Source organism: Akebia trifoliata, chromosome 14 (assembly GCF_017979445.1).
Source record: "Akebia trifoliata isolate Shusen 1 chromosome 14, ASM1797944v1, whole genome shotgun sequence".
Lineage (NCBI taxonomy): Eukaryota > Viridiplantae > Streptophyta > Magnoliopsida > Ranunculales > Lardizabalaceae > Akebia > Akebia trifoliata.
In genome coordinates this window covers 26,977,263-27,049,351 of record NC_141388.1, presented here as the reverse complement: position 1 = coordinate 27,049,351, position 72,089 = coordinate 26,977,263, and the positions used below count along the sequence as shown (strand labels likewise).

Below are 72,089 nucleotides of genomic sequence, written 5' to 3'. Positions count from 1 at the left end.
ATTGACATCATTCAATCTTTCTTGTTGCGATGTCCAAATTGTGAAAACACTCAACGCTCAAACTCATTAGCCAAGCTTTTGAGAAAGTTCATGAGTATTCAATGCAATGAAGGCCCTGCTTGAGTCACTCCAGCACTACTCTTTTCCTTTAGGCCAAGCTTGGTACATTACAAACAGATGACTGCATTGCAAATGTTTTGGAATGAAGGCCCTGCTTGATACCATGCAAATTATTTGCAGCACTTTTTTGACTGCAAACTATTTAATGAAATTTGTAAAGGGTTTAAGAGGTTCATGCAAATAATTTGCAATGCAAAACAATTTCAGAATGTAACAAAGCATCTGTAAATTAGATTCCAAAATATGAATAAATTAAATAATCTTTTAGGGTAAAACCCCAAAAATATGGTTACAAATTAAAGATTCTCCTTTTAATAAAAAACCTAGACCATCTTTTTGTGTTACCAACATAGAAAAATTTTGTTTGATGAGACATTAGATTAGAGCATTTTTCAACCTCAATTTAATGAACATACCCATGGATGGGGTTACAAGCCCAACATTTTCTTTTGGTTCTAAACTTTTCAAAAATTGCGTTTATCACATTTCATCTATGTAATGATTCCTTTTGCTTCCTGTTCTTGAATGCAAAATATAAAAATCACAAATCAAGCCGATTTTCATTGTGCAGATCCAATAAAAGGTATGATTAAAGCATAAAAATACTAATTATTCACACACACACACACATACAACATATTAGAAAATATTTTCCTCCGATAACTTCAATTTCTCCAATTTTATACAGTAAAGAATTTTGGATGGAATTGTACAAAAGGACCTAACTTTTTACAAGAGATGTCTTCAGGTTCAAAAGGTTTTGAACTTAGGGGGCATATAGATCTATTTCTCTGAAACAAAAACTTTTGGGATTCACCATCAACCAGATGTCAAAAGGCTCCAACAATCAAAATATTATGAATCATTAGAGTATCGACTACTGAATCGAACAGATGGTTTAACTTTGAGGAAATTATGGCATTTGCACACATTTTGTTCCGACATAAGTGTTCAAGGAATAAGTACATCAACTTTGAAAAAGACATCCCAATTAGAGATGAATAATTCTACTAGACTTGAAAGTTATTTCTGCATTCAAACAAAGCCTTAAAGAGACACTTAAAACAAATAAGGTAAGTCAGGAACCAGGATGAACTTCCATTTTAACATTGTTTTTAATTGTAAATTTCTTTGTTGTTACCAAAAACAAGATAATTGAGCAACAGATAAAATAATCAAATTTCACGAACAACTATCGCACTTCAATTCAAATTCTAAAATGTCAGAAACATTGGCATTTCTTCAACTGGCAGAAATAACATAGATATCAAAAGAGAAGTGTACTTGGAAATTAAAGGCAAAGAGAAACTCATTTCTACCTTCACAGATGACTCACCTAGAGAGTAATTTACATCAGCCATTGTTGAACAGTAGATTCTATTTCTTTGAGCCACTTGTCGACTCCGTTTGTGGTTTTACAATACTTAGCTGGCCACCATCCTTGTTAGCAACAGTAGCGGCTTTCACTTCATTGCAATGGTTAATGAACTTGCTCAATTCCTGAATTCATTGCAGAGAAAATGATAAGTTATCACTACACCAAATAAACAAAATTCCAATGTGCAATAAGGGGATTTGATGTCAGCATTTTTTTTATGAATCATCATCATCATCTATGACTTATCCCAAATATTGGAGTCCGCAAAGCATGCATGTTCATATCTATTAGATTTTTAACTCGCACTCCTCAATGATGATATTATTAGACTTATTTGTGAATGCCACCACCAATTTCACTTGGGGCCGACTGAACAAATCATGTTCCTCCATTCAATCAAATTTAAAGCCACATCTTTTGTTATTTAAATGTGTCCAAATCTGCTCTCACTACCTCAATTCATGTCCTTTTTAACTTCTTCATACATTTCTTTTTTGATAAGTATAATATATTGAAAAAGGGAGAAGAAAGTACAAAGGGCCTCTCGAAGAGTTACAAAAAAGAAAGAAAAGACGTCAATGATTAAATAAAGACTTCCATCTAAAAAGAAAGTCATCAAAAGTAACCCCCGCAAAGTCTATGTTCTGATTTGACCAAAGATACAATAAGCCCAAGATCTCCAAGAAACTGCCGTAAGGGCTTCTTGACTTATTATTAAATACCCTGTTATTTCTCTCGTTCCACACCCCCCAAGCAATAGCCGAGGGAAGAATAGCTCAAAAGAGTCTTTTTCTAGAACGTTCAACTTGCACTTTGCTTCTAATTGGAGCTATTATTGGTCTTCATTGTACATTCCCAAACCATTTCAACGGCTTTATTTTATGGGATCGACTAGTTGCACACCACCACCCATTACCAATTGCACTCCATCACTTAAAAATTCTCCTCTGCACTCCATTTGGATGACTACTCCAAAAATAACTAAAAAGACGTTGTAACTCCTTTTTTTATAATTTTTTTTCTTCAGAAAGATTCAACTAAAGAAAATCAGCAATACAGCAAAAATGACCGTGCTTCTTTTTCTTTGTTTTATATTTAAAAATCAGTGTCTATGATTCGTTCTATTTAAAAGAAGAACAATTGTAAAAGAGTATACATAAACACAATCATTCTAAAATACAGAAGCAAATGTAAACATATATTTATCGACACTTCGATTGGATAACAAATCATGGAAATCCAAGAGATGAGATTCAAACATAGATTCATATTAATTTCTAAACAAAATCTAAAGAGAGATTGGAAAAAAAAACCTTAGATTGGACCCGAAGAGAACACATGCAAAATCAATCATGAGTAAAATAGATTACAAGCAAAGTACAACAAGAGCAAAGAATACAAAACTGCGAAGATGAATAAATTTTAAACCCTAGAAGATTACGTATTGAACTACAACCTATAGGTTATAACAAAGATTATAAAAATACAAAACTGTGAAGATGAATAAATTTTAAACCCTAGAAGATTACGTATTGAACTGCAACCTATAGGTTATAACAAAGATTATAAAAATAAAAAGTCAAAATCAAAAAAAGGATTTTTTTTTTTTTAAATTTGGTGTGCAACCAACAATAAATGGTGTGCAACTAATCGGCCCATGTTTTATTCCCTATTGTGGTTACTATAAATCTACTAGACATGCTTAATTTAAGTTATTTTTTGGATAGGAAAAATAAAAGCATTAATCCAGTACTAATTGCAAAAAGGACTTAAGACATGGCTCTATCAAACATACAGTAAGACCTTGCACCACGATTCACAGCATTATGCAAGTCCAAATTGCCATGCACATCCATGCCATGAAACATGTCCAAGCCATGCATGCCAATAGCCATGTGTGTCTTCTCATCCTCCTATTCTATTTTATAACATATAAACGGTGTTTTGACAGAGAAAGGAGATATTTAATAGCACAATCTCTATTCTAGATGTCCTCTCCTCTCTTTACTTCTCTCTTTTCTTCCTCAAATGATAATCTCCCTTCCTTTCTCTTCATCATTTGGAAATGTAAAAAAGTCAAAACATACATCAAAAGAACACATCAACGCCCATATCAGAAAATCAAATGGTAATGCCACTTCAGTAGAAGGTGCTAAAAACGAGAGCTATTCGGAAGAATCTAGATTATGAAACCAAATCATCCAAAGATATCAAGGTAGACAATTCCACAAAATAGGGGAAAACTTCTTCACCAAATATGAGATGAGGAATGATGTACACATGCTCAGTAAATGATAGAAGTCAATGACATGACAACCCTTGAGATTCACAACGTAGCCAATAAAACCAAAAGGATGGCTCTTACGAGTAAATTTATATCAGTTCCAGAAAATTGGAAATTTACATGCTTGTAGATAAAGATTCAATACATAATAACCAGGAGATTGATTGTAAAGGGAAAGGGTAAACCTATCTAAGTGTTATATCTATACCTTCCTCTTTCATCTTCCATTTTGGACTGTGTGAAATGAAAACCATGTGATAATTCCACTATTTTTTAAATGCTCCAAATAAATCCTTCTTAGAGAATTCCAAACCATCATCAAATAAGAAAATTTTAATCTTGCTATGAAATTCACTTTCCACCATCTTTGGAAAGAAAGAAAAATCGGGAAAGGTCAAGACTTATTTTTCATTGGATAAAACCAAGATTATTGAAAACAACAAAAGAAAAAAGAAGTAAACAGAAACCAAATATCACTATGAACCTCCCAAAGTATTCCAATCCGTCTATTTTCATTCAGAAGAAAAGATAATTTATTACTCTTGCCCAACTGACAACGGACACACAAAATAACACCCTTTATTAAACTAACCTACCGCACAAATCACTCCCCTGTTATTAGAAGCCAAATGACCCAAAGTGACACATGACCCAAACATTGAAGTCATTGTTCTTCAGAAACTATGCCACCTAGATTATGTAGAGATATGGCTAATATACATCACACACAACTACAGTTTCCCTTAAAAATGAAGTGATTGTCTAACAAAACAGAAGATTTTTTTTCTTCTATATTTAAGGAACTAACAAAAAAAAAAAGTGAAAATATAGTTCACCAGAAAAGTATACATAAGTACAGTTCTAATAAGTACAGTTCTAATATGAGAAATGGTTAAAGAACCATTCCTATCAATAACCATCTATAAGTCTTCACATGGTCTAAGAGTTAGAAAGGTACCACTTAGTATCCATGAAACCATAGATACCAATGGAGGTGACCAAAACACATTGTCTTTGTCCAAAAGAGGCTTATTAATTACAGCCCCAACATCATATATTGATTTAAAGTTCCAACTTTCTTACATACATGAAGAATCCTGATCCAACACTTCTTTCTTCAATCATTATTAACCGAGTTAAAAGGTTTCTCTCATGGGAAACGAGTTGAATAGTCTGAGACAACTCGATCTCGTCCATGGTCGAGACAAGACGCTAGCCAAGTTCTGAAACCATGGGAGTTTGTCAAACCTTTCGAGTCAACAAGTATCTGTGGTAGACAACATCTTCATATACAAATCAAGAAGCTAGATTTTAACCTTTAAAGTGGAAATCCTAGTATTATCAGCCATCTCATATTGGATAATTTTGATGGAAAGTTAAGAAAGGGTTTTAGAACATAAACTAAATCACCAAAGTCCAAACACAACGAACTAAAGAACTCCGATATCAAGCACAAAATTCATCCAAGAATAAGAGAGACAGAGAGGAGCTTACACGGTCGACATCCATTTCCTTAGTGATCTTTGAGGGCTTAATGAATCTCTTTCCTGCAAATCAATCCAGTTTTACAGAGAGAACTTTCAAATTGTTAATTTTTTTTTTAAAAAAATACTTAAAAAATCTACCTTTGCGATTGAGAGGAGCTTTCCCGTGGCGATTGGGAGGAATGGATTTCTTCTTCTGTTTCCCTTTGAATTGATCGCCTTTCTGCGTCATCTTCTCCTTCTTCTTCTTCCTGTATTAGGGAATTTTAGGGTTTCGATCTGTGTACCTTTGAAATTCGCCCCAAATCAAATCGCTCAGACTCTCAAACTACTTTCTAAGGTTTAAGTATGGTTTTTAAACTCGTCCGAGACCGAGACGTATCGCCCGAGTTAACTCGGTATCTCAGCCTAACGAGACCAATTCACAATGAGTCATGAGACGACCGCGTATCGTGAGATATGCGAGTCGTCTCAGACGATATTTTCGCAAAATTCGGACAATACGAACGAGATATATGAGACATTACTGATTTTACGTTAACTTGCGAGACAAATGAGTTGTATCGGACGAGATTTTAAAAATCTCGTCCGAATTAATCAAGTTTTACCGAATATTTTTGAAATTAGTGATGGACCAATGATGCACATTGAATCAACACCGTTAAATTGTGGGCCATTTTTCGAAATCGCAAATATAGGATGCTTCTCAACTGCTAATTACTGATGTAATCGGATACTTAGGATCATAAATTACTATGATCCCCTCAATAGTAAGGCAATCAATGGGTCCAAAATCTGATCCATTCAAATTCGATAATTTCAAATCTCGATTGAAGATTTGGGTTTTGAAAATAGTTTGGCTGTCAATGGATCCAAAATCCAATTTGTGCCTATTAGATAACTTCATACATGGATTAAAGATTTGGGTTCCAATAAAAATTAGATCCGATAAGAATTTGATGCAGTAACCTATCGGATGGAATATGGATCAATCGTGTCCCTATCCGATAAAATGTGAGAAAGTACGTCAATTGTGTTACATAATTTTGTATTTTATTTTTTGGAATGTTGCTTCTTTGTATTTTATATGTCAAATCATACTTATAATATGATGAAAATCAATTGAAACATATTAGGACCATATTGAGATCGAATAAAAACCAATTCCAATAAGGGCCGATCCAATTTTTATAATACCGATTTTAATCGAATTGAAATTAGTGTTTTAATTGATATTTTTGATGATAAGTTTGGTACTCTTTAAATATTGTGTTTGGAAAACAAGTGTAGTGCACTTGTGCAATGAAAATGAAACAACGTAACAATGTAAATATTTAATTTAATTATTTTGATATGTATATTATGAATTTTTTTTTAATTTTATATTATTTTTGGGGTTCATTTCTTAATAGGAATCAATTCTGAATTTTTCCTGAATTTTTCAGATTTTTACAGATTTTTTAAATGGTTAAAAACCATTGTTTCAATGTCGAACGAGACGAGACGTATCGTCTCGTTCACCTCTGATACCGAGTTGACTCGGACAATACGTCTTGTCTCGTCGAGTCGTCTCATTCAACATTGAAACAATGGTTTTTAACGATTTAAAAAATCTGAAAAATTCAGGAAAAATTCAGAATTGATTCCTATTAAGAAATGAACCCCAAAAATAATATAAAATTTAAAAAAAAATTCATAATATACATATCAAAATAATTAAATTAAATATTTACATTGTTACGTTGTTTCATTTTCATTGCACAAGTGCACTACACTTGTTTTCCAAACACAATATTTAAAGAGTACCAAACTTACCATAAAAAATATCAATTAAAACACTAATTTCAATTCGATAAAAATCGGTATTATAAAAATTGGATCGACCCTTATTGGAATTGATTTTTATTCGATCTCAATATGATCCAAATATGTTTCAATTGATTTTCATCATATTATAAGTATGATTTGACATATAAAATACAAAGAAGCAACATTCCAAAAAATAAAATATAAAGAAACTTCACAATTATGTAACACAATTGACCTACTTTCTCACATTTTATCGGATAGGGACACGATTGATCCATATTCCATCCGATAGGTTACTGCATCAAATTCTTATCGAATCTAATTTTTATTGGAACCCAAATCTTTAATCCATGTATGAAGTTATCTAATAGGCACAAATTGGATTTTGGATCCATTGACAGCCAAACTATTTTCAAAACCCAAATCTTCATTCGAAATCTGAAAGTATCGAATTTGAATGGATCGGATTTTGGACCCATTGATTGCCTTACTATTGAGGGGATCATAGTAATTTATGATCCTAAGTATCCGATTACATCAGTAATTAGCAGTTGAGAAGCATACTATATTGCGATTTAGGAAAATGGCCCGCAATTTAGGAAAATGGCCCACAATTTAACGGTGTTGATTCAATGTGCATCATTGGTCCATCACTAATTTCAAAAATATTCGGTAAAAACTCGGTTAACTCGGACGAGATTTTCAAAATCTCGTCCGATACAACTCGTTTGTCTTACGAGTTAACGTAAAATCTGTAATGTCTCGTATATCTCGTTTGTATCGTCCGAGTTTTGCGAAAATATCGTCCGAGACAACTCGCATATCTCACGATACGCGGTCGTCTCATGACTCATTGTGAGTTGGTCTCGTTAGGCTGCGATACCCAGTTAACTCGGGCGATACTTCTCAGTCTCGAACGAGTTAAAAAACCATGTTTAACACTCTGTTTGGATTGAGGGAAGGGAAGAGAAAATTTGCTAATTTCTCTTCTTTTCCATTGTTTGGATTGTTAAGTGAGGAGCGAAGAGAAGAAAAATGGGGGGAAGAGGGGGGAAAATCCAGAATTTTGTTCCCTCCAAAAGTGGAGAGACAAGGAGGGAAGGGAAGGGAATAAATTTTTCTTTCCAAATTTGCCCTCATTCTTTTTTAAAATTTCCAAAGAAATGTATTATTGGCAGGCCAAGTATTATTAGTTACACCCCAAGTAAATCTTATAAACAAATTTCAGAAACCTAGAGATGCTTGCGAAGGAGACGAAGATACCTAGAGAGAAGGAACGAAGGCAACGACCTATGTCTCTCCACACGAGTTTGTAAAAGCTTACTCTGCTCACCTCAAACGATCGGGAAAGGTAAATCCTCAAATCTAGGTTTTCTCCAAGATCACAGACTTCTTCTCTTGTTTATTATATGTAAATTTACATTATAATTGCAAATAGCAGATTAATATTGGAACTTTGATTTTTTACTTTTTTTTCTTAATGTATCTGTACAATAATTTTGGGGTTTTAGATTCGTGCTTGTTGGTTGATTTGTTCCACATTTTATTTTTATTTGATTTGCTTTTATATTTTTTTCGAATGTGAATCTCTATTATTTGTTCTCAGGATTTGGAGTTTTGCTAATCTGATTACGAATTCTACAGGTTTAATGTGTTTTAATGTCAAGGGCTGTTTGAATGCACTGTAGAAAATTATTTTTTTGAAAAAATGGATTATCAATTTAATATGATTTAGGGCTATTTGGATGATAATGCCAACATTTGAGCAATTCTCCTAGGAGTTAGTAATTAACTATTTTCTTTATTAGTTCTAATTTGTCGTCGAGATTAGCTTGAAGTGTGTTACTAATCAATATTTGATTTTCAGTAATATTCTTGCTATGTTGAAAGTAAAATAGAATGCAATTATATCATAAGGGTGGATAAAGAAGTTGGGGTTTTAAAGGGAAAATGCAATCTCTCTCTCTCTCTCACACACACACAAAAGATTTAAAACCATGTTGATACTTGTTGGTAAATAAGAGACACGAAAGTTTTGAGGAAAAAAAAATATAAATCTGTTAAAGAAGAGCAAATAAATAAGGTAAACACGGAATTTATGATGTTTTATATTGTTTATGTACAAGGAAGGCGATAAAGATATTTACAAACTTGCAACATAAAAGAAGAAAACTGGAGATATTGATGCATTGAGAATGAAAACCAAAATTTTCTATTTTTAGTAAGGAAAATTAAGGAAAGATGAAGGGATAATTTTCATACATTGCAAAATGAAGATCACTTAGTGAGCTTAGAAGTTGAAGGAAAGGCTTATCTTACATAAGATATATAAGCTATTGTAAGATTGTGTTATAAAAGTGTAAGGGACTTTGGCTTCGGTTAAAATATAAAAGGCTTTTCTGACCAGATTGTATCCCTATAGATACTTGGAAGTACATTGGAGAAACTGTATTTTATTGGTTTCTTAGGTTATTTAACAATATTTTTAGATACAAAGAAAATGTTAGAGAAATGAAGTATTATGGTATGGTTTACAATAACAAGCGTGATATGTAAAATTTCACCAATTATCGTGGGGTCAATGCAAAAAAGGTTGACTATCGGTGTTATTTTCTTACTTGGACAATTAATGGTAAAGTTTCGAAAATAGAGACAAATTTGCACATGATTTATTGACATGGAAAAATATAAAGTCCCATATGTTGATGTTATGAAAGATGTGTATTGTGGAGCTGTTGCTAATTTTAGAACAATTGGTGGCGAGATGTGCCAGTTTCCACTTATAGTGAGTTTGTACCGCAGACCAACATAAAGTCAATATCTTTTTAAAGAAAGATTGGATTTTGTGAGGTGGGTTTAGCGAAGTTTTGTTATTTTTTTTTAAAGAAAGATGAGATTTTTGAGAGGTTGGTGGTGTGTTTAGTAGGTATTGAGCTCAAAAATGAAAGAATTGGTTGAAGTGAAGGTGGGTTCTTGTAATTTGATATATAGAGAAAAAAAAAATGGCTTGTTCTATTGAAGAAAGGAGAAAAATAGGGGTTGGATTGGTGAATGGGGCATCTACTCTGCTTGAGGAGATGAAAATTTTGAAAGAAATTCAGGATCAGTCTGGTTAGTTTAATTTTCAATCCCCCACTTTTTTATTGCTTCAGAGTTGATTCGCTAACTTGACTAAGAATATATGAAACTTGGAACTATTGAAGCTTGAATCTTAAACAAATATGCTTGTTTGAACTTACAAGTGATTTACTTGTATATTTGCATTTTGTTAGAAGTTCTATCTAGTGGGAGACCTTCTGTGACGCTGTTTAGAGCTGCTTTATTCCCTATATATGTTTGTTTTTCTCTTATAAAGGACATTGAATTTAGACTTGTCTTTTGTTGGTTTCAGAGGCAAAGAAGACTATAAATTCGAAGCTTTGGCATGCTTGTGCTGGGTCGCTTGTTTCGTTGCCTCAAGTAGGGGGCCTAGTTTATTGTTTTCCACAAGGACACGTCGAGCAGGTGTGTTCTACTTCCTTTAGTGTTGATTTAGTTTCTTCTAATAACATCCAAAATATTATACCATGAACAATTATATAATGAATATCGGTTGCGTAATTTCATGAAAGATGAGAGGGAGAGGGGGGAATGTGTAATTTCATTGTTTAAGGTTCAATGATACCAGATGTGCTCTGAGCAGTCACCAACTAATAAGAAAATATTGTTAGTTGTCCATTTCTTGGAATATTACAATGGAACCAAACCTCCTCGTGGTTGAAAATATTGATTTTTTCTACTTGGTAACATTACTTTGGATGGTTTTCATTTGCTTCAATAGGTGGCATTTTCAACCAAAAGAGTAGCAACCTCACATATTCCTAATTACCCAAAATTTCAGTCTTAGTTGACGTGCCAGGTTCACAATGTTACGTTACACGTACATATTATTAATCAATATTGTACTTCCTTTCCTTCTTTTACTTATTTATTAAATTTTGTATTTTTTGGTCTTGACATATGTTGCTTGAAAGATCTTCTATGTTCCTCACTTCATGTTACATGATCTTCTCCTAGGCTGACAGAGAGACGGATGAAATCTACGCCCAAACGACTCTTCAGCCAGTGAACATTGTAAGCTCAATAAGTTGTCAACTTAGTCTAAAATATTTCATTCCTAAAAAAAAATGCAATCGATATTATTAAGTTTGCTGGAATCAAGAGAAGGGTATATGAATGGGCTTCATTGATCAGGAAAAGGAGGTATTTCATATGGCAACAAAACTTTAACTGCAAGTGACACAAGCACGCATGGTGGCTTCTCAGTTCCTCATAGGGCAGCAAAAAAGTCCCCCCCCCCCTGGTGAGGCTTTTACCATGTTGTACAAGAAAAAATAAATTTGCTTTGATGGAAAAGTGAGTACTGTTGTGCAATTCTCATGTTATTTGTCTATTTTAGGATTATGCAATGCGACCTCCAAGTCAAGAACTATTAGTCTGAGACTTGCACAATAATTTGTGGACATTTAGTCACATATATAGGGGATAGATTGAGGGGGTTTTTTTGTGTGGGTATTTTTTACATTTTTAAGCGATTTGAGTACTTTTTTACATTCGTGGACGATAAATACTAGTTTGACAATTTAAAGGCCCAATACTTGTTTTTGTTATTTGCAATATAGTTGGATTCAACTTCTATATGTTTTTAATTCATGTAGGGCAGCCAAAGTAACACCTTCTTACAACTGGTTGGACTTCATTCGTGGGAGCTAAAAGGCTTAGAGCATGTGATGTTGTTTTATTTATAAGGTAATTTGGACTCCTATATCTTTGTGCTTCGTGGGTATTGTAGTTTGTAGGGCTACCAGGTTTGTTTACTTAAATGAGTATTTAATATTATTTACTTATTTTCTCTTAACCTGTCTCTGACTTGTGCAGGTTGTTGAGCTCAATTTTCTGCATCCAAGCGAGGGAATCCACAGACATTGGGATGGCAGTTACCGTATAACATCTACTACTGCTGATCAAGGTATTTGATGACACATGCAGGAGAAATTGGCGAAAAAATGGGATGGCGGTTACCATATAACATCTGTTACTGCTTCTGGTCATAAAGAAGGTTCAGGATGTCATGGGAACTGTTCAAGGAAATTGATTCGTTTCCGATTGAAAGTGGGATTTTTTTTAATACTTCATTACATTGATGATGTGTGAACATGATCTCAGGAATTCTTCCAACATGTGAGATTAAAATTTTGACTTTTAACTTTCGACTTATATAAGTAATTTTTTTTTTTTTAAAATCTTATTATTCTTGGATACTATGAATTGAATGCAAATTGGTGTGGATAGGATGTGAATAGATGGGGATGATAGTGGATGAGATGGGATGTGAATGTTGATGTGGATGTGAATGTGTGATTTTTTTCGCAGGTATAGATTGAAGACAGCATTTGGGCACATAAAAAAAAGTTCTATTGGTATTTAAATTAAGTCGACGGCCTTATTCCGTCAAAAATATGGTAAGAATACCATATTTGACGGCCTATAGCCGTCGAATTTATAAAGATTATATGATTTTCAGCCGTCGAATTTTTTTCCAACAAGACCCAATTTGATGGTCCAGTTCGACGGTTTTGAACTGTTGATATTTGGTTATTTTCACATAGTGAATTAGACACGTGGCATTCTAATATAGGGAGATTGAATTTCAATTACCTCATGAACAATAAGAAGGGTATCTTCATAATTGATATCATGGTTTAAACGTCAAAGGAGCACCAAAAGTAGATAGTCATTTGGTTGATACAATTATGGTTTAAAATATCGGAATGTATCGGTTGATACGTATTGGTATCATCTCAAAGTGATATGAAACATTGATCTCGAAATATTTTAATTAATAAAGAACATTGATGGTCACATTGGAAAAATAACATTACAACTCTCTAAAATTCATGTTTAACTTGAGTTAGACTATACTTAAGGGTATGAAGGGTATAATAGTCATTTGACAAGAATAATTTCTCTTCTCTTCCCTTATAAATCCTAACCAAACAAGAGAAACTTGACTCTTTCTCTTCTCTTCTCTTTCAATCCAAACATGGTGAAGAGAAACTAGTCTTCTCTTCTCTTCCCTTCTCTTCCCTTAATGAGTTTCTCTTCCCTTCCCTTTTCTCAATCCAAACAGAGCGATATTAAATTATTATTAACTGAAAAATATAATATATTATGTATAATGAAACCATCCACACATTTAATTTTGATTTCTAATAAATCAAACACCTTAAAAGTATTGTTTTCAAATTAAATTCATATTTGAAAAATTATATTCCAACAAGATAATACTCAAACAATAAACAATCATGCATTTTCTAGTTGACTTGTAATTTAAACACGTAAAATGATCATATCAACTGGTGCTTGCGGTGAAAATATTTTATTATATCATGGTAGATCTTCTAATGATTCGGAGTCTATTAGATTTTTGTATGAGAAAATCTCATTGAAACAATAAAGAAGGGAGGTTGAAATGAACAAACAAAGATTCAAACGTCCCCCAATAACTAAGCACTTGAAATGCTACACACCCAACCACCTCCCTCAAAAGTATCAAAAAATAACTTCTAAACTCCTTGAAAAAATTTCATTAAAAAAGAGAATTTGTAAGATCTTAATTATCCTACTGAACCATTTGCTTGTCTATGGTCAAAAATATAGACGACATTCAAAAATAATTTTTGATGTGTAAGCACTATCCAATTGGATTGAGATGTGAACTACCTAATCACCTCCTTCATCATCTATGGAATAAATCATTTTGGGCTATTCCTATAATAAACACCAGTATCCTATGGTTTTAAAAATCGTCCAAGATCAAAATGACTATCCTAATAATCTCAATCGTTTTTTCTCGAAACATCCAAATCAGCAAAACCTAAATCACATACACTCAAAAAATTCTAGATTTTTAAATTACAAGCATATGATCGAAATTACATATATGAAACATATGATGTTAGAAGAAAAAGATATATTAATTAATGGATGAAAGTGATAGATCAAAGATAGAGAGAGATCTTACTGTGTTAATTTCAAAGTAAAAAAAATAAGATTCTCGAACATGCAACGAGAGAAAGGGGAGAGACCTTGACAGCACTATTGTAGAAGAGAAATGAAAAGTAGAAAAGCTAAAAATAAGGGTTTTAAGATTTGTACAAATAAGGGATAAGTGATAGAAATCAGTGTTTTGAGGAGGGTATTTTAAGAATAAAAAATAAATTCAAAATTCAAAAGTTTCATCCCCACATCGCTTAACCAAAACTTTTGAATTTTGGTTCTTAATTCTGAAATTTGAATCGAAACAAACAGCAATAGAACTTCTAAAGTCTGAATTTTAAAGGTGGACCATCTCCATTCAAACTTCAGAAGTGTTACCAAACACACACTAAGGTGTTGTTTGGTAAACTGAACAAAATAAATACTGAATAGCATTAAGCATTGAAGCTTATAAGCGCTGAATTTAAGTGTTGAAAAAGTTATTTGTTTAGTTGCGGAATCATGTTTGTTACACATTACTAAAATTAGTAAATTATCTTTTTTACCCTTACAATCATATTACACATTATTTGCATGTTTCAAATGTCTATTTCTTATTAAATACAATAAAATATATTATTTCTTATAAAATTAAAATACAATTCATTTTTAAATAATAAGTAATACTCAAATTTTCAATTTATAAATAATAATTTTTTTTTAAAAGCCCACAAATTCAAATTAAAAACAATAATACCATACAAGTCACCAAAATTTGAAATCAACATTGAAAGAACTTAATTTTGGATGAATAATTTTCATTGGAAATAAAGGATGTGTAATTATAAAAATACCCCACGAATTAATAAGGGCAACCCACACCATAGCAAAAAATTGGTTGTCTTATATGGGTTAAAGTTTTTGGAATAAACCAATTTTTGGTGATGATGATGTATATGATCTAGAGATCATACTAACAAAAAATCAGCCCATTCAGAAACTTATAACCACGTCAAAACTAGTTTAAAAAAAAAATGGACGATTTACAATTCCTAAACTTTTTTTGATGGGGTTACAAGTTTCGGGATGGGTTTATTTTTTATGAAGATGATCTCCTCATTGTAGAGATCAGCTTCACCAAAAACCAAAAATCAACTCATTCCAAAATTTTTAACTCATATAAGACAAAATAATTTGACCATGGTGTGGGTTTATTAATTTGTGGGGTGTTTATATACTTATCCATGGGATATAAAAGGTAATATCCATTTATGTATAAGGGCATACTTGTCCATGCCCAAAAAAAATGAAGTGTATACTTGTTCGTCCCTAAAAAAGTAAACTACTTACCGCTTCAACACTTTTTTTCAGCATCAAAATAATACTGAATTTTTTTCATTTATTTTCAGCAATAAGCATTGAAAATATGGAGTAAACAAACGTGCTATTTTGACAAAAAGTGCCAAATTTTCTTTTTTCAGCAATAAACGAACAAACACCGCCTAAGAGTGAAGCACAGAAGATGACGCTTTAAGTATACCTAAAGACAGTGTTTGACTACAAGAATTAAAAAAATGATATTAATTGAAATTCAATGTTGTCAGGATAAACTTATCCCGCCGCCAAACTCACCCAATTTAAACTTGAAATGCATTCGAAATAGTCTATGTTATACTATTATAATATTTAGATCTAAATCTCAATCTCACAATTTCTTTTTAAAAAACTTTCTCTATATGGAGGTTATTCTTACTATAATTAATTATTTATTTCTTACAGGAATATATTTGATTTATCACCAAATTTTATTAGTTTATTAGGGTATTGTTAGATAGTTGGATGAATAATTAGTGTAAGTAAACTATTGCTATGTGTTTGTTTGAATGTTAATGTAGATACTAACATGCTGTTTAGATGTTTATCTTAAGTATTGATTTTATATTAATTTTTTATAATTAATTAATTTTATTTGAATATTGTGATCCTCATGTCAAAAAAATGTTATTTAACAGTTTTTATATATATAAGGATAATTTGGTCAATTTATCAGAATCCAGCAATTATAAGTTATCAAACAAACATCAATTTAAAGGACCTGCAATGTTGGATTTTGTAAACATGAGAATGTATTATTTAAACCCTTCACCTCATGATAAAGTTATATTGACTAGGTGCCAATTTAATAATTTAAGTAAAGTCGAACATCGTTGACCCTAATCTAACATTCTTAATGGAAGTCAAAAGATTTTGATTATTCTTATAATGATTGAATATAAGTGAATGTGCATCCATGTCTTTAACATGAGGCCCTTCAAGTTTTGATGAATATTTTAGATAACCTATCTTTTCAAATTTATGACATAGACTTGGTCTTTGTCTTCTATCACAGATTAATGAAAAATCACCAAATGAAATCCTAGATTTTCTTTACAAAAAATTTGAATTTTCTTTTGAAAATTAATCATCTTCAACCTCTTAGATAAGATAATACAGATGATGATAATGAGACAATAATAACGATGACAATGATAATGATAGCAATGCGTTAATGTCATTTTTCATATGTCCATTTTTAATAGAAGATGCTGCCGAAATTTATAAATTTATTTAAATTGAAAATAATTATTTTTATAATTTTTAATATATATAGTGTAATTATATATTTATTAAGATATTCTAGTTATTTTTTGTGCATTCTGGGTGTATTATCAACATTAAGGGTATTCTGATCATTTTACCAGAATCCAGTAATAAAAAGTTGTCAAATGAACATCAATTTCTGCCTTATGTGTTTTCGTAATGAACAAGCTTCTGTTAGATGTAGATTTTTAGGCTCTAGACTTTTGCTTCTTCCAAAAGCTGACTTCTAGTGCTAAAGCTAACTTCTGTAAAGAATAAACCCTTAGTGTTTCAGACTCTTAACTGTCACAAGTTAGGACTTCATGCCCCCAACTTTTTTTAAATTGGCATTTTACCCTTGCACTTTACCAAAAGATTGAAATACCCCTCAACCTTGTCAAATTTGTTTTGGGAGTTGTTACCTAGACTTGAAACATAGCATGTAGTTGATGGTACAGACAATTTTACATAAAACTTCTCATTAAAGCTTACTTCATCATTTTTACATGCATCTTCTTTCCCCATGAAACTTCAGTTGTGGATATTTTATTTTCTCCTCCATTTTTACACATTTTAACTACTAGTATACTTGTCATCCCTCTATTTTTACTCAATTAACGGTAATGAAGCTTTGTTATTAAGTAACGGAGCTCTATTTTGACATAACTAAACTCCATTTTTACATAACGAAGCTTTTGGTATTGGCTCCAACCTCCATTTGTCTCATATTCCTCATAATAAAAAATGTATTAAAAAAAATAATAATAAAATAAAGTAAATAAGATTAACAATTTTATTATTCAAAACAACAACTCTACCTTAAAGATGTATGACGCTTTCATGAAAAGACATTACGCTAAAGTAATAATTTTTTTTATATTATTTTATTACTTAAACAGAAAAGAAAAATATTTTATACCATCACTTTTGTTTATTTTCATCGAAATTTAGTATTGCCTACAGTTGTAATAAAAAATGTATAGTTAAGTATCACATTTCCCCATAAAGAATGGCACAACGATATATACATGACCCCTTTATAAAGTTTGATATCATTAGATAATGTGTTGCTTTAAAAATAAATTATCTACGGTGCAAAAGTAATACACTTCATTACAAGGGTGCTTTCTTATTTCAATTACATCTTCTTTTCCATTTGAATTTTTTTTCTTCTTTGTATATGTGTTTTCAATCTTCTTCCAAAACGTCTTCTCTATCTAAAATCTTCTTCTTTTTTGCTACAACAACTCCACTATTTTTTTATTGATACCAAATTGATGTGACGTATCCGAGACACATTTCACATATGAAAATATGTGTGACAACTCAATATGGCACGGCGATACGCACACACTACGTGAAAATTGGAAAAAACGACAACAAAATTTGTGTGCCTAGGGCCAACGATTCTACGATAACAAAATTCATGATTTACATCCCGATGAATTTTGTCTCATGTTTCTTAATAAAACTCTTTTTAACAAAGAATTACAACAAATCATGTTATACCATAAAAAAATATTATGTATATCGAGGAATTAAGTCACTTATATTGACCTGCTTTCATATTTAGTTTAGAATAAAAATATTAAAATAAATTGTAACATTATAGATCTAAAATGTGGATTTGTTAGAAAGCGAATTTGATAAATGAAATGTACAATTTGTAGAACTTTATCATAATCATGTAAAGTAGATAAAGTTCAAATGTAATACCCCGAATTCTAATTAGTCTCCCGAGAAAATGAAATGGTGAAGTTTGAAGAAAATTATAACAAAGAGACTTAAGGCAAAATATTCAAATGTTGTAATGTTCATTTTTGATGAAATTTGACTTTGTCATTAAATTCAAAATGGTTAAAAAACATACTTTAACCTATAAGCAAGTTTGAATTTGAGTTCGGACGAAAAAGTTACCAAACCCTCGAGTTTCGCATCAAGTAACTACCAAATAGGTAAACATCACTTTAGAAATATACTTTGCGGGATCCGATCATACCATTAGATTCATGTCGAAAAATCACTCGAAATAGAGTATAAGTTTGTCCAAATCGGCATTCAGGAAAAGTAACTCCCGAAATGACGCTTTTGTCCCACTTAAGTTATAAATATCTGAAATCATAAGAAAATTTTAATTTTTCTTATTCTTCTCTCCAACCAAATATCAGCCTATTTTCCTCGAGATTTACAACTCAAATCTATTTTAAATTAAAACAAACTGAGTCTTGTCGCGAGAAGGAGAGTTGTACACGTCGAAGGTTACGCGTGGACGCAAGAAAATTCAGTTTTCGTCGGAGGAAAGACTTGAAAATTTGGTCGGAGATAATCTTAAACTTCGTTCGACCGTCGAATATAGTCCAAAGTAGGATGTCTTCCCTTCTACCTTCTAATTATACAACAAACTCATAGAAATATCATTCTTATACGTCAGATTGCGTTTGTTCTTCCCATTTTTGAGTAATTCATTGAATTCAAACATATTTTGAATGATTGGAATCATGTTTGCATGTTTATTTATGACTAATTTTAGTGTCTTTGATGTATTTTAATCATTTTATGTTTAACATAGTGTTTGGAACAAGTTTCAATGAATTTCAGTGAAAAAATTAACTTTTCGAAAAAAATCAAAATTTTGAGCTTCATGCTTTCTGATGGTGCCGCCGTCAGACACCAAAAATTTCAGAAACTGAATTTTCTCTTCAACTTTGTTTCACACTCAGCATATACACTATTTTCAGCCCTTCATTTATTAAAAAAGTTTAGTTAATTTTTTCTTTCTATTTACTTTAAGTTCTTTAATGAAATTAAGGTTTTACACCCCCATTTGGAAACTTTAGAAATGGTTTTGAGATCCAAATCTCATCATATCAAATGTAATTTTTGGTATTAAGAACAAAATGTAAAATTCGACGTTTTCGGTCGATTTTTAAAACGTGATAACTTTTGCATTACTTTAAATTAAATTATAAAAATTACATAGCCTTTCTTATGTTGTCAAGGGCTTTCACTTCCAAAAATCCATTTTCAATTGCAACAACTTTGAAAATTCACTTTTTCCAACACTTAGTCAAATTTTGACAACTTTTCCAGCTTCTACGTATTATGACTCTATTGTGTTTTCTAAGCCTTTCTATTCAACCAAAACCATCGAATGAAATTAGTTGATGCTCTACAAATTTCAATTAATTTTAAAAGAGAAAATACTTGATAGATATGTAAGAAATTATGTCACACCCCGTGTACGTGCCGAACTGGGTCCGTGTTCAGTTAGGATAGCGGTGTGGTAGCAGTGCTACACATGGTAGGCTTCAAAGGTCGACACGTGGTTGTGGGGTAGAAAATACGGCTAAAGGTGAGATACTAGTTTCACATTGACTAGGAACCCATGTGTTACAAGTTAGACAATGGATTGATCGATTTACTGATGCATTGATAGAGAGAACGTATGTTCTCGAGTGATCGTTGGGATAGTGCCTCCAGTCCTATGTGATAGACATGCCACGTAAAACATGATGGAATGATAGATTGATGGAATGATTGATGGATGGGAATGACAGATGCATGTCACTGGAGAACAGTACTAAACCTTGTTTGTATTTTCGATAAAAGAAAACGATATACTATATACAAAATAAAATAATTTGTTTACTAGAAAAGAGTTGTGGGAAAAACTACAAAGAATGATTCGTTACTGTATATCCGGAAGCGACATGTCAATCTAGGATCAACACTAGATGTCATGTGTTATTCGGTAATATGGGATACCTTAGAGCATATTACAGCTTATAAAATTCGGGAATTTCTCCTACTTCTTTCTTGAGAAATGTTTTGTGTAAAGGCGGTCTCTGTATAGTGTAGAGGTAGGCGGGATTCACATGTATTGCCTCTTGATAGATTTTAACGCGAGAGATCTCCGGGGTTAGCTAGTGATCACTGTTAGTCTGCAGTCGTCAAACGATAGGCCTCACCGTAAGGTAAATTCTCTGGGTTTTTGGCCAACGGCTAGTTTGAGCCGGATAAACGGTCCAAAAACTGTGGTATGCCGACTAACCACACAATCAGATTCTAATGATGGGATTCCACATCGGACGTTAAGTTTGGAATATCGATTGCCATGCCGAGGTCGTTGTATCGACGTGTTCCTCTACTCTCTTATTGATTACACCGTCGTGTTCTTATTATGTATTTTATTTATTTTGTGATGTGATAGATGTCTTTCACTTGCAAATGTATATGTTACTTTAAATGATAGATTGAAATTATTTACAACTGTTTACTAAATATGTTTAGACATTTATCGTATGATACATTATGAAAAATCTGCATTATTTAATTGTTCGGTTTGATTACTCGTGCATGTATGACTCGCTGTTAGAACGACGTTCATCCTACTGAGTAACATTCCCTTGTTACTCACTATATCATTCTCCTTTCAGATGCTTTAACTTTTGCAGAGCCTGCCTATGAGGAATCTTTCAAGGAGGTTCTTGTAGAGGGTTTTGTCGTGGATCTGCAACCGCCGCCAGCTTGAGGATTAATTTAGTGGTTTAGCAACTATGTTGTAATGTATTTTGGGGGACTTGATGTATATATTTTGAAAGATTGTATTTATGAAATGGTATGATGTTATGGATTCGATGAATTTACCTAATGATGATTAGCTTCCGCTTTGCTCTGATTTTAGATTATCTAGTATAGATTCCGATGCGTGTATGTTTCACTTCATAGTGTTATTATAAATGATTGTTCTATCAAGTTGTGTGATTGATTATCTCACACCTCGAGATTCTGACTGATGAATCATGAGGATTTGTGTCAGGATTTTAGGGCATGACATCAAAATTTTATAGGAAGCTCTTTTGGTCAAATGAACGTTATCATTGAGTCCAAAAACATCAAAAAACATAGTTTAGACTGTCAATGTACTTAAATCTAAGTTTAATATGATAAGTTATAAAACTATTAATTTTATTAAGAGAACTTAGAGTATAAATGATATTTTGATTAATAGAGAAAAATCAGTGAGGAATTTCAAAATTCTAAGATACACAATTCGAATTGGTTTAATTTAACGGACATAACGAAGAAAAGAAAAATATTATTTAATTATTTAATTATTAAAAATATTAAAATAAAATTTTATTATAAAATTGAGTTTAATTATATTTATTTATATAAGAGAGATAGATTTGAAGTTATTAAAATGTTAAAGAGGCGAGGTGTAATTAATATAAATATTATATATGTAATTAATATAATAATATAAGTTATAAATATGTTAATAAATTAGATGCCAGGTGTATTCATTTTATATATTATAATATTATTTTATTATATTATAAGTTTACTTGATGTTCATTCATTTCCCAGATATAGAAATAAAAATGAGTAGGTTTTAATAGTGGTTTCATGTACATTACATTCGATCGAGATATAAACGTGTTTCGGATGTGAATTAAAATTCGACATTAAAGAGTAAAATATTCACGACGTCGAAATCTACTTAGTTACTTGATTATTTTATCGAGTCACTGAGGGAATTAATTAGAAAAATCATTTTAATATCGTAGAGAAGCATAAAAATCAGTCGTGAAGGTATGGAACTTATAATTTCAAATTCTTAGTATAGTTTTCACTTAAATATGTTTTATTTTAATTTTGATAATTAATTTCAAATTTATTATGATTTAAATTTAAAATTCATGCATTGAATTATAGAATAATTTGTTTTATATCTTTTATCTGATATTTTAATATTGTGAAATAAAAATAAATAAATTTGAGTAAGTGTAACCAGAAAATCAATTTATTTAACAAATTGATTTTAATAGTAATTTTCGTAAAGTTTTTATTTTAAAAATTATTAAGACACCCTATTTTGAAAATATATTTTCATTGAGTGATAATCTATAAAAAAAAATGAAATATTTAAGTTTAAATTTGAAATCAAGAATGAAAGTCTCGGTTGTTTAAAATAGGGAATGAGTTTTTCGGTTGTATATGCTTGTGTTGAAGAATTTTCAGGTTTAAATTATTTTTTATCACTGTGTAATAGGGCATGAGATGCAATTAAGATGGTAACTGTGAAACGGTGTACCTGCATATTTATTGCTTTCGATATATGTTGTATGTTTATAATTCTAGAATACTTGAAAATGTCATCACATTTGTAAATTTATTTTTACTTATTTCAAATTAATTTTGAAAAATATATTTATTATTTTTATTATCCATTAGAAGGGTAATGAATTCCTATAAGATTAATTAATAGCTATTTTTGGAAGAAGACAATTAATTTAGAATAATAGGGGTTTGATATTCTCTCAAGTAATATGAGATACCACTTGAGAATACCATTGTACTTACTATTCGAAAAATTCATATATTATCTTTATTAGAAAACAACAAATTATATTATAAAGATGATTTGTAGATGACTACATTGATTGAAGATACTTGCATACCATAGAGATATGATGAAGCTAACTTGTTAAATAATCATTTATAATCTATATAGTCAAACAACTTATCTCCGTTAGGAATCAACAACCAGTCTAAGCCAGAAAATACGGTCATGAGTTGTTAGTCCATATTACAAAATGGATCATGATACATAGGAATCCAACTATATTCACACCCTATTAGAGTAATTTGGTAATCATTATATTAGAATCAATCATGTTAGAAACAATTGTGATAGAAGTATTTTTTGAAGAATGTTTATCAAGCCATTAAAATTAATTAATCCTTTACATCGAAAGCAACACCAGGCCCCTTCATATTGAACATTTTAGAAACATTGTAAGGAGGGATGACGAGAGTGTGAGACCTCAATGAAAAAACTTCTTTTCATTTTTGAAATAATATATTTTTATTTTGTAAATAGTCGATTACACAACTAATTAACAACATCACTAACATCAATCATAACTAATAATAGAACCATGCTACATCTACTTCCTACGATATTGCCTTCAACATTGTGTGTACAGAGAACGATCAATTTTCCTCAAATTCACAACACTTATATCTAGAGGAAAATCATCTATATATGGTTCTACGCACACCACCGCGATAACAGAGTGCTATGAGCAGTGTTGTTGGTAGCTATTCATTTTCGACACCCTAGATCAAGTTCAAAATGGATTTTTTTTTTTTAAATTTAATTTTGTTCTTTTGTATCTGACTTTTCCCATGAAATCTAAAGGGTTGTGGTGTTCGATGGCCAATTTGATAATCCATGTGGCTCCAATGACCATTAATAAGATTTGAAATCTTCCTAAGAGTCATGCTAGCCTAATTCATAAAGTAAGGTTATCTCAATAACAAACTTGATAAAATGAGGGAGTTTTTGTATTAAAAAAAATGAGAAAATTACTTAAAGGACCCTCATAAAGGGATTTTTTTTTCTAAATAGTCCCTAAATTTTCAACGGTTACTTGGCTAGACTTTTAATAAACCTTTTCTTTTTAAATGGTACTTGGACCTCATCTCCCACATTTCACACAATTGAATGCCCTAACCGCTCAAACTAATTGTTTTCATCCCAAAATAGGATTTTTGATATCTCAATCAAGTTTCGAAGACTCCATTCTGTCAAAAAGGATTTAAGAAAGAAGAAGAAGCCATTTTCAAGGGTTTTTTCAAATGTTTTGAAAATGTATGTAAAAATTAGGGTTTTTTTCCCCTTTTTCTCATAATTTTTAGATGAAAATCGATCAACAATGATTCATCTGGGTTGAAACCATTTAAACAAATCGTTATCTCAAGTTTTCAGTCGATCTTTCCATGTAGTTTAGTTTGAAAAACTTGAAAATTAAAAATTAGATGGTTTTATCAATGTTGAGTTCATCACTTTTTATTTGAAAAAGCGGTGAACTCGACAGTAATTAAAAAAACGTCAAGTTCGAAAGTAAAAATTATGAACTTAATAATACGAAGGACTGTTAAGAAAGAAAAAATTTACAACATGTCCTTTCAAGCTGACACACAAAATTTAGGGACTATTTAGAAAGAATCCCTTTTCACAAGGGTCCTTTAAGTAATTTGCCCTAAAAAGAAGTTGCAACACATGGGTCAGCCCGGTAAATCTCTCTAGTGTATATCGCCCTCCATTATAAAATACGTTGATCTAGGGCTGGGCAACTATCACAATCACTCTTGTGAAACCTTTCTCAGGGTAAACTGGTTTTGTGTTTTTCTTTTTTTTCCTTCATTCTTTTTCTACAAAGACATGAGATGTTAAAGTCATGCAGTTGAGCCATTGATGGAAGTCAGTCATCTTTCAATTGCAATCTTAATCTTTGACCGTAAACTCCAATTGCTTGACAATCTACAATGAAAAAAGCATGAGGTCATCTCTAAGGGTATGTCTATCCCCATCATAATTTTGCTAAATAATTTCACCTTTTATTGGTCATTTCTTACTCTAATCCATATTTTCGATAATTATTTTGTTTAATTTGCTATATTTGAAAACTTCAATTTCATATAGTAAGGATTAGGGGTAATCTAATTGTAGCTAGGTTTGTCTATGGATCTTAAATGGACTGATTTTCAATTGGACCTAAGACCTAATCGCAGCTTGACTCGATCACAGTTTGGCGTATTTCATCAATCTTCTTGGGATTTTATTGGAAAGATGACTACATCTAATTTCTATTATGAATTTCAAACCTCAATTTTCTAGTTTTTAATTTCCGTTTAGTTTTTTGAAATAGGGCTTTGGACATCTTAGCATTTTATCTTTCTCCATAGGCTGTTAATCTGCTCGATCGAGTAGATTTTGGGCCTGCAAGTAATATCCATTTAACCTTCTACCATGGCCCATGAAATTCAATTTGGCAGTGCTGATTTAATTTTGTCGTAGACACATTAGATATTTGGACAATTAATTCCAAAGCCAATTTGTTTTCTTATCAGAGGGACATAATCCTCACACTGTTTGAAGAACTTTCATGCGAATAAATCTTGCATGATTAGTAAAATAAGGCGCATCTTTTCATTTTATCTAAGCTAAGGATTATGCCCTTCTCTTGATGTACATTAATTATTTTTAATGAAATCTTGCTTATTTAGTAAAAAAATGATATTTAAAAAGAAAATAGAAAAAAAATGAACGGGCGTTTTAAAGTTGAAAAGATTGAAATGCCCTCCACTACACCAAAATGACTAATTAGGAACATTTTCAAGGGACGATTTTAAGAGTGCCTAATTAAGAACGGTTTATAACCATTCCTTATTCAAATAATCATGCCTAAACATTACTAACAATATTTGACCTACCAAGTATGCCTAAGTTTTATACGAGAACACGCGATTTTCACCTTCTCTAGTTCTCTAGTACTCTTTGAACGGATTTAAAGGAAAATCCATATCAAATCTCTTCAACTTTAGGGTTTTATAGCGAGAAGCTATCGATGCTAAGATTCTCCGGAAATCTCTCCAACTTAGGGTTTAATTTGATGTTGAGAAGCTATCGAAGCTCCAATCTGTATTCACAGGCCTCAATCAGCAGGGGCAGAACCAGGATTTTGCTCATGTGGGGGCAACTGAGAGTAGAAAAAAATTGTGGGGACAATTAAAAGTGAAAAAAATAGTTGTGGGGGCAACTAAGAGTGGAATTTTTTTTTTGTGGGGGCAATAGTGGCAAATTTCTTTATCCGCCTCTAAAATCTGTTGTAATAGCACGTTAATCCATAGAATTTGAAAACTCTTGTGGGGGCAAGTGCCTCCACTCAAAATCCGCCCTTGTCAATTAGATCAGGTAAATTGTGTGTTTTTAACTTAAGAACATAGATTTGAGTTGAACTTCGTTCTCGATCGTCGTTGCAATGAGAATAATAATTGATTCATCTATCTCGTCTCCAGTTAGCTCAAGTAAGAGTTGAATCCTTGTCGAATTTTTTTGTTTAAGCTTCCAGATCCATAATCTCATCTCTAGATATAACTCTCCATTGTTTTAAGTTTCCAATTACTTCCAGATCCATTGCTTTAGTTCGTTTGGATTTTTACTGAGATCTCTAATTACTTTTTCTTGTTTTTCTCCCTTATAATTCGATTTATGGCAAGTTTTTCTTCCTTTTTAAGTGTTTAAATTGTGCTTTTATACCTGTTTCCATCTATATTTAGTTGTTCTTTTAAGCAGATTTTGATTTCATGAAGCTGTATTAGTTAGTTTAATCAAGATTTCTGATTTGGCCGTATAGATCTGATTTGATCTGATATAGATCTTACTTTCGTGTTTTTATTCTCATTTCTTTGATCTCAAAAGAATTTGATTCGTTTGTAAAATTTACTGGTGAGTGTCCTTTTTTTTTCGTTATTTTTTATCGCCTTTAGTGTTGATTCAGTCTTTAATATGTACACACACATATTTAGAGACATTTAAATTTTTATTATTTTTGACTATTTTGGCCCAATATGAAAATTGTTTTGCACATTGTGTCGATGTCGCATATGTGGCCAGGGCGAATTCAATAGAAACATTGAACAATTCACAGAGAAGACGGTTCTCTATTAGGATCAATGATGAGTGTGAATGTAGCTTTAATTCTAATCTTTTAGAAGCTAAATTTTGTTCCATATGTGTTAAGTCATGCTTCAAAGATATTTTGGCCAACTTTGTGTAGATCACGTGGGATGTCCAACTTCTTAGTTTCTTGAAAGGAAATTGGTTTTGTAGTAAAAAATGTGAAAATGATACTTCATTTTTACTTGAAATGTTTTTCTTTCCTCTTTGTTTTGCATGTGTGGTGAATGTAATTATAGAAATAGAGGCTTTGATCTTGATATAAATCATTGATTGTTTTGTTTTATTCCTTTCGAATATTTCAGATTTTTGTGTTTCTTGCAATCATACTTCACTATTGTAGGCCTCCATTTTTAGGAAAAGTGAGGTGATTTTTGATTGATAGGATGCAAGGACCAGAAATATTATAATTTTTTGATAATAAAGTTTTCCCAGACTTGTTTAGAGTATTTTTTGATCATGAGATATTAAATGTAACATTTGAATCCAATGGTAACCAAACACATGATGTTCGACGTAGGGTGACTAAATCAGGTTCACCAGCTACAATCAGCAAAGAAAAAGAAACCAAGAAAAGGTTCACCTGTTATAACTCTTAGACTTTAGATTGGCAGAAAAAAAAAAAATGGAATGGTGAAGATCTAAGCGTCAGTTTGATGTGAGTAAGTGGCAGACTATGTTTTCTGGGCAAGAGGTGTGTTGGAGGACAGAGAGGATTCCAACGATGGATCCACGGAGGTATGTGGTGTCGAGGGTCATGGTGATGTGGATGATTGTGTGAACGTTTGTTCAGAGTAATATTTTGGGGCAATTGATGCCATTTTGGAAAGATGGGGCTTTTCTGAATGGTGGGAGATCTCCATCAGATTTGGTGTCAGTGGTGGAAAGTAAAAGTATTAGAACAGATGTGAGTGTTACTGTAGGAGAGGGGGGGGGGGGGGGGATTAGTTTTGTGGAGACATTGATGGTGGTGGTTGCTATTTGGATGCATTTTAGTTCCTTTCCTTAATCAAATAATCATGCCTAAACATTACTAATAATATTTGACCGACCAAGTTATACTCTTGATTCAATAAGAGACAGCTTCTCATTATTTCCAAATTGACAGCATGTTTGGCTGGTTGATGTACTAGTTTTGATGTGCATCCCCATTTTCTTATCGCAGATTGTTTGCAACTATCAAGCATCCCAAATGATAAATGGTACTGCCCATTTTGCTTGAATGCCAATGCAAAGGCAGTTGGGAGCGTTTCTGGAGTTGATTCTATTGAACAAATATCCAAGCGATGCATTCAGATTCTCAAAGCACGAGACCGAAGCTGGTGGATGCGTTTTGTGCAGGTGGGCTTGCAGTAAGCTTGTTATTGGACATAATATTGTTACTTCATGGTAGAGGGTTTTGTTTGTTGTGCTGATTTCCATCCCTTGTCATTTTGTTTGTGTTTGAGCTTATGCTTTGAATCTTGCTTGTAGGCACGATGATTTTAGCAAATCAGGATTTAGTTCACGCACAGTTATATGAGTTCTTGATACACATAATTTTTAGTATGCAAATTTGAAACCCCCGCCCCCCCCTCTTTTTTTTTCTCTCCAGTGCAATAAGGGATTTCACGGTGGCTGTTTGAAGGATCGTGAAATGGTGGATCTAAAGGGGTGTGTGTGTGTCAATGATCTGCTATTTTATTCTCATTTAGAGTTTCATCTTCCCTATATAAATATAACAGGAATTGCCAAAGGGGAAGTGGTTTTGTGGCGTAGATTGCAGTAAGGTCCACATTGTTTTGCAGAAGTTACTTGTGCACGAAGAAAAAATTTCAATATCGAAACTGATCTTGATATAAGATGGAGCCTTCTTAGTAGGAAAGTTTAGTCTCCTGAAAGTAGACTCTTGCTTTCAAAGGCTGCAGCAATATTCCATGTAAGTAGTTATCAATGCATTGGTTCAATCAAATTTCTTCTTGTGAACTATTTTGAGGTTTTTTTTTTCATGTGCGTAATATAGTTTGAAAAAATATTTCACTTTTTATTCTAAAGCTAGGGTTTGTTGCAGATGAATGGTTGATGGAAGCCCAATTCACCTTCCATTTTCATTATAGTTATCTCCTAAAGCTCAACTTGCTGGCAATCATGAACAAAACATGAGATCACATGTCTGATCCCATCTCCCAAAATTTTTCAATTTGCTGATGTATGTTTGTCCCCATAATGACAATTTTTCTTGAAGTATTAAGATTATTCAATAACTGAAATATTAGAAAAATTCAATTTGTACACTGACTTACTTGATGCTGTTTTCTGGGATTTTAGCAAACCTCCCTTGTTTATTTCTTCCATAAACCAGTTCAATGCTTATTAATTGATTCTTATTCTACATATTTGACAAACCCATACTTTGTATGGATTCATAATCTAGGTTTGATATTGATCTGATATGAACTGGTTTATTTATGCTTGATAAGTTTATTTTGATGTGAACCAATATTTAGTACACTTTAAACCACATAGTAAGGATTAGGGATGCAGACGAATTTGGTTTCGGCCTTCAGTATGGGTCTTAAATGAACTGATTCGTAACCAATCTTAAAAGTTAATCTTAGGTAAATTTTGGCATCAGTTTTATCATTTCTTTTTATTCAAGATCTTTTGACCTTCCTTTGATTGCAAAAAATGCTTCATGGGGGAATAGTCTTACTTTACCTCAAATCAGAATTGTACAACAGGAGTTTTCCACGTAGCTTTTCCTCGTGTGTATTTAGCCAAAAATAAAAAATAAAAAAATTTCTATAGTTGGGCCTCTTATTGTGTAGCTATTTATTCCAATAGCTAAGCTTAATGATGAAATTACACTAATAATTTATATTGAAAGGAAGATTACATATTAATTTAACTGATCTTACAAATCCTCATGTGAAAGTTATCTATAAAGAATAACATTAATGTATATTTATGTTTTAAATATATCTGTCTGTCCAACAAAGTTGAACCATATCTGATCGTGGTCTGACCAATTTGATAAATTATCGGCCTAATCATTGGTCTGGTTTTTAAAACATTGTTTTGGTCAACTGTTAAGAGAACCGATTGTTTGGAAAAGAGTTTTGAAGGTAACATAGATAGAGTTTGGACAAGAGTCCCCCGAGTTGGACGATCCCCAAGGTACCGTGTTTCTGGTGAACAAATCTAAAGGTTAGTTTTTAATTAAATATATTCAAGTGACAAGGAAGTGTTGAAAGAAAAGGAGATGGTAATTAGAGATATTGAATGATTAGTAGTGTACCATAACTTAACAGAAGTTGGTTAACAAATTGTGTTATGAAGTTACTTCTCTCATACCATTAACAATTATTTGGTGGATTTCTGTTGATTTGAATGGTGAAATGAGATTGATGTTGGCAAAACCCTGGGTATATTGGGTACGGCATAAATGATGATGATTTTAAACTTTGAAGGTAGATTGAATGCAACAAGTGGGGATGGGATGAAATATAAATGCCTAACTGGTGAGCACTTGGCTCAACTTGAGAGAGTCTAAGGTAGTTTGTCACTTAGCTTGCAACCATTGGATTCCTAGCTCATGTGCAAATATTGACCTTTGAGTGTAATCTCGGGAGTTCAAATGTTTTACTTCTGGTATCTCTGTGCTTCTGACTTCTCAACTTCTTTGGGAACTCCAAAATTTGTCAAACCAGATAAACCCGTTTATAGGTCATGCAATGAATGAATGAAGAAAATAAACTCAAATACTTCATATAGCATTCATATGATGCATGAGGAACCATAATTGAAACTATGCTAGCGTTGTTAATAATATACTCGAGCTTTAAATTATTGTTGCAGTGAATACTTCTCGATCGAAATTAGCCTTTTTAGGAATTTTGAGACATTCATCACTTTTGACCTTATTAGAGTCAATATTTTAAAGGGCCTATGAGTAGAAATAAATTCGCTGCTAATCCAAGGTAGGAATTGGTTTGATAGGGTTTGCCAATCCTTCTTGATGGAAAGACCATAAGAGTACTATTCTAATACATTCTAAATCACCTTTGCCTGAGTTATATGGTCCATATCCTCTAATAAATTAAATAGGCCGAGTTCTTAGATTCATAGATACAATTCTTTTGGCTTAGATAACTCTCAATTGAGAAATCAACAAATCCATGTTACTAGTTTTATGAATACTGGTCTTGCTTCAAAGGGCTCAAACCTGTTGATACACCAATTCTTCTTCATGCCCAACTTCCCAATTTTTCCAACACTTCTTCAAACACACCTTGTTTGAATGACTCTCTTTTTAATAGAAAACAACAATGTCTTCTAAACAAGATAGGGTTTTTTTCTTGAGGTTTGAAGGAAAAAACCTTAATATGCTTGGTACTGTATTGGGAAGGTGTGTCTTGGTTCTTTGCCTTTATTTTTGTTTCGATCTTGTATAATTAATTGCTAAAATGCAATATTTGTCCGATTTCTTTTCATTTAAATAAGAGTTAAATTGGTACACATTTTATTGATTAATTGCTATGGGATTTCAATTTTAAAAAGAAAAAGTTAGAAATTTAGAATATTTCTTTTCAACACTTCCATTGTGATTGCAATCAAATAGAGCTGGTCAATTGTGAAGATCGATGAACGAAAATAAAGTCAAAATTTCCTCAAGATTCGAAGGAAAATTAAACCCGTTTATAGGTCCTGCAATGAATGAATGAAGAAAATAAACTCAAACACTTCATATAGTATTCATATGATGCATGAGTCACCATAATTGAAACTATGCTAGCGTTGTTAATAATATACTTGAGCTTTAAATTATTGTTGCAGTGAATTTTAAATTGTGCTGAATTTATGATATATCTTTCGTTTGAGAAGAAATCTAATGGAGGACATTAATCTTTTTGTACTGTCTTTGTTGCTCTATTCTCAAATTAGCCATTTTAGGAATTTTGAGACATTCATCACTTTTGACCTTATCAGAGTCAATATTTTACAGGGACGACAAGTATAAGTAAATCTGCTGCTCATCCAAGGCAGGAGTTGGTTGACAGGGTTTGCCAATCCTTCTTGACCGAAAGACCATAAGATCGGTACTACTCTAATACATTCTAATTCACTTTTGCCTGACTTATATGGTCCATATCTTCTAATAAATTAAATAGACCAAGTTCTTAGCTTCATAAATACAATTCTTTTGTCTTTGATGACTCTCTCATTGAGAAATCATCAAATCGATGTTCCTAGTTTTATGAATACTGAATTTGCTTCAAAGGGCTCAAAACCGTTGATGCACCAACTAGCTCAAGCTCTTTGATTTACCAATTCTTCTTCATTTGTTCTTGAGGTTTGAAGGAAAAAAAACCTCAATATGCTTGGTACTGTATTGGGAAGGTACGTCTTGGTTCTTTGACTTTATTTTTGTTTCGATCTTGTATTATTAATTGCTAAAATGCAGTGTTTGTCCAATTTCTTTACATTTAAATATGAGTTAAATTGTTACATATTTTATTAATTTATTGCTATGGGATTTCAATTTTAAAGAGAAAAAGTTAGAAATTTGGAACATTTCTTTTCAACACTTCATTGTGAATACAATCAAATAGAGCTGGTCAGTTAAAAATGAAAAATCAGACATCATGTTCTGTTTTCAATGTCTATTTAAAACACTTCACTTCTTAATGCTCCAATTATGGGATATGTATAACATTGAAATTTACCATTGAGGCCATTCAGCTGTGCAGACCCCACTTTGCATTCTCCTAATTTAGCCACTCATCACCCGTTTGTGGTTGGTTATCATATATATGAGTCTTGTTAATGTGTGCCCTTAGGCATACATTAAATTAAAGTGCATTAAATACACATTGAAAATAAGAACTTGAGGGTATTTTTGGTATAAAAAAACATTTTGAGGGAATTTTTGGTAGGAAACTCAATTTTCTAGGCGTATTTAATACACCTAAACATGTGCCCTTAGGGCACTTGTTAACAAAACCCGTCTTATATTATGGGACATGATGTATGTAACTTATAATGGAATATAAAAGGCTTTTTTTTTTTTTTTTTTACAATTTTGAATTACATTTCTACACAATTTTATATGGGAGCTTCAATCTTGAATCTTTTTTCTCACATGTTCAATTGGAATGTGATTAAACTTTACATGGATATTTTATGAAGAAAATATCGAGAGTTTGGATCACATACACCTAGGGACAAGATAATATTTGAGATGTAGGACTTGGTTTCAACCCCCATCCCTGGATATACGATTCAAACTCATAACAAAAAAAGGAAACATATGAACTCATTGGATGCTAGTCATCCATATCCTACTTGTATGCTACATGTATGCATTGTTCATAGAAAATGACGGTTCATATTGTCCTTGACCATAAAATCAACGTTGATTTTATGCTGCTATCACACTCTCTCTTCAAGCATCTTGATTTGAGACTCAAACCATTTTGTAAAGGAAAATTTTGATCTTAAAAAAAGTCTTCTAGCATGGAACTTTTAAGTAAATATTTTAGAATATAGGTACTATGTGGTCATTTTGTCAAAATAAAATTATTATTTGAAAATAAAATTATTATTGAAAGTTTTACCTGGGAGACCTAATTGTAGCATTTTTATTACAAAAACGCCCTTGAAATTCTAACAATTCCAAGAGAACATTACGAAGTTTGTTATCCACTAAACTTACTTTATAAAGTTGTTTCTTTGTTATCCGCTAAACTTACTTTATAAAGCTTCCCACTAAACTTACTTTATAAAGCTTGTTTCCAGCAAAACTTGGAGTGAGGACTCAAGTCATAAAAGTGGAATTGATGTAGTTAATCTGTTACTTAACATACCTTGGAGTGGATTATAAACACATCAATTTGTGACATTCAAAAATATGATCTAATGCCACAAGGTTATAAATGTTTCAAATATTTTTCTTTTGAATCTTTGTTTTCCCTGAAATCTAGAAGATTGTGATGTTGAATTGCCAATTTAATAATTCATGTGGGCCCAACAAACTTTAGTAAGATTTGAAATCTTACCAAGTTAGTCATGTTAACCTCATTCATAAAGTAAGGTTGGTTCAGTAACCAACTTGATAAAGTATGGGAGTTTTTGTAATAAAATTACAACAAATCGATCTGTCCGATAAATCTCTTATTATTTTTCCTTGCATCAACAATGGCTGATATGGAGATGTGTACGGAATCCTAAATGGGGTTTTCACTCGTGTATCATAATATATATGGATGTGTGTACACTACCACATCAAGAAAGTATAAATGAGGTCAATCTTGAGGTCACTCCACCGCAACTCTAATGGGATTCACAAATCCAGTTACCAATCACACCACAAACTAGTTTGCCTTAACTGGATTCACAACTCGATCTAATTAATTAGGAGAAAGTAAAATGCAAAATGATTTGAGTGCCTACATTGGACACTACGTTCAACACTGAGCTGGACTGTCCAACCATTGATTTTTAGTTTGCATCTCGAAGAAAACAAATCTATGATTATTTATGCACTACCTCGTCAGCTTAGTGTTGAATGCAGTCTCCAACGCAGGTAATGCAGCAATATGCAGTTTATTTTCAAACAACAGAAGCAAAGCAAAGATGACTAACATTACATCAAACACTACTTATTCTTCTTAGTAGAAATTAAAGTCTGCAGTACATACATATATATCTATAACTACAGATTTATTTCCAAACAACAACAGAAGCAACGATAATTGCATCATCAAACAGTTGCACGAGGCAGCCCCCCTTAATTAGTCTTCAGGTTGAGCCTTGTTGCTGCATTGTTTATAACAAAAGTCATTGACATCGGTGCAACGACACTGAGGTGGGATTGATCTGGTGCACAGACACGATTTGCAGGATGAATGACACGATGTAGCAATGTCAGAACAACGACATTGAGGAGGGTAAGATCTTGTACATATGCAGGAGTCACAACATGGTGATGTTTCCGAAGACCCCCAAACTGCATATATGCCCACAACGCGTGTACACAGAGATGAACAAACATATATTAATTAGTTTTGCTTTGCAAATTAATCAAGAGAACTATAAGACCTAATATTAACTACTTAACAAAAATATACCATCATTAGACGTTTCAGTGGTCATGATGGAGTTAAGAAATGGCAGAAGGTTAAGCCTAGCTTCCACAGTAGTACCGACACCAGCCATCATCATCGCAACCAACACCACTATTACAAACGATGCCTTCATCTTCATCTCCATCTCTCTCGCTTAAGCACACAAGCTGATTACAGTTTCGATGGCATTTTATAGACCCACATCCAAAGAGGATAAGGATAAGGATCAATACTCTCCTCGTTTTTCACGCGGTGATACAACTGTGTAGTCACATGGTCTAGTCAGAGATTATCATGACTCTTTAAGAAAAAGGTTCAATACTCTTCAATTTTCATGTGATGATCTGAAGATTTGTCATTACTTTAAGACATTGTTCAATTATTGCTCCAGATTTTAAGATAGAATAGTGATAATCTGACCACCCATGTCCACTGAGTGTGTCACGTGGTGTAGTCGAATTATCATGACTCTTTTGTCAGATTTTTTTTTTTTTTTTTTTTTTTTTTTTGATTTAGCAATGTGCCGTGCTGCAGTGACATTGTTTCACACATTAGTGTGCTAATAATCATAAGACATTTCTCACTTATATCTCGATGAAAAGTAATTATGATTCTATACACATCCACATTGGCAATGTGTGAAACTATGTCAATTTCAATGTTATTTAACATTTTCCATTAACTATCCATATTCATAACGAGGTGGGGGCGTTAAGAGTGATGATGGGGTGACAAGATTTATTCTGATTCTCACAATTCTATCATGGAGGTGCACACATAATTGTAGATTATTTTTACTCGTATTATTAGAAAACACATCTATGATTATGTGCACAACTGCATGTCAAAATTGTGAGAATCACAATAAATCGTGTCACCCCAACATTAATGTTGAATTAAATGTTCACTAATGTTAGAGTGACACAAACGGAGACACAGGGGTGACACAAATGATGTGGTGGCGAGCACATAATTGTAGAGCACGACTCTTAAATGTTAGCCACTTACTTTTTAACTCATCACCATCTCTGCAACTTATTGATCAAAGGGAAAATAACTTTTCTAACCTCAACCTTAGAGACTGTCCATCAAACATATGGTTGAGATAAGAGGAAAAATGCACGTTTCCTAGAGATTATTAATTTTTCTAACGATATGTTGTTCTTAGAAATCTATAGCATCTCAACAGTTTGTTTGAAGGGGAGGCCAGTCATTTTCTTGGATCATCTATTTGATTTGATTTTTGGTATTGAGGATTGTGTATAGGATTTTGTTTTCTTTGATCAACTAATTCGGTGTTATTCTTGATCCGATTTGTGGTTCCATTTCTTAATGAGGCGTGATAATAAGAAACCCTAAAACATAGGCTCTTTGTACGCTCCTTGACATGGCACCATAGATATTTTTCTTCGAGATACTCAAGTAAATAGATCTATAGTTCTATGCTGACATATCAAGGAGCGTCAGATTATCATTGAGATCCTTTAATCTTTCTTGTTGCGATCTCCAAATTGTGAAAACACTCCAATGCTCAAATTCATTAGCCAAGCTTTTGAGAAAGTTCATGGAGTATTTGAAAATTGCATACTTTTTTCCAGGTTGGACCTCTATTTATAGAGTTTTCCTTTAAGCCTAGCTTGGTACGTTACAAACAGATGATTTTCATTACAAATGTTTCGCAACGAAGGTCCTTCTTAATACCATGTAACATTTGCAAATGCAAAAGCTTGGCACCACAAATGATTTGTAATGCAAATTATTTGCAGCACTTTTTTTACTACAAACTATTTGCTGAAATTTGCGAAGGGTTTAAGAGGTTTATGCGAAAATTTTCAAAATGTAACCATGCATCTGTAAATTAGATTCCAACAAATCATTTGCATTTGCAAATTATTTGCTTCATGCCAAGCAAGGTCAAAAAATTTACGTAACCGTTGGAAAATCTTGCAAAAAAAAAAAAAATTTGTGATTTGTTGATATGTGCAATGTAAACTTTTGTTGTAACTTGAAAAAAATTCTAACTTATTCAACCTTATCAGTAAATTATTCAAATTACTAATATAACCTTAGTACTTGCAATATTAATATAATATGAACTTGCAAAAAACATTCCTAGAGGAAATGTAAAAAATGTCGAAGGGCATCCTGTCGAAAGATGTGAAAATGAGAGACAATAAAGTCGAGTTTTCCTTAAATTCGAAGGAAATTAAATTCCAACCCCTCTATGTGGGGGATAAAGAAAGTGAAATCCATGATCGTGCTTTATTGTATGGATTAGATTTTGCCTATGCCTAATACCCGAGCATCTTCTTTGAGGTTAAAAAGAAAAGAAAGTACAGTTAGAAGGATATTATTAAAAAAAAAGGGTAAAAGAGGAAAGATAGTAAAATTGGAGAGATGTTTTTTAAAAGGGAAGGAGTGAAAAGGGAGAGAGGAGAGGAATGACAATAAAGTGGGATATTGTGAACTCCACTCCACTATAGTTAGAGTGGGACGTTTATACCCACAATTGTAACTTGAGTAGGACCCAAAATTGAGTTTTATTATATAGTTGCTTTTGTTGGGGATCAATTCTAATTTAGTAATTTATGCTGATTCAAAAAATAAGGTGATGGATAGACAGATTAGGTACATAGAAATCACTCCATCGGAGACATTGCGTGATTATAAACACCTTCAGAAGAACTTTCAAATGTAATTGAAACTTGATGCAATTTGAAAAATACAAACTATTCCTCATGAACATGAATATAAAACTAGAACTAAAATAAATTAAATAATCTTTTAGTGTAAAAACCCAAAAATATGGTTACAAATTAAAGATTCTCCTTTGAATTTCAGTTAACTCCCTCCACATCCAACTTTAGTAACATCTTTACACATTCCCCTTAAGAGCACCTGACCCATGAAATTTTAGACCATCTTTTTGTGTTACCCACATAGAAAAATTTTGCTTGATGAGACATTAGATTAGAGCATTTTTCAACATCAATTTAATGAACATGCCCGTGGATGGGGTTACAAGCCCAACCTTTTCTTTTGGTTCTAAACTTTTCAAATTTTGGGTTTATCACATTTCATCTATGTAATGATTCCTTCTGTTTCCTGTTTTTTCTTTGTATTTTTCATGGTCATCTCGACTAGCTTAATGAAATTTTTTACTTATCAAAAATAATAAAGGATAGGTTTCAGGCCCACAATTAATAGGAAATGCTTGAATGCAAGCTGATTTTCATTGTGCAGATCCAATAAAAGGTACGATTAAAGCATAAAAATTACGCACGCACAAAATATTTTCCTCCGATAATTTCAATTTCTGCAATTTTATAGAGTAAAGAATTTTGGATGTGTAGACACCCCAATTTGAATGGGCCCTCACTCAAAAAGGCCCCAAAACAGTGATTTTCCAATAAACTGGGCCAACGGGCCTCGAAGGCTCGAATCATCGAAATATAGCACTTTTGTCAAAATTAAAGCCCCTAAGACACCTAAAGGTCTAATGGGCTCACCTGGAAAAACTCGGCATGCTCCCATCTACCCCGTTCCATTCAAACTACTGATTTTCCAACAAGATAGGCCAACGGCTTCTACGGCCCAAAACATTAAAAAATGACAGTTTTGATTGAATCGAGGCCCCTAAGACCTCCCAATGGTCCAAGGGACCCATCAAAAGGGTTTAAGCTATCCTACACTTGCCCAACCCTCACTGCTCCACGTTTGCATCCAAGAATATCTAAATACTCGAAAAATTCTCCAACGGGCCTAAAAGGCCCGATTTGCCAACACGTGACATTTTTGATCGAACCAACAATTGCAAAAATCTCAAAAAATTAATAAATTAAAAAATGTGAGATTTGGGATGCCTACCCCTCCTCTACCTTCACCGCTCCACCTCCAAATCCACAAACACCCTAAGCCCATTCAAGGCCCATAAACCCTCAATTCTCTAAAAACCAATTTCTCACCTTACCTTTAACCTAAAATCAATCCCATAACCCTAAAAGAAACCTACCCTCAAAAACCCAATCCAAAACAAGCCCTACCCAATCCAATAACCCAAAATCATTCCATAACCCAAGCCCAATATACTAAAAAGCCCACAAACCCTTATTCATATCCAATTCACATCCAACCCATAATCCTAACCCACAAACCACTACCCACATCAACCAATCACCCTCTCAACATCAAAAGATGACACATGTCATCATCCCCTTTTACCTCCCTCATCTAATCACTTACCCCCATCATCATTCTCTAAACAATTCATCTAACCCACATCACTTCCCTCTAAAATCACTTCAACCCATACCCTACCCTAACCTAACATAACCTATACCCATTCTCTAACATTATCAATTACTCACATCACAACCCATACCCTACACCCCCTAACCTATCATCATTCTCTAACACCATCAACCACCCATATCACAACCCATATCTCTATCCATCACTTTCCTTAAAACACTCCAACAAAATCACCTCAACCCATACCCCCTTCATCATCAACTAACTAACTCATACTCTTCTCTCTAATCGAATAACCACCATCTACCAATCAACCAATCTCATCACCTCACCATCTCATCATAATTGTCACATTTCTTCATCCTATTAATCCTCCCAAAAACCAATCTACCAACTTCTTACATAACCCATTCTCCTAAATCTACACACCTCACCTCTTCAACCAACCTAACATTCTTTCTCTAAATAACCCTCTTACACCCTCATTCCCCCTATCAACCATCACTCATCTCACCCCATCAAACACTCTACCCAAATGGATTTGGGTAAGATCCAAACCATTTGGGTTAAAATACAACCCATTTCCCTCATTACACAACTACCCTCACTTACACTCCAAATTTCATATCCTTCACTTCTAAAACCCATGCCATTCTCTATTCTCTCAACTCATCACCCCATTATACCCCTAAAATATCCTCCAACACCTATAAATACCCCTCCCATCCTTTCAAAAATGGTTACCAAGTCTCAAATAAAAAAGAACTCAAATCTCTACTCACATCTCCTCTACTATTCTACCTTCACAATAATCCTCTAAAAAATACATACACATCCTCTCATAGTCTACTAAGGATTCAAGAAGACATAGAAAAAGAAAGAAAGAAGAGAAGAGAAGCTTCAAAGTGGGTTCAAGCCTCCATACTACCTCTTCTCTCTACCCTTTCATCCTCCCCCTTCTATTATCCCCTCTCCTCTTCATTTATTTTAAATGACTTAGGATGAATGAACTTCAAGGCTAAGGATCTAAAAATGTCATCTCCATCAATGGGATTACCCTATGATCAAACCAAAAATAAATCCCTACTTAGGATACAAATGCACGACACGTGGCACTTCCTTTTTTATTTTTTTTCAAAATCAAAATAACCGAGTTCTTTGAGGTTACTGTCACTTGGCGGGAAGAAAATGGTGCATAACACCTTCCCTTTTATCCAATCGAGCCACTTACTCGAATCTCAAAGTTTGATTACCCCTTATCCATCGTGAGTCACTAAAAATGTCAAAAATGTCATTTTTTGGAAAATGTACATCGGGTGACCATTCACACCCACTTACAACATGAATAGTGACGACTCCAAACCATAATAGGTGTGGCCGTTGTAATGACGAAAATCACGTATCTACAGCTGGCGACTCTGCTGGGGAGTAAGGTTCTACCCTCGTGTCAACTCGGTCACTTCCAAAAAATCAAAAAAAAAAAAATTTATTTGGTTTACTAACATAGTTTGTATTTGTTGATCATGTTCATTTCTTTTTTTTTTGCTTCAAGTGACATGTTGTAATATTTATTTTCTTTTGCTTCAAGGATATTTGTAAGGGGGTCGATGAAAGAAATAAATGAAAATACACGTGTGTACTTGCGAGCATAGCCCCAGTGCACGACCACTCCACCCTCAATATATTTAGTCCCGATGCCTAGTAGTTCTACGGTTTGAGATCGTTGCTTCAAGTGTCGGGAATGAATACATCAAACCCAATCACCAACCAACGACGTGCGTACTTTGGTATGCATCGAGGTTTGAAGGTTGGATAGCCATGAAACTACCTACTAAGCCGCATGCATGTTGTAGACACCCAATTTTTGCATCCACCTGATTAATCAACTCGTCAACCCGATTGCAACGGTTCCCAATGATGGATAATTATTCCAATACTTTATTTTGTTACCAGATATGTTTCAAAAATCTGGATGAGGTATCTCGAACTGACAAAACTGTAGAAACCACGCTACGCTAGGAAAATATAACCACAAAAGTTTAGAAATCATCATTTTTCAGACAAAAAGAAGTTTCAAAATAAAAATCACTAAAAAATGACCAAATTACCAAAATACCCCTAGCCTTAAAATATCCCTAGAGCCTACGTTACGCTTAGAAAAACCCATTCGAACACATAAAACAACAAATCGAAATCAAATAAATTATTTCGTCAATTTTCATAAAATTTGACAAAATTACGAAAATGCCCCTTATAAAGTTCACGATCATTCCACACAAAAAAATTTCATAAATGACACAAACTAATATTTTCATTGAATTCCTTACGAAAAATCGATTCTAAAATATCCTAGAACATCAAACATTGACTTGAAACACAAAAAGTCCTCTCCGAGGGCAAAACGGTAATTTTACAACTTTTATAGTTAAAAATTTAGAAATTAATAAATAAAATATTAAATAATTAAAGTAAAATATTAATAAAATTAATTTAAAAATTTAAACCAAAAAAATCGATCAATTAGGCTCTCAAGCAAAATTGTTGATGGTTGCCAAGATATTTATTCAAGGACCCCTCCATTTAGGTGTCCAAAGAATTAAAAATATAATAAAATGGGGTTCTCCAAAAAAATTGAAGTCAATCAAGTAAGACTAAAGTCAAGATATTAAAGTCAATCAAGTAAGACTAAAGTCAAAATTAAAGTCAATCAAGTAAGACTAAAGTCAAGATATTAAAGTCAATCAAGTAAGACTAAAGTTAAAATCTTAAAGTCAATCAAATAAGACCAAAAGTCAAAATCCTAATAGAGTTCTAATTAAATAATAATTCTATTTAATAATAACTCTATTTAATAGAATTCTAACTAAAATATAACTCTACCTAAAACAATTCTAATTAAAATATAACTTTAACTAAAATAATTATAATTAAACACTAATTCTATATAAACAAATCCTTATAAAAATCTATAAATAGGGGTCCTCACACCCTATTTTCGTATCAAATAATAAATCCTAAAAGAAGTAGGTCAAAAAGCTTCCCTAACCTCCATAAACCCTGATTTTGAAGTCCTAACTCCTTACCTAACACTCATACCTTAATTTTTGCTCGAAAAAATACCTAGAAGCCCTTCAAAAACACCCAGAAATCCATAAACAAATATGAAGAATCCAGATCTAAGAAAGAGATACCTTGCCTCAGAGATCAGAAATTAGATCCGGAAACAGAACAAAGCGATGAGTACTGTACAAGGAGTTACTCTATCAGATCTGAGGGAACAAGACCGTTGCATTCAGAAAAGGTAACTATTTTTATTTTTTATTATTATTATTTAGGACTTGTTAGCAATGTAATTTTATTTGGAAATTAGTAGAGACTGACGTTTGTTGGGCGGGGTTGGTGCCTAACACCTTCCAACCCCATAACGTGATCCCCAAAATTAGTATCTTTTGTAGATTAGTTGTTTTATCCATTTCGAATCAATATTCGATTCCTAGACCGTAATAACTAGGTGGCGACTCCCAAACCTTAAAGGTTAAAAGTGGATCCGCGTAGCCCGCGGATCGAGGGCGCTTTCAGTAGCGACTCTATTGGGGACTATTGAGGATTAGACTTGAAAAACCCCAAGTATGGGAGCATTGCCAGGATGAACAAATTTTTTTTTTATTTAGTTCCATTTATTTTATTTATTTATTTATTTTTGTGACTTAATTGTGAATGATTTTTGGTATTGTATTTTTGTCCAATTAAGAGTCACTTTTTGATGACCCTTAAATAATGAAATATTCAAATTGACATATGAAAAGGATGGAATGATGAAGATTGGGACAACAATGTTAAAACATTTTTACAGAATATTCTAGTGAGAATTAAGTCTGGGCACTTATTAATAAAATGTAGATCACATCGAGTAGGTTAATTTAGAACCTGAATTCACTCGATTTCGTTATCGAGAGCCTTGGATATCATTGATGCAAGTTCAATATGTAAATCTGGAATTATTGCTGAATGAAGGTTGGGACAGCAATGTTAAAACGTTTTTATAGAATATTCTAGTCAGAATTAGGTCTGGGTACCTATTAATAAAACGTAGATCCTATCGAGTAGATTAATTTAGAATCTGAATTCACTCAATTTCGTTATCGGGAGCCTTAGATATCATCGATGCAAGTTCAATCTGTAAATCTGAAATTGTTGCTGAATGAAGATTGGGACAGTAATATTAAAATATTTTTACAAAACATTCTAATAAGAATTAAGTCTGGAAACCTCTTAATAAAACGTAGATCTCATCGAGTAGATTAATTTATAATCTGAATTCACTCAATTTCGTTATCGGGAGCCTTGGATATCATCGATACAAGTTCAATATGTAAATCTGGAATTGTTGCTGAATGAAGGTTGGGACAGTAATGTTAAAACGTTTTTACAGAATATTTTAATAAGAATTAGGTCTGGGTACCTATTAATAAAATGTAGATCCCATCGAGTAGATTAATTTAGAATCTGAATTCACTCGATTTCATTATCGGGGGCCTTAAATATCATTGATGCAAGTTCAGATTGTATTTTCCTAATTCATAGAAAATCTGAATTTATCTAGTGTTAACACAGTTAATGTTCTTGAAAGCGAGCTCATTTGGCACTAGGATTTTTCTATTTGATTTTCTTTTGAGATGTGTTTCTAGTTTTTTTTTATTTAAAAAAAAAGAGGGTTCATCGCTCCTCATCTCAACAATTATCATTCTATCATCAATGTAACATCTATTGGAATCTCGATTTATTTTAGATCACCCAAAAGTGATCATCAATTGGACCTTAAAAATTATGAAAATTATGCCTATTGCAATGTTTGGGTTTGATCAATTATTCTATGTCATGATCATTAATTGATTTGCCATTGATCTTGATCAGATATATAGTTGATATGTTTATTAGTGATCTTAATGATATTATTGGATTGGTATTTATTTTGGCCAATATTCATATGGTATCAATGTGTGATGGTATGATCAGGACCATGGGCCCATTTGTTTGAAAAGGCCCCGGGCACACCCCACCCTGTTTTGCACACACCACATGCACGTTTACTATTTTGCATGCTTGCATGTCCCATATAACCAACGTGGCACTAGTGCGTGACCCGGTCTCTTCGGAGATGCGACATTATTCATGAAAATCACAACTCCAGTCACGTACCTCAGGGTATATCAAACTGGGGCATCAGTACCGTCTGATAAGGTGACTTTGAAAGGTATATCGATGCACCCAGGCTGGAGTGACTTGAGCCTTTGACCTATTGTAAGCCACACAGTCACATGTCCCTTTGCCAACGTAGTACTAGTACGTGGTCGATCCCCTCGTGGGATGCCAAACCATTTATGAAAGCTACAACTCTTGACTCGTACCTGTAAGTATATCAAAGATAATCCAAGTACATCAATTGCACTTCTTAGTCAAAACCAGTACCTAAGCGAGATCCTGTCCCGCTGTACCCTACTGTACGAGGGGGATAGACTACGTCTATTCTAGACGAGAGGTATTTAAGTGGGCCCTTGCTCAGCATCGTGCGCCACCTCTTAACTGGGGATCAAACTGACTGTTTTTGACTTCAGAGAAGTGAGTTAGAGTTTTAGATTATCACCTATACGGTATATCAAACCAAGTCACCACGTACCGTCTGATTGAGTATGCTCGAGAGGTATATAGGTGTACTTGGGCAAGGTTGGCCAGATAAAAATGCATTGCATATAGTAAGTTTAGAGTCTAAAAACTTACCCTATAGGTCACGACTCGAAATTATCGTGGGTGTTCACGGGTTATTTATTGGAATCGGACCTCATGAATGATGAGATCAGGAATGTGTGTTTTGTCCTCAAGGATAAATCTTTTTGTATTACTGGGTGTACCAACCCAATAAAAAATTCATTTTAAAACTTGGCAATGATTCATAATGATCCAGTCCGTCTCGATCCAATGATCATAATGAGCCGACCATTTAAATCAAAATGGAATTTAAACCATTTTCTAATTCGATTTTCAACCCATCTTAAATGAAGAAAAGTATTTGAAAAAATATATATTTTTCAGAAGAAAAATATTTTCCAAAAGAAGAGAAGGAAGGAAAAATGATTTACAAAAGATATATTTTTGCATGAACCTTGAAAATTTCTTTTTTGCATGGACTTTGAAAAATTACTAAAATATATTTTTTTAAAAAGAAAATGACTTGCAAAAAAATAATCGGATTTGTGAAAGTTTTATTCAATGAAAACATTATTTGTCAATAATTTTCAAGAGTGCAATAGAATTATTTTCTTTCTGAATAATCATTGCATGAATTTTCAAGGTTCATTTAAAATGTTATTAAGGAGGTAATACTGGAATTGATTAAATTCACCTTCAATGAGGTTTAATGGTTATCATTGTACCTCAGCTCAATCGTCGATCGTCTAGCCAGGATTATAAGTCTAACAAACGTCAATATCAAGTCAATAGTGAGAAATGACTTCAGAATTTCTCAACATCACCCAGTTATTCCCTGAAGATCATAGTGCTTCAGTCTTGCCGGTTATAAGCATTGTCTCAAATCCTCAGTCCATAATCAAGCCCGTTGTGAGTAGTTTTGAGTTTTCATGAGTCATTTGGGTTAGCTTGAGTCATTTTTTTCCAGCAAGGTTATGTCTTCTTTTCGAGTCGACTTTTTTTTTGTTGAGTCGACTTAGTTTGTCGAGTCATAGAGGTGTTTGTCGCCCCTTCTAAATTTGATTAGATAAAGAAAATTTTTGAATACCTCGAGCGCATTAACGAATTAACTAATAATCTAATAGATTTCTCTCCTGAACAAAAAAGATAAGAGTCAGGCTCAACTTTTTATCAAGAAAGCAAAGGTCATTGACTTCGGAACAAAAAATAATTCCTAAAGAGATTCAAATAGAAACCATCATATCCCTAGAGGAACACAAGGGGATAATGAATTTTCTCAGAAATTTCAAAAGACTTGTTCGTACGGGCCTATGAGGATATGTTAAGTGCAAGCTTGGGTGTTGTCTGACACAGAATAGATACTGACTTGAGAAAATGAGATCAAGGAAGATGTTACAAAATGTATTAGTACTACACTTCTCAAAATGGTAGAGCTCCTAGAATAGATTACCATTATCAGATTAATGAAACAGTTGAAGCAGTATTGATCTCTAATAATGAGTCGTACATCAAAGCTTAGGTTATCACTCTGTGTTCAAAGTTTGAGATTCGACATCACATTATCTCTCTACCATCCTTAGATTAATGGAAAGGTTGAAGCAACCAATAAAATATCTCAAAACAATCATCAAGGAAATGTGTCAATCACACCAGGATTAGTAAGAGAAGTTACCATTCATACTAGGGGCACATCATACTTCAATACAGTCTTCCACTGGAGCTATTCCCTATTTTCTAGTGTATGATATGGAAGCAATCTTACCAGTTGAAATGGAAATCCCGTATCTCAAGGCCTTCAAGGAAAGTCAATTGTTAGAAATAGATTGGGTTAGTCAATGGTATAAAGAATTAAATTTAATCGGAGAAAAACGACTAAGAGCTTTATACCGCTTACAAGCTTATCAAAGAAGAATCGCCCGTGCGTTTGACAAAAAGATCAAGGCCCGTTACTTACAAGTCGGGGATTTCGTACTCAAAGAAAATCGGGCACCTATCTTTGACCCTAGAGAGAAGTTCAAACCAAATTGGGGTGAGTCATTCATCATCAAAGAAATATTACCCGGAAAAATTGTCAGACTTTAAGATCATGATGAAATTGAATTCCCAGAACCAACCAACCTTGACCAGATCAAACGGTACTACATTTAAGGATGCCATCTTTAACCGAATCAATTTCCTGTTATCCAGTTCAAAAGTTCAATATCTCATTTCTCAGCTTTTTGCAGCATTTTTTCAAAAAAATAAAGTTAAAAAAAATATTTTTATTCCTCAGTCCGATCACCTAACCTAGGGGAGGGAAAAATTCGAACTACGTTTTGGTCTGATCCCAAAATTTTGGGGCACGTAGGCAACCTGAGAAGTTATTTCAGGCCCGACCACATCAAAATAAAAAAAATAGATTCTCCGACAAAGAAAAAATCTGAAAAGAAAAAGAAAAACCATCCAAAATGGGGAAGAAAATTCAAGAAAAAAAAATAATTTAAAAGGAAATGTCATACAAGGGGCATTTGGGTTTTTGAGCCTCAAAATTCCTTTCTTTTTATGCCTAGTCCTAAGCCTATTCATAACAGTCCTCCTAAGTACTGTGCAAAAAAGTTAAGAAAGGTAGTAAAGCATGATCAGACAGTAACTCCAAAAGTTCAAAAGGGAAGAGAAAGAAAAAAATAAGATAAAAAGTCTGCTAAGTTGACCCAAAATGACAACTTAAGCAAAAATTAGGGCAAGCTCGCAAGGTTGAAAATTTGAAATGACGACCTTGGCAACAATCAGAACAAAGAAAAGAGAAAAATTGTAAGCTCGCTAGATCGAAAACCTGAAAAGGTGATCTAGGCAAAAGCTAGAGTAAGCTCGCTAGATCGAAAACCTGAAGAGGTGATCTAGGCAAAAGCTAGAGCAACAAAGAAAAATAGAAGAAAATCTCAGGAAGTTTGAGCCGAGACATTTGAAGTCAGAATAATCAAGTTCAACACTTAGCTTAAACCAGGCAGAGACTCAGAAGCCACAAGTATCTTGTCTATGATGGATCTGAAAATTTTCTACTTCTCCAAGTGAACCAAGAGGGATAAGGGTGAATTCTATGATGATTTCAAAAGGAAATATTTTATTCTCATGAGCCTAACTCAAAATCTTCAATAAAATCAAAATTAAAAGTTGGATCTTTATTGTGCTTGTGGTAATCAAATATTTCAAACCTTCATACAAGGGGTATTTTCTTTTTATTCTAAATATGTAATTTCCCCCTTATACTAGGGGCATTTTTTTGCATGATGTATTCAATTATCTTCAATGCCATGTTTATTTTCAAACAAGGGACATTTTATTTTTGAGCAATGTTAATCCTAAAAGATAATGGGAACCCCAAACTTAAGGTTACTCTCTTGATAATAGTTTTTCGAAAAACCCTTGAGGTTCAAAAGAAATAAAAACTCAGGTTTTAAATTCATAAAACTTTTGAAAAATCTTGAGGTTCAAACAAAAGCACTTCGAATCTCACATTTGACTGTGCCCAGAGATTAACTAATAACTCATTTACCTAGAGTATGAGATATGGCATTCTTTCGTTCCCAGATCCTTTTTCAGATCCATTCATTATTGGATTCGATCATTCTCTTCCAGATTTATTATCTTCCAGATTTATTCGTTCCCTGATTCATTTTAATCAGTCTTCTCCAAATTCATTCATTCATTCCCAAAATTCATTCATTCATCTGCTAGTTTTGCTCAGTTGCCGCCAAGGGTTATCTTGGATTTTGTTCAGTTGTCGCCAAGGGTAATCTTGGATTTTGCTCAGTTGCAGCCAATGATTATCTTGGATTTTGCTCAGTTGCCGCCAAGGGTTAACTTGGATTTTGCTCAGTTGCCGCCAAGGGTTATCTTAGATTTTGCTCAAATGCTGCCAAAGGTTATCTTGGATTTTGCTCAGTTGCCACCAAGGGTTAACTTGAATTTTGCTCAGTTGCCGCTAATAGTTATCTTGGATTTTGTTTAGTTGCCGCCAAGGGTTAGCTTGAATTTTGCTCAGTTGCCGCCAAGGGTTATCTTGGATTTTGCTCAAATGCCACCAAGGGTTAACTTGGATTTTGCTCAGTTGTCGCCAATGGTTATCTTGGATTTTGCTCAGTTACCGCCGATGATTTTCTCGGAATTATGTTCAGTTTATGCTCAAATTATACTCAGATTATGCTCAGTTATGCTCAGTTTATGCTCAGTCTATGATCAGTTTATGCTCAGATTATGCTCAGTTATGCTCAGTTTATGCTCAGTCTATGCTCAGATTATGCTCAAATTATGCTTAATTTATATTCATTTTATGCTCAAATTTTACTCAGTTCCAACTTAAACTTTTTGAAATTTATCTCAGATTTTAAGTCACACACTTGCACAGTTGTTACATCAGTCAAGGAGAATTTTCTAAAATTCAAGGATCTGACACTGCCAGTGAGAGCCCACTCTCAAGGACCTGACAATTTTTTAGTTCGGGGTGAATTTTACCCTTAAGGATTCGAACGCCCCGACGAATTGCTAAATCAGGCTGCAAAATGAACTGTCACTAGCTTTGGCATTCAAATATCGCACCATCTACCAAAATAGATTTGCTATCTAGTTTGCTTCAACTCTCTGCCAAAGAGGGGCATCTGTAGACACCCCATTTTTACATCCGCCTGATTAATTAACTCGTCAACCCGATTGCAACGGTTCCCAATGATGGATGATTATTCCAATGCTTTATTATGTTACTAGATATGTTTCAGAAATCCGGATGAGGTATCTCGAATGGACAAAACTGTAGAAATCACGCTACGCTAAGAAAATATAACCCCAAAAGCTTAGAAAACATCATTTTTCAGACAAAAAGAAGTTTCACAATAAAAATCACTAAAAAATGATCAAATTATCAAAATACCCATAATCTTAAAATATCCCTAGAGCCTACGTTACGCTTAGGAAAACCCATTCGAACATATAAAACAACAAATCGAAATCAAATAAATCATTTCACCAATTTTCACAAAATTTGACAAAATTATGAAAATATCCCTCATAAAGTTCATGACCATTCCACACAAAAATTTTTCATAAATGACACAAACTAATATTTTCATTGAATTCTTTACGAAAAATCGATTCTAAAACATCCTAGAACATCAAAAACCGATTTGAAACACAAAAAGTCATCTCCGAGGGCAAAACGATAATTTTAGAATTTTTATAATTAAAAATTTTAAAATTAAAAAATAAAATATTAAATAATTAAAGTAAAATATTAATAAAATTAATTTAAAATTTTGAACAAAAAAAATCGATCAATTAGGCTCTCAGGCAAAATTGTTGATGGTTGCCAAGATATTTATTCAATGACCCCTCCATTTGGGGGTCCAAAGAATTAAAGATATAATAGAGGGGGGTTCTCCAAAAATTTGAAGTCAATCAAGTAAGACTAAAGTCAAGATATTAAAGTCAATCAAGTAAGACTAAAGTTAAGATATTAAAGTCAATCATGTAAGACTAAAGTCAAAATTAAAGTCAATCAAGTAAGACTAAAGTCAAGATATTAAAGTCAATCAAGTAAGACTAAAGTCAAAATCTTAAAGTCAATCAAATAAGACCAAAAGTCAAAACCCTAATAGAGTTCTAATTAAATAATAATTCTATTTAACAATCCTAATTAAATAATAACTCTATGTAATAGAATTCTAACTAAAACATAACTCTATTATAACTCTAACTAAAAGAATTATAATTAAACACTAATTCTATCTAAACAAATCCTTAAAAAATCTATAAATAGGGGTCCTCACACCCTATTTTCGTATCAAATAATAAACCTTAAAGAAGTAGGTTAAAAAGCTTCCCTAACCTCCCATAAACCCTAATTTTGAAGTCCTAACTCCTTACCTAACACTCATACCTCAATTTTTGCTCAAAAAATACCTAGAAACCCTTCAAAAACACCCAGAAATCTATAAAAAAATATAAAGAATCCAGATCTAAGAAAGAGATACCTTGCCTCGGAGATCAGAAATCAGATCCGGAGACAGAACAAAGCGATGAGTACTGTACAAGGAGTTACTCTATCAGATCTGAGGGAACAAGACCGTTGCATTCAGAAAAGGTAACTATTTTTATTTATTTTTATTATTATTTAGGTCTTGTTAGCAATGTAGTTTTATTTGGAAATTAGTAGAGATCGGCGTTTGCTGGGCGGGGTTGGTGCCTAACACCTTCCAACCCCGTAACGTGATCCTCGGAATTAGTATCATTTGTAGATTAGTTGTTTTATCTGTTTCGAGTCAATGTTCGATTCCTAGACCGTAATAACTAAGTGGCGACTCCCAAACCTCAAAGGTCAAAAGTGGATCCGCGCACCCCGCGGATCGAGGGCGCTTTCACATGTGCCCGATTAGACAATGTTAGGACACAAGTTTTCAATTTTATATCGACCCTCGAAGCAATGTTGTAAATGTTTAGTGTATTCGGGCCTCGAAGCCCAAGTTGTAAGCCCACGGTGGCAAGTTGTATAGGTTTAGGTGTATGTCTTTGCTTTACTTATTCCCTTGGTAAGAGGGGAAAAATCAATTTTTTTCATTATCATGCATATCATCAAAAAAAAAATAAAAAAATGAAAAAATGAAAAAAATGAAAAAATGTAACTTTTTTTTGACCAAGCCAAAAACCAGAGGCAATGTGCCTCATTTTGGAATAACAAACATATAAATAAAAAATAAAAATAAAAAAAATTTAGCCAAAACTTGTACTGGTCCGTATTTCAAGCACGGATGGGCATGAAATACATTCATCCGTACTTGAAATACACTCTATATATATTACTCATTTTATTCCCGACGTCAGTCTTGACAACTTTTGTTACAAAGGTAATACACTTCGTTACAAGAGTGCTTTCCCGTTTTTCAATTACATCTTCTTCTCCATTTGAATTATTTTTCTTCTTTGTATATGTGTTTTCAATCTTTTTTCGAAACCTCTTTTCCATCTAAAATCTTTTTCTTTTTTGTTACAACTCTATTATTTTTTTATTGATACTAAATTGATGTTACGTATTAGAGACATGTGTCACATATGAAAATATGTGTGATAACTCAATATGGCACGTCGATACACACACATACGTGAAAATTGGAAAAAATAACAACAAAATTTGTGTATCTAGAGCCAATGATTCTAAGATAACAAAATTCATGATCTACATCCCAATGAATTTTGTCTCTTGTTTCTTAATAAAACTTTCTTTAACAAAGAATTGTAACAAACCATGTAACACCATAAAAAATTATTACGTATATCGAGAAATTAAGTTACCTATATTGACCTGCTTTCATATTTAGTTTAGAATAAAAATATTATAAATTGTAACATTGTAGATCTAAAATGAAGATTTGTTAGAAAGAGAATTTGATAAATGAAATGTATAATTCGGGGATTTCTATTATAATCATGTAAAGTGGATAAAATTCAAAATTTTATAAGAAGCTCTTTTGATCAAATGAACGTTATCATTGAGTTCAAAAACAGCGAAAAACATAGTTTAGATTGTCAACGTACTTAAATCCAAGTTTAATATGATAAGTTACGAAAACATTAACTTTATTAAGAGAACTTAGGGCATAGGGATATTTTGGTCAATAGAGAAAAATCAATAAAAAATTTCAAAAATTTGAGATACACAGTTCGAATTGGTCTAATGTAACAGACATAACAAAAAAAAAATATTATTTAATTATTTTTTATTATTAAATATTAAAATAAAATTTTATTATAAAAGTGAGTTTAATTATAATTATTTATATAAGAGAATAGATTTGAAGTTATTAAAATATTAAAAAAGTGAAGTGTAATTAATATAAATATAAATATTATTATATTATATAATATAATATTATTAGTTATAAATATGTTAGTAGATTAGATGCAAGGTGTATTTATTTTATATGTTATATCATTATATTATTATATATTATATTTTTACTTGATATTCATTTATTTTTCAAAAATAGAAATAAAGATGAGTGGGTTTTAATAGTGGATTTGTGTACGTTACCTTCGATCGAGATGTAAATGTGTTTTAGATGTGAATTAAAATTCGGCACTGAAGAATAAAATATTAACGATGTCGAGATCTACTTAGTCATTGGATTATTTTATATAGTCACTGAGGGAATTAACTAAAAAAATCATTTTAATATCGTAGGAAAGTGTAAAATCCAATTGCGACTGTATGAAACTTATAATTTTAAATTCTTATTATAATTTTAAATAAAATATATTTTATTTTAATTTTGATAATTAGTTTCAAATTTATTATGATTTAAATTTAGAATTCATGCATAGAATTGTAGAATAATTTGTTTTATATCTTTTTTCTGATATTTTAATATTGTGAAATAAAAATAAATAAATTTGAGTGAGTGTAACCAGAAAATCCATTTGTTTAACAAATTCATTTTCATAATAACTTTTGTAGATTGTTCATTTTAAAAACTGTTAAGACACCCTATTTTGAAAGTGTATTTTCATTGAGTGATAATCTATAAAAAAATAAAATATTTAAGTTTAAATTTGAAATCAATAATGAAAGTCTGTATTGTTTAGAATAGGGAATGAGATTCTCAGTTGTATATGCTTGTGTTGAAGAATTTTTAGGTTTAGATTATTTTAGAACACTATGTAATAGGGCATGGGATGTAATTAGGATGGTAACCATGGGACGGTGTACCTGCATATTTACTGTTTTATGATTTACTACTTTCAATATATGTTGTATGTTTATAATTCTAGAATACTTGAAAATGTTATCACACTTGCAAATTTGTTTTCATTTATTTCAAATGAATTTTGACAAATATATTTATTATTTTTATTATCTATTAGAAAGGTAATGAATTCGTATAAGATTAATCAGTAGTTATTTTAAAAAACAAACAGTTAATTTAGAATAATAGGGATTTGCTATTCTCTCTAATAGTATGAGATACCACCTAAGAATACCATTGTACTTACTATTCGAAAAATTCATATATTATCTTTATTAGAAAATAACAAATTATATTATAAAGATGATTTATAGATGACTATGTTGATTGAGAATACATGCATACCATAGAGCTGTGATGAAGCTAACTTGTTAAATAAGTATTTACAGTCTATATAATCAAACAACTGTTCTCTGTTAGGGATCAACGGCCAATCTAAGTTAGAAAACATGGTCATAAGCATATTACAAAATGGATCATGATACATAGGAATCCAACCATATTCACACCCTTTCAGAGTAATTTGGTAATCATTATATTAGAATCAATTATAATTTTAGAATCAGTCATACTAGAAACAATTGTGATAGAAATATTTTTTGAAGAATGTTTATCAAGTCATTAAAATTAATTAATCCTTTATATCGAAAGCAACACCAAGCCCCTCATATTGAACATTTTAAGAACATTGTAAGGAGGGATAGTGAGATTGTGAAACCTTAATGACAAAACTTCTTTTCATTTTGGAAATAATATATTTTTATTTTTAAAATAGTCGATTACACAACTAATTAACAACATCATTAATATCACTCATAACTAATAATAGAGCCATGCTACCCATGATATTGCCTTCAAACATTGTGTGTACAGAGAATGATCGATTTTCCTCGAATTCACAACACTCATATCTAGATGAAAATCATCTATATATGGTTCTATGCACACCACTGCGATAACGGAGAACTGTGGGCAGTGTTACCAGTAGCCATTTATTTTTAACACCCTAGATCAAGCTCAAAATGAATTTTTATTATTATTTTAATTTTGTTCCTTTTGTATCTGACTTTTCTCATGAAATCTAGAAGGTTGTGGTGTTCGATGGCCAATTTGATAATCCATGTGACTCCAATGACCATTAGTAAGATTTGAAATCTTCCTAAGAATCATGCTAGCCTAGTTCATAAAGTAAGGTTATCTCATGATAAAGTAAGGGAGTTTTTGTATTAAAAAAATGGAAAAATTACTTAAAGGATTTTCATGGAGGGATTTTTTTTCTAAATAGTCCATAAGTTTTCAAGAGTTACTTGGCTAGACATTTAATAAACCTTTTCTTTTTAAATGTTACTTAGACTTCATCTCTCACATTTCACACAATTGAATGCCTTAACCACTTGAACTTATTGTTTTCATCCCAAAATAGGATTTTTGACATCTCAATCAAGTTTCGAGGACACCATTATGTCAAAAAGGATTTAAGAAAAAAGAAGAAGTTATTTTCAAGGGTTTTTTTTCAAATGTTTTGAAGATGTATGTAAGAACTAGGGTTTTTTTCTCAATAATTTTTGGATGAAAATCGATCGACAATGATTTATCTGGGTTGAAATCATTTTCAGTCGATCTTTTTATGTATTTTAATTTGAAAAACTCGAAAATTGAAAATTAGATAGTCAGATCAATGTTGAGTTCATCACTTTTGATTTGAAAAAAATGGTGAATTCGACTGTAATTAAAAAAAAAACATTGAGTTCAAGAGTAAAAATTATGAACTTAATAGTAGAAAGGACTATTAAGAAAGAAAAAGTTTGCATGTCCTGTCAAGGTGACACACAAAATTTAGGGTGGTCGATCCGGTAAATCTCTCTAGTTTATATCGCCCTCCATTATAAAATATGGAGATCTAGGGCTGGGATACTATCACAATCGCTCTTGAAGGGTATTATTGGTTTGAGAGTTGAGACTGAAACCTTTCCTAGGGTAAACTGGTTTGAGTTTTTATGTTTTTCCTTCATTCTTTTTCTACAAAGACATGAGATGTTAAAGTCATGCAGTTGAGCCATTGATGGAAGTCATTCATCTTTCAATTGCAATCTTAATCTTGACCGTAAACCCCAATTGCTTGACAATCTACAATGAAAAAAGCATGAGGTCACAAGTTCGATCCCTTCCCACTAAGGGTATGTCTATCCCCATCATTATTTTGCTAAATAGTTTCTTACTCTAATCCATATTTTCAATAATTATTTTGTTTATTATGTCTGATGAGTTTAATTTGCTATATTTGAAAACTTCAATTTCGTATAGTAAGGATAAGGGGTGTAGAGCAAATCGTGTTTGGGCTTAGGCTTGTCTATGGATCTTAAATGGACTGATTTTCAATTAGACCTAAGACTTAATTGCAGCTTGACTCGTTCACAGCATCAATCTTCTTGGGATTTTATTGGAAAGATGATTACTTCTAATTTCTATTATGAATTTCAAACCCCAATTTTCTAGTTTTTAATTTCCGATTAGTTTCTCTCAAATTTTTTGAGATAAGGCTTTGGTCATCTTAGCATTTTATCTTTCTCCATAGGCTATTAATCTGCTCGATCAAGTATATTTCGGGCCTGCAAGTAATATCCATTTAACCTTCTACTATGGCCCATGAAATTCAATTTGGCAGTGCTGATTTAATTTTGTCGTAGACACATTAGATATTTGGACAATTAATTCCAAAGCCAATTTGTTTTCTTATCAGAGGGACATAATCCTCACGCTGTTTGAAGAACTTTCATGCGAATAAATCTTGCATGATTAGTAAAATAAGGTGCATCTTTTCATTTTATGTAAGCTAAGGGTTATGCCCTTCTCTTTATGTACATTAATTGTTTTTAATGAAATCTTGCTTATTTAATAAAAAAATGACATATAAAAAGAAAATAGAAAAAAAAATGAACGAGCTTTTTATAGTTGAAAAGATTGAAATGTCCTCCACTACACCAAAATGACTAATTAGGAACATTTTCAACGGATGATTTTAAGAGTGCCTAATTAAGAACGGTTTATAACCATTCCTTACTCAAACAATCATGCCTAAACATTGCTAACAATATTTGACCTACCAAGTGTGCCTAAGTTTTATACGAGAACACACGATTTTCACCTTCTGTGGTTTTCTAGTACTCTTTGAATGGATTTAAAAGAAAAACCATCTCAAATCTCTTCAACTTTAGGGTTTCATAGCGAGAAGCTATCAACGCCAAGATTCTTCGGAAGTCTCTCGAACTTAGGGTTTTGTTTAATTTGATGTTGAGAAGCTATCGAAGCTCCAATCTTTAATCGCAAGCCTCAATCAGCAGGGGCGGAGCCAGGATTTTGCTCATGTGAGGGCAACCAAGAGTAGAAAAAAAATTGTGGGGACAATTAAGAGTGAAACAAATAGTTGTGGGGGCAACTAAGAGTGAAATTTTTTTTTTGTGAGGGCAATAGTGGCAAATTTCTTTATCCGCCTTTAAAATCTATCGCAATAGCACATTAATCCATAGAATTTGAAAACTCTTGTTGGGGCAGGTGCCCCCACTCAAAATCCGCTCTTGTCAATCAGATTAGGTAAATTGTGTGTTTTTAACTTAAGATCATAGATCTGAGTTGAAATTTGTTCTCGAATCGTCCATGCAATGAGAACAATAATTGATTCATCAATCTCGTCTCTAGTTAGCTCAAGTAAGAGTTGAATCCTTTTCGATTTTTTTTTTTTAAGCTTCCAAATCCATAATCTCATCTCTAGATATAACTCTCCATTGTTTTAAGTTTCCAATTACTTCCAGATCCAGTGCTTTAGTTCGTTTGGATTTTTGCTGAGATCTCTAATTACTTGTTCTTGTTTTTCTCCCTTATAATTCGATTTATGACAAGTTTTTCTTCCTTTTTAAGTGTTTAAATTGCGCTTTTATACCTGTTTCCATCTATATTTAGTTGTTCTTTTAGGCAGATTTTGATTTCATGAAAATGTATCAGTTAGTTTAATCAAGATTTCTGATTTGGTTGTATAGATCTGATTTGATATAGATCTTACTTTCGTGTTTTTATTCTCATTTCTTTGATCTCAAAAGAATTTGATTCGTCTGTAAAATTTACTGTGAGTGTTCTTTTTTTTTTCTTTTTTTTTGATCGCCTTTATTGTTGACTCAGTCTTTAATATATACACACATATTTAGAGACATTTAAAATTTTATTATTTTTGACTATTTCAGCCCAGTATGAAATTGGTTTTGCACATCGTGTTGATGTCGCATATGTGGCCTTGGCGAATTCAATAGAAACATTGAATAGTTCACTGAGAAGACGGTTCTCTATTAGGATCAATGATGAGTGTGAATGTAGCTTTAATTCTAATCTTTTAGAAGCTAAATTTTGTTCCATATGTGTTAAGTCATGCTTCAAAGATATTTTGGCCAACTTTGGGTAGATCACGTGGGATGTCCAACTTCCTAGTTTCCTGAAAAGAAATTGGTTTTGTAGTAAAAAAATGTGAAAATGGTACTTCATTTTTACTTGAAATGTTTTTCTTTCCTCTTTGTTTTTCATGTGTGGTGAATGTAGTTATAGAAATAGAGGCTTTGATCTTGATATAAATCATGGATTATTTTGTTTTATTCCTTTCGAATATGTCAGATTTTTTTGCTTCTTGCAATCATACTTCACCATTGTAGGCCTCCATTTTTAGGAAAAGTGAGGTGATTTTTGATTGATAGGATGCAAGGACCAGAAAATATTATAATTTTTTGATACTAAAGTTTTCTCAAATTTGTTTAGAGTATTTTTTGATCATGAGATTTTAAATGTGACATTTGAATCCAATGGTAACCAAACATATGATGTTCCACGTAGGGTGACTACATCATGTTCACCAACTACAATTAGCAAAGAAAAAGAAACCAAGAAAATGTTCACCTATTATAACTCTTAGACTTTAGACTGGCAGAAAAATAAAATTCAAATGGTGAAGATCTGAGCGTCAGTTTGAGTAAGTGGCAGACTATGTTTTCTAGGCAAGAGGTGTGTTGGAGGACAGAGAGGATCCCAACTATGGATCCACGGAGGTATGTGGTGTCAAGGGTCATGGCGATGTGGATGATTGTGTGAACGTTTGTTCAGAGTAGTAATTTGGGGCAATTGATGCAATTTTGGAAAGTTGGGCCTTCTCTGAATGGTGGGAGACCTCCACCAGATTTGGTGTCAGAGGTGGTGTTGGTGGTGGAGAGTAAAAGTATTAGAATAGATGTGAGTGTTACTGTAGGAGAGGGGGGGGGGGGGTATTAGTTTTGTGGAGACATTGATGGTGGTGGTGATGTGGTGGTTGCTATGTGGATGCATTTTAGTTCCTTTGCTTAATCAAATAATCATGCCTAAACATTACTAACAATATTTGACTGAGCAAGTGTGACCGGTCAGGTTATACTCTTGATTCAATAAGAGACAACTTCTCATTACTCCATTTATTTCCAAATTGACAGCATGTTTGGCTTGTTGATGTACTAGTTTTGATGTGCATCCCCATTTTCTTATCGCAGATTGTTTGCAACTATCAAGCATCCCAAATGGTAAATGGTATTGCCCATTTTGCTTAAATGCCAATGCAAAGGCAGCTGGGAGAGTTTCTGGAGTTGATTCTATTGAACAAATATCCAAGCGATGCATTCGGATTGTCAAAACACGAGACCGAAGCTGGTGGATGCGTTTTATGCAGGTGGGCTTGCAGGAAGCTTGTTATTGGACATAATATTGTTACTTCATGGTAGAGGGTTTTGTTTGTTGTGCTGATTTCCATCCTTTGTCATTCTGGTTATGCTTGAGCTTATGCTTTGAATTTTGCTTGTAGGCACGATGATTTTAGCAAATCAGGATTTGGTTCACGCACAGTCATATGAGTTCTCGATACACATAATTTTAGTATACAAATTTGAACCCCCCCTTTTTTTTCTCTCCAGTGCAAGAAGGGATTTCATGTTGGCTGTTTGAAGGATCATGAAATGGCGGATCTGAAGGGGTGTGTGTGTGTGTGTGTCAATGATCTGTTATTTTATTCTCATTTAGAGTTTCATCTTACCTATATAATAATCTTACCTATATAAATATAACAGGAATTGCCAAAAGGGAAGTGGTTTTGTTGCACAGATTCAAGTAAAGTCCACATTGTTTTGCAGAAGTTACTTGGTCGTGGATAAGAAAAGCTTCCAGACTCTCTTTCAAATGTTATAAAGAAGAGGCACGAAGAAAAAATTTCAATATCGAGACTGATCTTGATATAAGATGGAGCCTTCTTAGGGGAAAAGTTAAGTCTCTTGAAAGTAGACTCTTGCTTTCAAAGGCTGCAGCAATAATCCATGTAAGTAGTTATCAATGCATTGGTTCAATCAAATTCCTTTTTGTGAACTATTTTGAGGTTTTTTTTTTCATGTGCGTAATATAGTTTGAAAAAATATTTCAGGTTTTATTCTAAAGCTAGGATTTGTTGCAGATGAATGGTTGATGGAAGCCCAATTCACCTTCCATTTTCATTATAGTTATCTTGGATCTTGATCCTAAAGCTCAACTTGCTGGCAATCATGAACAAAAAATGAGATCACATGTTTGATCCCGTCTCCCACAATTTTTCAATTTGCTGAGGTATGTTTATCCCCATAATGACAATTTTTCTTGAAGTATTAAGATTATCCCATAACTGAAATAATATTTTCATTCATTAGAAAAATTCAATTTGTACAATGACTTACTTGATGCTGTTTTCTGGGATTACTTTAGCAAACCTCCCTAGTTTATTTCTTCCATAAACCCGTTCAAGGCTTATTAATTGATTCTTATTCTACATATTTGACAAACCCATACTTTGTATGGATTCATAATCTAGGTTTGATATTGATCTGATATGAACTGGTTTATTTATGCTTGATAAGTTTATTTTGATGTGAACCAATATTTAGTACACTTTAAACCACATGGTAAGGATTAGGGATGCCGACGAATTTGGTTTCGGCCTTTAGTATGGGTCTTAAATGAACTGATTTGTAACCAATCTTAAAAGTTAATCTTAGGAAAATTTTGGCATCGTTTTTATCATTTCTTTTTATTCAAGATCTTTTGACCTTCCTTTGATTGCAAAAAATGCTTCATGGGGGAATAGTCTTGCTTTACCTGAAATCAGAATTGTATAACAGGAGTTTTCCACGTAGTTTTTCCTCTTGTATATTTAGCCAAAAATAAAAAGTAAAAAAATTTCCAGAGTTGGGCCTCTCATTGTGTTGGCTGTAACCATACCCAAATTTAGTTTATATTTATTCCAATAGCTAAGCTTAATGATGAAATTACAATGCTAATAATTTATATTGAAAGGAAGATTACATATTAATTTAACTGATCTTACAAATCCTCATTTGAAATTTATCTATAAAGAATAACATTAATGTATATGTATGTTTTAGATATATCTATGTCTGTCCAACTAAGTTGAACCGTATCCGATCGTGGTCTGACCAATTTGATAAATTATTGGCCTAATCGTTGGTCTAGTTTTTAAAACATTGTTTGGTCAACTCTTAAAAGATCCGACTGTTTGGAAAAGAGTTTTGAAGGTAACAAAGATTTTGGACAAGAGTCCCCCTAGTATGACGATCCCCAAGGTACTGTGTTTCTGGTGAACAAATCTAAAGGTTAGTTTTTAATTAAATATATTCAAGTGACGAGGAAGTGTTGAAAGAAAAGGAGAATGTAATTAGAGAAATTGAATGATTGGTAGTGTACCATAACTTAACAGAAGTTGGTTAACAAATTGTGTTATGAAGTTACTTCTCTCATACCATTAACAATTATTTGGTGGATTTCTGTTCATTTGAATGGTGAAATGAGATTGAAATTGGCAAAACCCTGGATATATTGGGTATGGCATAAATGATGATGATTTTAAACATTTGAAGGTAGATTGAATGCAACAAGTGGGGATGGGATGAAATATAAATGCCTAACTGGTGAGCACTTGGCTCAACTTGAGAGAGTCTAAGGTAATTTGTCACTTAGCTCGCAACCATTGGATTCCTAGCTCATGTGCGAATATTGACCTTTGACTGTAATCTCGGGAGTTCAAATGTTTTACTTTTGGTATCTCCGTGCTTCTGACTTCTCAACTTCTTTGGGAACTCCAAAATTTGTCAAACCAGATAAACCCGTTTATAGGTCATGCAATGAATGAATAAAGAAAATAAACTCAAATACTTCATATAGCATTCATATGATGCATGAGGAACCATAATTGAAACTATGCTAACGTTGTTAATAATATGCTCGAGCTTTAAATTATTGTTGCAGTGAATCCTTCTCGATCGAAATTAGCCTTTTTGGGAATTTTGAAGCATTCATCACTTTTGACCTTATTAGAGTCAATATTTTAAAGGGACTACAAGTAGAAATAAATTCGCTGCTCATCCAAGGTAGGAATTGGTTGATAGGGTTTGCCAATCCTTCTTGATGGAAAGACCATAAGAGTACCACTCCAATACATTCTAATTCACCTTTGCCTGAGTTACATGGTCCATATCCTCTAATAAATTATATAGGCCGAGTTCTTAGATTCATAGATACAATTCTTTTGGCTTAGATGACTCTCAATTGAGAAATCAACAAATCCATGTTCCTAGTTTTATGAATACTGGTTTTGCTTCAAAAGGCTCAAACCCGTTGATACACCAATTCTTCTTCATGCCCAACTTCCCAAGTTTTCCAACACTTCGTCAAACACACCTTGTTTGAATGACTCTCTTTCTAATAGAAACCAACAATGTCTTCTAAACAAGATAGGGTTTTTTTCTTGAGGTTTGAAGGAAAAAACCTCAATATGCTTGGTACTGTATTGGGAAGGTGTGTCTTGGTTCTTTGCCTTTATTTTTGTTTCGATCTTGTATAATTAATTGCTAAAATGCAATATTTGTCCGATTTCTTTTCATTTAAATAAGAGTTAAATTGTTACACATTTTATTGATTAATTGCTATGGGATTTCAATTTTAAAAAGAAAAAGTTAGAAATTTAGAATATTTCTTTTCAACACACCCATTGTGATTGCAATCAAATAGAGCTGGTCAATTAAAAATGAAAAATCAGACATCTTGTCCTGTTTTCAATGTCTATTTAAAACATTTCACTTCTTAATTCTCTAATTATGGGATATATATAACATTGAAATTTACCAAGGGCACACGTTAAATTAAAGTGCATTAAAGACACTTTCAAAATAAGTACTTGAGGGTATTTTTGGTAAAAAAATATTTTGAGGGAAATTTGGGTAGGAAACTCAATTTTCTAGGTGTACTTAATGCACCTAAACATGTACCCTTATGGCACATGTAAACAAAACCCCTTGTATTTTATGGGATATGATATATGTAATTATAATGGAATATAAATGACTTTTTTAATTTACAATTTTGAATTACATTTCTACTCAATTTTATATGGGAGTTTCAATCTTGAATCCTTTTTTCTCACATGATCAATTGGAATGTGATGATAACTTACATCTTAAATTTGGAAAAAAAAAGCTTTGAGCACGAAACCTGAGGTACAAAAATGCACTCACTAACACTTCATGCTCCAAAAATCTTAACTCAGTAACTTATCTTCAAAAGATTAGGTTATCTTTCTTTTAATAGGTAATTAAAAAAACAAAATGAACACCTCTTTTTTTCCTTCGACAAATTCAAAAGACATGATGACTATTTTGATGGAAGGTTTAGATTCCATGATCGAGAAAAGTTTTAAAAAAAGGAAAATTTATAAATGCCCGTGTCTTAAAATCTTTTGTTTTTTATTTTTGTTCTCAATTTTATACAGGACGAACTTATAGAAGAGGGTTATGTGCAAAAAAATTAGCCAAGGATGGTCTTGGCAAAATACAGCAAAAAAACCCACTATGAGTGTTATTTGAGGTGAGTTTCTCAAATTCTCTTGAACTTCATTAATTTTTTTCTTTGTTAATAAATCAACTCTCTCAAAAAACAGGGCCTATCTATGTGAAAATTGGAAAATTTGACAGGAAAATTCAACGGGCTTGGCCCATGAATTTTAGTAATAGAATTTCGACAGCCCATGACTGTTGAAATTTTTGATGTTCCCCGATTCGACGGCTTAGAACCACCGAATTTCTCCCATCCTCCATTAATTTGATAGTTTCGGCCCGTTGAAAAACAAATTAATGGAGGATGAATATAGTGTCTAAGAATTTCTATTTGGACTATCAAGCACATTTTCAGAGAGGGTAATACAGTAGCAGATGCCTTGGCTACATATGCTTCACGTTCAAATGGTTCTAGATTTTTATTTTTTTAAATTTTATGGATGAGTTGCCTTCAATTGTCGAAAAAGCTTATATTTAGGTTGGACCTCCTTGGTTGCTAGTCGTTGGTACCCTACCTACATGTGTGCAATGTGTATGAATCACCGGTTTAAAGTTGAAAGACAGAAATACCCCTCACAAAGAATCAATATGGATTACTAGTACAACTAAATTTCAGGTTGGAGCTCCTTGGATGCTAGTCCTTCATACACACATGGCATGGAAGCCAGTTCAACTTTCATTTTCTTTGTAGTTATAAGATGACCTTGTAAACCAATATTTTATTTCTTCCATAAATAAAATACAATACCTATTAATTGATTCTTATTATATATATTTGGCACACTCATGCTAGGTTTAGTCGGGATTAGATTTTGATCCGATATGTTTTGGGTGATATATGCTTTGCAAGTTCACAATGATGTTATGCCCTCAGGATTAGGGATCGTGTACACATTTGGTATGGGTCTTAGGTTGACTCATTTTTAATCATGCTTAAAAGCCTAACTTTGGGTTGACAATGGATCGGAGGATCGATACTGAGTCAAAATATTAGAGCTATACAAACGCCAATTTTTTTTAGTATATGATCCAGATCTGATCCAATACATAAATTTTAGAACCAAATGACAATCGAGTAGAGAGAGTAAGTTATCCGTATGGGAATTAAATTTTTTTTTTAAAGAAAAGTAAATTTGGTTAGGACTTTTATCGAAATGGGTTGGGTTAATCCAAAACCAATCCGAAAATTTTTCGTATTTACAACGTTCGATCCGAAAAACCAACTTTAAATCTAAATCCTATTTTTGCACATCGGAATGGATGGGTATCGGGTAAAACCCAACCCATTGCCAGCTATAGCTTAAACAGAGTTGGATCTATAATTGTGCTAGTCGCAACCAATCTTGAGTGTTGAACTTACACCCTTTAATTTTTATCAATATTAGAGATACACCTTTCAATTTTGTTCGATATTAGAGATATCCCTTATTATTGATTGATGTTAGCACTAAGTCCCCACTGGCCAAAAATCCAGGCTCCACACCTACTTGCAATACATATCTTCTTGCAATATAATATCCAATTCACTGGGAATATGAAGCAAGGTAACAAAAACAAGGATTGCTTAGAAGTCAACCATTTCTTTTAAAGTTCTTAGATTTCACTTTTATTTCTGATGTAACTCTGATCTTCAATTTTGATAAACAATTAAATTTTCTTTTTCTTAGAAAATATCAAATCTAGACTTAAACAGAGTTGAAAAAAAATGGGAAAACATTAAAAGAACATAAAAACAAACTATTAAATTATTAAAGCAACATCATTTTCAAAGCTTTATCCTAAAAAATTTGGGGCCATCTCAAAAAATCATGTTCCACCTTTCAATTCTATTTAAAAGACATGTCTTTAGGGGGAAAAAGCCATGCCACTTGGCAATTCAAGCTTTAGTTCAATTGGTCTTTGTAATTTAACATCTCCTCTTTCACCTTGCAATTATTAGTATTCCACTTAAAAATCCAAGCGTTATATGAGTGCAAGATGGCACATGCACTTTAATACTAACTAAACCATGTGATTCCAGTGGTATTTTGCTAACTAGTATAGAAATCCAAAAACATAACAGGAGGCAATGATGACAAACAACAAATAACATTATTCATTTTGAGCCGTAGTAATAGTAAGAAGGAAATAACTTCCCAAAACTTAACCTAGAATAGCCACACCACGGCACTAAACTAACTATAATGTTATTGAGCCTGCAATTGCTTAACAAAATCGAATGTTAAAATAAGATCAGTAGCATATGAAAATATGACAGTTCTGGAAAAAAAAAATCACAGATAGAGCCCACTTTCACTTTGGCCTTCCTCTCATTCTTTTTAAATAAACAAATATGGAAAGAGAAAAAGAAATACAACATAAGGTAAATTACATATGAAACCTGGTAAGGTTGTTACACCAGAGCCTTTAATTTCCTGGTACTTTGAATGAAAGAGTTATGTTGTAGAGATTCTTCACGCCTTTGAACAGGTATGGTCAGTGTTAGATTAGATTCTTTATCATCTAAAATAATAAGAATGTTGCCTCAAACAGATAAAAAAACATGTACTAGCAAAGAATATAATGTTCCGGCTCGCAAATAAAACCTCTCTATACACTTACTCAATGGCTAAACCCCCATTTAAAGTCACTGCCTTTAGTCAATAACGACTATTTAATGACAATTAAAAATTGTCACAATGAACAACGAATTTTATCAATTGTTTTAATGTTTCGTAGTGACATCAGCAATGTGAGAATCGATGTCAATTTTAATGTTATTCCAGCACGACTCTTTCTTGAATGAGTTGTGATTTTCTGACGACCCCTCTAACAAATGCCCTTCTAGACTCCCTGACGTGGCATGATTTGAAAGCATAGATTTCCTCGGGATACACAACTATGCATCTCCTTAAATATGTGCAGTTGTGTATCCCTTGCGTTGTGAATGAAATGATTCTCAATAAAATTCAAAATGAATTAACTGAAGCAACTAATTACCGTTCGTAGTAATTAAGTTGACAAAAATGAAAAGGAAGATAGGAGAAAATAGCCAAGCACATTTGTAATTATCTAAGAAATATGTTCCAAACTGTAATTGTGTCTTTACCGTATTATTTTGAATTATTCGAAGTTTGCAATTTTCTATAATCAAGATCCCCATAAAAGGGATTGCAATTCTAGTGATATCTTCACCATGGCATTAATCCTAATCAGGAGTTTATATAGAGCATTAAGAGACCACAACACAATTATATTTCAATATTGATTAAAAGGGACTACAAGACAAAATGGGAGAAAATGGTAAATATAAAAATAGAAGTTTAACCATCAACCAATCTTTTGAGCAAAATGAGATATTATAGAAAAAAATTTTAAAAAAAAATAAATTATAACATTAAACATTATCATTACATCCCATATTAAACCACATTTATGAATCTAATGGATTAACGAACTAGAGAGAGTCCTAAAATTTAATCTACCCACATCGGTTCCTATCTCGAGGAAGCTGATGTGCTGCTGCACATTCCTACAAAACATGTCCCTCCTAGACATCGTCTGAGTATTTCTTAGTGTAAACCTCCTCTAGTTGGCTAAAGATCAATGTTGATGGCGCGGCAAATTCAGTTCTAAGGACAGCCAGTTGTGCTGAGGCTGAGTGCTTTGCCCTCTTAAAAGAATTGGAAAATTTCAGCATTTCCTATGCTAACATTATCATCGAGATGGACTCAACACTTATGATTAAGGGTCTCCTTGGTATGATTGAATTGCCCTGGAAGCTTGATCGATCATTGGGTTCATACGATCAGAAATCTATTGGCTTGTTGCAATTGAAAAATCCAACATATCTATCAAGAGGGAAATTCAGTAGTTGATGCACTAATGTAGCCATTATGAACCGTGCTTCCTCTTCTTTTAGTTCTGTTGAGTCTCCCACATTGAAAGCCAGGACTTGTTTAATGGGTGATACCCTCCAACTTCCTCAATTTAGACTTGTAAATTAAGGGCTTTCCCTTTGTACTCTTTCTTTTTTATCAGTATACAACTTTCTTGCTTAGCACCACAAAAAAAAAAAAAAAAACTATAGAAACTAACCATAAACCTACCCAATAAAAAATAAATTTGGGGTCTTATAATTATTATTACCTAAAAAATGTACTTACGATGTAAAAACACATTTTTTTTAAGATGATTTTTTTTTTAAATTATTTTAATTGTTGGAATTAGAAAACACGTTTTAAATGAGACTTTTTCAAAAAAAAAAAAAAAAACATAGATTTTTTGAAAGGTGAAGAAGAGAGAAAACAATAAAGTTGGAGGGGGTATTATTTGAGAAGGAAGAGAGATGTAATATATAAGTTGTAGGGCTATATTTGGAAAGTGGATAGTAAAGGAAATGTAATAAAGGTCGAAGGGCATCCTTGGAAAAGATATGAAGATCGATGAACGAAAATAAAGTCAAAAAATTTCCTCAAGATTCAAAGGAAAATTAAACCCTTTTATAAGTCCTGCAATGAATGAATGAAGAAAATAAACTCAAAACACTTCATATAGCATTCATATGATGCAATGAGGGACCATAATTGAAACAATGCTAGCGTTGTTAATAATATGCTCGAGCTTTAAATTATTGATGCAGTGAATTTTAAATTGTGCTGAATTTATGATATATCTTTCGGTTGAGAAGAAATCTAATGGAGGACATTAATCTCTTTGTACTGGTCTTTGTTGCTCTACTCTCAAATTAGCCATTTTAGGAATTTTGAGACATTCATCACTTTTGACCTTATCAGAGTCAATATTTTACAGGGATGACAAGTATAAGTAAATCTGGTGCTCATCCAAGGCAGGAGTTGGTTGGTAGGGTTTGCCAATCCTTCCTGACTGAAAGACCATAAGATCGAGTACTACTCCAATACATTCTAATTCATCTTTGCCTGAGTTATATGGTCTATATCTTCTAATAAATTAAATAGATCAAGTTCTTAGCTTCATAAATACAATACTTTTGGCTTTGATGACTCTCTCATTGAGAAATCAACAAATCGATGTTCCTAGTTTTATGAATACTGATTTTGCTTCAAAGGGCTCAAAATCATTGATACACCAACTAGCTCAAGCTCTTTGATTTACCAATTCTTCTTCATTTGTTCTTGAGGTTTGAAGGAAGAAAAAAAACCTCAATATGCTTGGTACTGTATTGGAAGGTGCTTCTTGGTTCTTTGGCTTTATTTTTGTTTAGATCTTGTATTATTAATTGCTAAAATGCAGTGTTTGTCCGATTTTTTTTTTCATTTAAATATGAGTTAAATTGTTACGTATTTTTTTAATTAATTGCTATGGCATTTAAGTTTTAAAGTGAAAAGATTAGAAATTTAGAACATTTCTTTTCAACACTTTCATTGTGAATACAATCAAAAAGAGCTGGTCAGTTAAAATGAAAAAATCAGACATCGTATTCTGTTTTCAATGTCTATTTAAAACACTTAACTTCTTAATGCTACAACTATGATATATATATAAGGTCCCGTTCAGCAACAAACATTTTGGCAAAACATTTTTCAAAACATGGGTTAGAGGTCTTGGAATGGGCTGATTTTTGGTGAGGATGATCTCTACGGTGAGGAGATCATCCTCACAAAAAAACAGTCCATTCTAAAACTTCTAGCCCCAATTTACAAGTTGAAAAATCGTGGTCCGTCCATTTTTTGTAAACCATTTTTGATGGGGTTAGAAGTTTTGGAATGGATTGATTTTTGGTGATGATGATCTCCTCACCGTAGGGATCATCCTCACCAAAAATCAGCCCATTCCAAGACCTCTAACCCATGTTTTGAAAAATGTTTTGCCAAAATGTTTGTTGCTGAACATTTCCCATATATATATATATATGGGGGGCATTCAATGGCCAACTTTTTGGCAAAAATTTTTCAAAACATGAGTTAGAGGTTTTGGAATGGGCTGATTTTTGGTGAGAATGATCTCCTCACCGTAGTAGAGATCATCCTCACAAAAAATCAGCCCATTCCAAAACCTCTAACCCATGTTTTGAAAAATGTTTTGCCAAAAAGTTTGCTAAAAAGTTTGCCCTTGAACGCTACCCTATATATATATATATATATATAGAGTAGCGTTCAATGGCCAACAGTTTGGCAAACATTTTGGCAAACACATTTTTCAAAACATGGGTTAGAGGTCTTGGAATGGGCTGATTTTTGGTGAGGATGATCTCTACGGTGAGGAGATCATCCTCACTAAAAATCAGCTCATTCCAAAACTTCTAGCCCCATTTTACAAGTTGAAAAATCGTGAACCGTCCATTTTTTGTAAACCATTTTTGATGAGGTTAGAAGTTTTGGAATGGGCTGATTTTTGGTGATGATGATCTCCTCACCATAGAGATCATCCTCACCAAAAATCAGCCCATTCCAAGACCTCTAACCCATGTTTTGAAAAATGTGTTTGCCAAAATGTTTTGCCAAACTGTTGGCCATTGAACGCTACTCTATATATATATAGGGAAATGTTCAGCACCCTAAGCTTTACCACACACTTTAACAAACGTTTTTTGTCCTACATGGGTTAGAAGTTTTGGAATGAGTTGATTTTTGGTGAGGATGATCTCTATGATTAGAAGATCATCCTCCCCAAAAATCAGCCCATTCCGAAATGTTTAGCCCCATGTTTACATGTTGAAAAATCGTGGACCGTCCATTTTTTGTAAATCAATTTTAATGGGGTTAGAAGTTTTGGAATGAGCTGATTTTTGGTGAGGATGATCTCCTCACCATAGAGATCATCCTCACCAAAAATTAGCTCATTCCGAAACTTCTAACCCATGTAAGACAAAACGCGTTTGTTAAAGTGTGTGGTAAAACTAATGGTGGCGAACGGGACCCATATATATATATAGGGTCCCGTTCGCCACCCTTAGTTTTACCACACACTTTAACAAACGCGTTTTGTCTTACATGGGTTAGAAGTTTCGGAATGAGCTGATTTTTGGTGAGGATGATCTCTATGGTGAGGAGATCATCCTCACCAAAAATCAGCTCATTCCAAAACTTCTAACCCCATCAAAATTGATTTACAAAAAATGGACGGTCCACGATTTTTCAACGTGTAAACATGGGGCTAAACATTTCGGAATGGGCTGATTTTTGGGGAGGATGATCTTCTAATCATAGAGATCATCCTCACCAAAAATCAACTCATTCCAAAACTTCTAACCCATGTAGGACAAAAAACGTTTGTTAAAGTGTGTGGTAAAACTTAGGGTGCTGAACATTTCCCATATATATATAGGGAAATGTTCAGCACCCTAAGTTTTACCACACACTTTAACAAACATTTTTTGTCCTACATGGGTTAAAAGTTTTGGAATGAGCTGATTTTTGGTGAGGATGATCTCTATGATTAGAAGATCATCCTCCCCAAAAATCAGCCCATTCCGAAATGTTTAGCCCCATGTTTACACGTTGAAAAATCGTGGATCGTCCATTTTTTATAAATCAATTTTGATGGGGTTAGAAGTTTTGGAATGAGCTGATTTTTGGTGAGGATGATCTCCTCACTATAGAGATCATCCTCACCAAAAATCAGCTCATTCCGAAACTTCTAACCCATGTAAGACAAAACGCGTTTGTTAAAGTGTGTGGTAAAACTAAGGGTGGCGAACGGGACCCATATATATATATATATATATATATATATATATATATATATTATATATATATATATATATATAGGGTAGCGTTCAAGGGCAAACTTTTTGGCAAAACATTTTTCAAAACATGGGTTAGAGGTTTTGGAATGGGCTGATTTTTTGTGAGGATGATCTCTACGGTGAGGAGATCATTCTCACCAAAAATCAGCCCATCCCAAAACTTCTAACCCATGTTTACAAGCTGAAAAATCGTGGACCGTCCATTTTTTGTAAACTGTTTTTGATGGGGTTAGAAGTTTTGGAATGAGCTGATTTTTTGTGAGGATGATCTCCTCACCGTAGATATCATCCTCACCAAAAATCAGCCCATTCCAAAACCTCTAACTCATGTTTTGAAAAATGTTTTGCCAAAAAGTTGGCCATTGAACGCCCCCCATATATAT

At 32.8% G+C, this 72,089-nt stretch overlaps 2 protein-coding genes and 1 long non-coding RNA gene across 12 annotated transcripts in view; 1 reads left to right on the top strand and 2 right to left on the bottom strand.

Moving 5' to 3' along the window:
- Nucleotides 1-5,615, bottom strand: part of LOC147386642 (uncharacterized) — a 7,853-nt gene extending 2,238 nt beyond the window's left edge. The window contains exons 1-4 of one of the 3 annotated variants that reach the window (XM_086423109.1): nt 5,408-5,615; nt 5,277-5,329; nt 1,457-1,620; nt 1-635 (exon numbers count right to left, since the gene is read on the bottom strand). The exon at nt 1-635 is cut by the window's left edge and continues 172 nt beyond it. In XM_086423109.1, coding sequence (XP_086279235.1) covers nt 1,498-1,620; nt 5,277-5,329; nt 5,408-5,498 — 267 coding nt within the window. In that variant the 5' untranslated portion in view covers nt 5,499-5,615 and the 3' untranslated portion in view covers nt 1-635; nt 1,457-1,497. Of the gene's footprint in view, nt 636-1,300; nt 1,621-5,276; nt 5,330-5,407 lie in introns of those variants that run through there. The other 2 variants (XM_086423108.1, XM_086423107.1) reach the window with 2 other exon arrangements.
- Nucleotides 5,616-24,848: 19,233 nt separating this feature from the next.
- On the top strand, nt 24,849-64,799 carry LOC147386640 (uncharacterized). 8 transcript variants are annotated; one of them, XM_086422814.1, is made up of 6 exons: nt 25,092-26,590; nt 28,408-28,583; nt 60,045-60,103; nt 60,198-60,442; nt 60,575-60,723; nt 63,935-64,799. In XM_086422814.1, the coding sequence occupies exons 1-4, from the start codon at nt 26,545-26,547 to the stop codon at nt 60,313-60,315; spliced, it is 399 nt and encodes a 132-aa protein (XP_086278940.1). In that variant the 5' UTR covers nt 25,092-26,544; the 3' UTR covers nt 60,316-60,442; nt 60,575-60,723; nt 63,935-64,799. The 8 variants fall into 8 exon arrangements, 6 of the variants coding, with proteins under 6 accessions (XP_086278940.1, XP_086278941.1, XP_086278942.1 ...); XM_086422811.1 differs by lacking the exons at nt 25,092-26,590; nt 28,408-28,583 and adding exons at nt 55,941-56,249; nt 59,628-59,803; XM_086422812.1 differs by lacking the exons at nt 25,092-26,590; nt 28,408-28,583 and adding exons at nt 55,942-56,249; nt 59,628-59,803 and having other exon boundaries at nt 60,261-60,442.
- On the bottom strand, nt 34,867-35,822 carry LOC147386641 (uncharacterized). The gene is made up of 2 exons (XR_015171826.1): nt 35,351-35,822; nt 34,867-35,229 (listed from the first exon to the last, which is right to left on the bottom strand). It is a non-coding gene; the product is annotated as an uncharacterized LOC147386641 (long non-coding RNA).
- Nucleotides 64,800-72,089: the final 7,290 nt, after the last annotated feature.

Coding starts and splice junctions, on each gene's coding strand:
- LOC147386640 (XM_086422811.1), top strand. CDS start 56,135: ATGGAAGTCATTCATCTTTCAATTGCAATCTTAATCTTGACCGTAAAC. Junction 56,250..59,627: donor TCGATCCCTTCCCACTAAGG/GTATGTCTATCC, acceptor TTCTTATCGCAG/ATTGTTTGCAACTATCAAGC. Junction 59,804..60,044: donor GGTGGATGCGTTTTATGCAG/GTGGGCTTGCAG, acceptor TTTTCTCTCCAG/TGCAAGAAGGGATTTCATGT.